General features: G+C 44.5%; 14 non-coding genes across 14 annotated transcripts; all 14 read left to right on the top strand.

Moving 5' to 3' along the window:
* Positions 1-3,247: 3,247 nt before the first annotated feature.
* On the top strand, positions 3,248-3,320 carry TRNAR-ACG (transfer RNA arginine (anticodon ACG)). Its single transcript has one exon. It is a non-coding gene; the product is annotated as a tRNA-Arg (tRNA).
* Positions 3,321-9,161: 5,841 nt separating this feature from the next.
* On the top strand, positions 9,162-9,234 carry TRNAR-ACG (transfer RNA arginine (anticodon ACG)). Its single transcript has one exon. It is a non-coding gene; the product is annotated as a tRNA-Arg (tRNA).
* Positions 9,235-11,399: 2,165 nt separating this feature from the next.
* On the top strand, positions 11,400-11,472 carry TRNAR-ACG (transfer RNA arginine (anticodon ACG)). Its single transcript has one exon. It is a non-coding gene; the product is annotated as a tRNA-Arg (tRNA).
* Positions 11,473-11,480: 8 nt separating this feature from the next.
* On the top strand, positions 11,481-11,552 carry TRNAH-GUG (transfer RNA histidin (anticodon GUG)). Its single transcript has one exon. It is a non-coding gene; the product is annotated as a tRNA-His (tRNA).
* A 2,722-nt stretch (positions 11,553-14,274) lies between these two features.
* Positions 14,275-14,347, top strand: TRNAR-ACG (transfer RNA arginine (anticodon ACG)). Its single transcript has one exon. It is a non-coding gene; the product is annotated as a tRNA-Arg (tRNA).
* Positions 14,348-16,512: 2,165 nt separating this feature from the next.
* On the top strand, positions 16,513-16,585 carry TRNAR-ACG (transfer RNA arginine (anticodon ACG)). Its single transcript has one exon. It is a non-coding gene; the product is annotated as a tRNA-Arg (tRNA).
* An 8-nt stretch (positions 16,586-16,593) lies between these two features.
* TRNAH-GUG (transfer RNA histidin (anticodon GUG)) lies at positions 16,594-16,665 on the top strand. The gene has a single exon. It is a non-coding gene; the product is annotated as a tRNA-His (tRNA).
* A 2,743-nt stretch (positions 16,666-19,408) lies between these two features.
* Positions 19,409-19,481, top strand: TRNAR-ACG (transfer RNA arginine (anticodon ACG)). Its single transcript has one exon. It is a non-coding gene; the product is annotated as a tRNA-Arg (tRNA).
* Positions 19,482-22,512: 3,031 nt separating this feature from the next.
* On the top strand, positions 22,513-22,585 carry TRNAR-ACG (transfer RNA arginine (anticodon ACG)). Its single transcript has one exon. It is a non-coding gene; the product is annotated as a tRNA-Arg (tRNA).
* A 3,766-nt stretch (positions 22,586-26,351) lies between these two features.
* On the top strand, positions 26,352-26,423 carry TRNAH-GUG (transfer RNA histidin (anticodon GUG)). Its single transcript has one exon. It is a non-coding gene; the product is annotated as a tRNA-His (tRNA).
* Positions 26,424-39,918: 13,495 nt separating this feature from the next.
* On the top strand, positions 39,919-39,991 carry TRNAH-AUG (transfer RNA histidin (anticodon AUG)). The gene has a single exon. It is a non-coding gene; the product is annotated as a tRNA-His (tRNA).
* A 1,476-nt stretch (positions 39,992-41,467) lies between these two features.
* Positions 41,468-41,540, top strand: TRNAR-ACG (transfer RNA arginine (anticodon ACG)). The gene has a single exon. It is a non-coding gene; the product is annotated as a tRNA-Arg (tRNA).
* A 3,014-nt stretch (positions 41,541-44,554) lies between these two features.
* On the top strand, positions 44,555-44,627 carry TRNAR-ACG (transfer RNA arginine (anticodon ACG)). The gene has a single exon. It is a non-coding gene; the product is annotated as a tRNA-Arg (tRNA).
* A 14,343-nt stretch (positions 44,628-58,970) lies between these two features.
* Positions 58,971-59,043, top strand: TRNAR-ACG (transfer RNA arginine (anticodon ACG)). The gene has a single exon. It is a non-coding gene; the product is annotated as a tRNA-Arg (tRNA).
* Positions 59,044-68,951: the final 9,908 nt, after the last annotated feature.

Genomic DNA, 68,951 nt, shown 5'->3' with positions numbered 1-68,951 from the left:
ACAGCATGTCACTTCTTTATGCATGATTCTGCAGCGGTTTGGCACCTGCTCCATGACAGGTGTCAAACCGCAGGGGGAGAACCACAGGCTAATCCACAGATAAACCACATGTCTGTTGACAATGTCCTCTCTCTCTCTCTCTCTCTCCCTCTCTCTCTCTCTCTCTCTCTCTCTCTCTCTCTCTCTCTCTCTCTCTCTCTCTCTCTCTCTCTCTCTCTCTCTCTCCTCTCAGTCTCTCTCTCTCTCTCTCTCTCTCTCTCTCTCTCTCTCTCTCTCTCGTCCTACTCTGGCACTCTCTCTCACCCTCTTCGAGGGTGGTGTGCAAGTCTCTACCTCTATCTCGAGGGTGGCGAACAAGCCACGCTATTACTTTCTCACCCTCTTTGCAGGTGGTGCTTAGCTCTCACACTCTCATCACCCACTCTAAACGCAATCGATCATCTCTTTTCAGCGTTCGATCATCACTAATCTACAATAAAATTCATCACCTTATATTATTTTCTTTCCTTTTGACAACTTTTGTCTGCCAAGTAGTGATTTTGCTGGTTACTCTCAAGATAGTAATATTAGGTAAAAGGAAACTTTACATATAACTTGTAAATTGTTTCTTTTGCATGATTTCTTCTTCTATCTGCCAACTAGTGAATTTGCTTTCTCGAAAACTGTGAGAAAAATTGAAACTCGCACATGAATGCAGGAAGATAGAAATTGTTCATTCTAAAACATGAATTTCAGATTGAACAAAAAATATTTTGTTTCAGATTCTGAGTGGATTGCCAAGAAAAGAAAGACTTATGTGGCGATGACAGCCTATTGCAGGTTTTACTTTGAGTTTTACATTTAACTCAATGCAAAAAAACAGTGCCCACAGTTCTTAGCATTTTCCACGCAGAATTGCTGCAGTTTTAAATACACAGCATGTCACTTCTTTGTGCAGATTCTGCAGCGGTTTGGCAACCTGCTCCATGACAGGTGTCAAACCGCAGGGGAGAACCACAGGCTAATCCACAGATAAACCACATGTCTGTTGACAATGTTGACAAGTGGATTTAGACAAATCCATGCGGAAAATTCCACAGCAGAATTGGCAACATGAGCACACACCCTAAGCGTCTTTCTCTCCCTCTCTTGCCAACAGTAATTAGCAAGTTTTGACACTTCATCATGCATTCGTGTACTCAGCAACGCTAGTTAGTCGACTGAGTAACAGGTGTCTCTCAGGCATTTTTCTCTCCCCCTCTCTCTCACCCTCTTCAAGGGTGGTGCACAAGTCTCTAACTCTATCTTTGAGGGTGGTGAACAAGTCTCACAATCTCCTTCTCACCCTCTGTGCAGGTGGTGCTCAACTCACTCTCTCTCTCTCTCTCTCTCTCTCTCTCTCTCTCTCTCTCTCTCTCTCTCTCTCTCTCTCTCTCATCTCTCTCTCTCTCTCTCTCTCTCTCTCTCTCTCTCGTCCTACTCTGGCACTCTCTCTCACCCTCTTCGAGGGTGGTGTGCAAGTCTCTACCTCTATCTTCGAGGGTGGCGAACAAGCCACGCTATTTCTTCCTCACCCTCTTTGCAGGTGGTGCTTTAGCTCTCACACTCTCATCACCCACTCTAAACGCAATCGATCATCTCTTTTCAGCGGTCGATCATCACTAATCTACAATAAAATTCATGACCTTTATTATTTTTCTTTCCTTTTGACAACTTTTGTCTGCCAAGTAGTGATTTTGGCTGGTTACTCTCAAGATAGTAATATTAGGTAAAAGGAAACTTTACCATATAACTTGTAAATTGTTTCTTTTGCATGATTTCTTCTTCTATCTGCCAACTAGTGAATTTGCTTTCTCGAAAACTGTGAGAAAAATTGAAACATCGCACATGAATGCAGGAAGATAGAAATTGTTCATTCTAAAACATGAATTTCAGATTGAACAAAAATATTTTGTTTCAGATCTGAGTGGATTGCCAAGAAAAGAAAGACTTATGTGGCGATGACAGCCTATTGCAGGTTTTACTTTGAGTTTTACATTTAACTCAATGCAAAAAACAGTGCCCACAGTTCTGCATTTTCCACGCAGATTTGCTGCAGTTTTAAATACACAGCATGTCACTTCTTTGTGCAGATCTGCAGCGGTTTGGCACCTGCTCCATGACAGGTGTCAAACCGCAGGGGAGAACCACAGGCTAATCCACAGATAAACCACATGTCTGTTGACAATGTTGACAAGTGGATTTAGACAAATCCATGCGGAAAAATTCCACAGCAGAATTGGCAAACATGAGCACACACCCCTAAGCGTCTTTCTCTCCCTCTCTTGCCAACAGTAATTAGCAAGTTTGACACTTCATCATGCATTCGTGTACTCAGCAACGCTAGTTAGTCGACTGAGTAACAGGTGTCTCTCAGGCATTTTTCTCTCCCCTCTCTCTCACCCTCTTCAAGGGTGGTGCACAAGTCTCTAACTCTATCTTTGAGGGTGGTGAACAAGTCTCACAATCTCCTTCTCACCCTCTGTGCAGGTGAGTGCTCAACTCCTCTCTCTCTCTCTCTCTCTCTCTCTCTCTCTCTCTCTCTCTCTCTCTCTCTCTCTCTCTCTCTCTCTCTCATCTCTCTCTCTTCTCTCTCTCTCTCTCTCTCTCTCTCTCTCTCTCTCTCTCTCTCTCTCTTCCTACTCTGGCACTCTCTCTCACCTCCTTCGAGGGTGGTGTGCAAGTCTCTACCTCTATCTTCGAGGGTGGCGAACAAGCCACGCTATTTCTTCCTCACCCTCTTTGCAGGTGGTGCTTAGCTCTCACACTCTCATCACCCACTCTAAACGCAATCGATCATCTCTTTCAGCGGTCGATCATCACTAATCTACAATAAAATTCATGACCTTATTATTTTTCTTTCCTTTTGACAACTTTTGTCTGCCAAGTAGTGATTTTGCTGGTTACTCTCAAGATAGTAATATTAGGTAAAAGGAAACTTTACATATAACTTGTAAATTGTTTTCTTTTGCATGATTCTTCTTCTATCTGCCAACTAGTGAATTTGCTTTCTCGAAAAATGTGAGAAAAATTGAAACATCGCACATGAATGCAGGAAGATAGAAATTGTTCATTCTAAAACATGAATTTTAGATTGAACAAAAATATTTTGTTTCAGATTCTGAGTGGATTGGCAAGAAAAGAAAGACTTATGTGGCGATGACAGCCTATTGCAGGTTTTACTTTGCTTTACCATGATGGTGCATGAAAAAGAAAGCATCAACGTAAGGGGCCAGTGGTGCAATGGATAACGCGTCTGACTACGGATCAGAAGATTGTAGGTTCGACTCCTACCTGGCTCGAGAATGTTGCCGTGATCGTATAGTGGTTAGTACTCTGCGTTGTGGCCGCAGCAACCCTGGTTCGAATCTGGGTCACGGCATCTTATAGATTCTGCACAAAGCTTTAAATAAGCTGATTTTGAAATTTTGCAATCAGTAAATAGGCAGCAAACTTCATCTTCTTCATCAATTCTTCTCTATGCATGCGATGGTTAATATTCAGTGATTCTACCCTCCTCACAAAACTTAAGACAAACAGGAACTTCACAAATGACCATAACATTTATACAGAAATGTTTAGCCTCTCTTACAAGATATTCTTTTAAAGCAAAAACAATAGTAATTAGCAAGTGTGGCACTTCATCATCAAGTGTCATTTAACTCAATGCAAAAAACAGTGCCCACAGTTCTGTATTTTCCTCCACGCAGATTTGCTGCAGTTTTAATACACAGCATGTCACTTCTTTGTGCAGATTCTGCAGCGGTTTGGCACCTGCTCCATGACAGGTGTCAAACCGCAGGGGAGAACCACAGGCTAATCCACAGATAAACCACATGTCTGTTGACAATGTTGACAAGTGGATTTAGACAAATCCAATGCGGAAAAATTCCACAGCAGAATTGGCAACATGAGCACCACACCCTAAAGCGTCTTTCTCTCCCTCTCTTGCCAACAGTAATTAGCAAGTTTGACACTTCATCATGCATTCGTGTACTCAGCAATGCTAGTTAGTCGACTGAGTAAACAGGTGTCTCTCAGGCATCTTTCTTTTCTCTCCCCCCGCTCTCTCACCCCTCTTCAAGGGTGGTGCACAAGTCTCTAACTCTATCTTTGAGGGTGGTGAACAAGTCTCACAATTTCCTTCTCACCCTCTGTGCAAGGTGGTGCTCAACTCTCTCCTCTCTCTCTCTCTCTTCATCGTCTTACTCTGGCACTCTCTCTCACCCTCTTCGAGGGTGGTGTGCAAGTCTCTACCTCTATCTTCGAGGGTGGCGAACAAGCCTCGCTATTTCTTTCTCACCCTCTTTGCAGGTGGTGCTTAGCTCTCACACTCTCATCACCCACTCTAAGCGCAATCGATCAACTCTTTTCAGCGGTCGATCATCACTAATCTACAATAAAATTCATTACCTTTATTATTTTTCTTTCCTTTTGACAACTTTTGTCTGCCAAGTAGTGATTTTTGCTGGTTACTCTCAAGATAGTAATATTAGGTAAAAGGAAACTTTACATATAACTTGTAAATTGTTTCTTTTGCATGATTTCTTCTTCTATCTGCCAACTAGTGAATTTGCTTTCTCGAAAAATGTGAAGAAAAATTGAAACATCGCACATGAATGCAGGAAGATAGAAATTGTTCATTCTAAAACATGAATTTCAGATTGAACAAAAATATTTTGTTTCAGATTCTGAGTGGATTGCCAAGAAAAGAAAGACTTATGTGGCGATGACAGCCTATTGCAGGTTTTACTTTGAGTTTTACATTTAACTCAATGCAAAAAACAGTGCCCACAGTTTCTGCATATTCCACGCAGATTTGCTGCAGTTTTAAATACACAGCATGTCCACTTCTTTGTGCAGATTCTGCAGCGGTTTGGCACCTGCTCCATGGCAGGTGTCAAACCGCAGGGGAGAACTACAGGCTAATCCACAGATAAACCACATGTCTGTTGACAATGTTGACAAGTGGATTTAGACAAATCCATGCGGAAAATTCCACAGCAGAATTGGCAACATGAGCACACACCCTAAGCGTCTTTCTCTCCCTCTCTTGCCAACAGTAATTAGCAAGTTTGACACTTCATCATGCATTTCGTGTACTCAGCAACGCTAGTTAGTCGACTGAGTAACAGGTGTCTCTCAGGCATTTTTCTCTCCCCCTCTCTCTCACCCTCTTCAAGGGTGGTGCACAAGTCTCTAACTCTATCTTTGAGGGTGGTGAACAAGTCTCACAATTTCCTTCTCACCCTCTGTCTGCAGGTGGTGCTCAACTCTCTCTCTCTCTCTCTCTCTCTCTCTCTCTCTCTCTCTCTCTCTCCTCTCTCTCTCTCTCTCTCTCTCTCTCTCTCTCTCTCTCTCTCTCTCTCTCTCTCTCTCTCTCTCTCTCTCTCGTCCTACTCTGGCACTCTCTCTCACCCTCTTCAAGGGTGGTGCACAAGTCTCTAACTCTATCTTTGAGGGTGGTGAACAAGTCTCACAATTTCCTTCTCACCCTCTGTGCAGGTGGTGCTCAACACTCTCTCTCTCTCATCTCTCTCTCTCTCTCTCTCTTCATCGTCTTTCTCTGGCACTCTCTCTCACCCTCTTCGAGGGTGGTGTGCAAGTCTCTACCTCTATCTTCGAGGGTGGCAAACAAGCCTCGCTATTTCTTTCTCACCCTCTTTGCAGGTGGTGCTTAGCTCTCACACTCTCATCACCCACTCTAAGCGCAATCGATCAACTCTTTTCAGCGGTCGATCATCACTAATCTACAATAAAATTCATCACCTTTATTATTTTTCTTTCCTTTTGACAACTTTTGTCTGCCAAGTAGTGATTTTGCTGGTTACTCTCAAGATAGTAATATTAGGTAAAAGGAAACTTTACATATAACTTGTAAATTGTTTCTTTTGCATGATTTCTTTTTCTATCTGCCAACTAGTGAATTTGCATTCTCGAAAAATGTGAGAAAAATTGAAACATCGCACATGAATGCAGGAAGATAGAAATTGTTCATTCTAAAACATGAATTTCAGATTGAACAAAAATATTTTGTTTCAGATTCTGAGTGGATTGGCAAGAAAAGAAAGACTTATGTGGCGATGACAGCCTATTGCAGGTTTTACTTTGCTTTAGCATGATGGTGCATGAAAAAGAAAACATCAACGTAAGGGCTAGTGGCGCAATGGATAAAGCGTCTGACTACGGATCAGAAGATTGTAGGTTCGACTCCTACCTGGCTCGAGAATGTTTCTGTGATCGTATAGTGGTTAGTACTCTGCGTATGTGGCAGCAGCAACCCCGGTTCAAATCTGGGTCACGGCATCTTATAGATTCTGCACAAAGCTTTAAATAAGTTGATTTTTGAAATTTTGCAATCAGTAAATAGGCAGCAAACTTCATCTTCTTCATCAATTCTTCTCTATGCATGCGATGGTTAATATTCAGTGATTCTACCTCCTCACAAAACTTAAGACAAACAGGAACTTCACAAATGACCATAACATTTATACAGAAATTTTTAGCCTCTCTTACAAGATATTCTTTTAAAGCAAAAACAATAGTAATTAGCAAGTGTGGCACTTCATCATCAAGTGTCATTTAACTCAATGCAAAAAACAGTGCCCACAGTTCTGCATTTTCCACGCAGATTTGCTGCAGTTTTAAATACACAGCATGTCACTTCTTTATGCAGATTCTGCAGCGGTTTGGCACCTGCTCCATGACAGGTGTCAAACCGCAGGGGAGAACCACAGGCTAATACCACAGATAAACCACATGTCTGTTGACAATGTTGACAAGTGGATTTAGACAAATCCATGCGGAAAATTCCACAGCAGAATTGGCAACATGAGCACACACCCTAAGCGTCTTTCTCTCCCTCTCTTGCCAACAGTAATTAGCAAGTTTGACACTTCATCATGCATTCGTGTACTCAGCAACGCTAGTTAGTCGACTGAGTAACAGGTGTCTCTCAGGCATTTTTCTCTCCCCCTCTCTCTCACCCTCTTCAAGGGTGGTGCACAAGTCTCTAACTCTATCTTTGAGGGTGGTGAACAAGTCTCACAATTTCCTTATCACCCTCTGTGCAGGTGGTGCTCAACTCTCTCTCTCTCTCTCTCTCTCTCTCTCTCTCTCTCTCTCTCTCTCTCTCTCTCTCTCTCTCTCTCTCTCTCTCTCTCTCTCTCTCTCTCTCTCTCTCTCTCTCTCTCTCTCTCTCTCTCGTCCTACTCTGGCACTCTCTCTCACCCTCTTCGAGGGTGGTGTGCAAGTCTCTACCTCTATCTTCGAGGGTGGCGAACAAGCCACGCTATTACTTTCTCACCCTCTTTGCAGGTGGTGCTTAGCTCTCACACTCTCATCACCCACTCTAAACGCAATCGATCATCTCTTTTCAGCGGTCGATCATCACTAATCTACAATAAAATTCATCACCTTTATTATTTTTCTTTCCTTTTGACAACTTTTGTCTGCCAAGTAGTGATTTTGCTGGTTACTCTCAAGATAGTAATATTAGGTAAAAGGAAACTTTACATATAACTTGTAAATTGTTTCTTTTGCATGATTTCTTCTTCTATCTGCCAACTAGTGAATTTGCTTTCTCGAAAACTGTGAGAAAAATTGAAACATCGCACATGAATGCAGGAAGATAGAAATTGTTCATTCTAAAACATGAATTTCAGATTGAACAAAAATATTTTGTTTCAGATTCTGAGTGGATTGCCAAGAAAAGAAAGACTTATGTGGCGATGACAGCCTATTGCAGGTTTTACTTTGAGTTTTACATTTAACTCAATGCAAAAAACAGTGCCCACAGTTCTGCATTTTCCACGCAGATTTGCTGCAGTTTTAAATACACAGCATGTCACTTCTTTGTGCAGATTCTGCAGCGGTTTGGCACCTGCTCCATGACAGGTGTCAAACCGCAGGGGAGAACCACAGGCTAATCCACAGATAAACCACATGTCTGTTGACAATGTTGACAAGTGGATTTAGACAAATCCATGCGGAAAATTCCACAGCAGAATTGGCAACATGAGCACACACCCTAAGCGTCTTTCTCTCCCTCTCTTGCCAACAGTAATTAGCAAGTTTGACACTTCATCATGCATTCGTGTACTCAGCAACGCTAGTTAGTCGACTGAGTAACAGGTGTCTCTCAGGCATTTTTCTCTCCCCCTCTCTCTCACCCTCTTCAAGGGTGGTGCACAAGTCTCTAACTCTATCTTTGAGGGTGGTGAACAAGTCTCACAATCTCCTTCTCACCCTCTGTGCAGGTGGTGCTCAACTCTCTCTCTCTCTCTCTCTCTCTCTCTCTCTCTCTCTCTCTCTCTCTCTCTCTCTCTCTCTCTCTCTCTCTCTCTCTCTCTCTCTCTCTCTCTCTCTCTCTCTCTCTCTCTCTCTCTCTCTCCTACTCTGGCACTCTCTCTCACCCTCTTCAAGGGTGGTGCACAAGTCTCTAACTCTATCTTTGAGGGTGGTGAACAAGTCTCACAATTTCCTTCTCACCCTCTGTGCAGGTGGTGCTCAACTCTCTCTCTCTCTCTCTCTCTCTCTCTCTCTTCATCGTCTTACTCTGGCACTCTCTCTCACCCTCTTCGAGGGTGGTGTGCAAGTCTCTACCTCTATCTTCGAGGGTGGCGAACAAGCCTCGCTATTTCTTTCTCACCCTCTTTGCAGGTGGTGCTTAGCTCTCACACTCTCATCACCCACTCTAAGCGCAATCGATCAACTCTTTTCAGCGGTCGATCATCACTAATCTACAATAAAATTCATCACCTTTATTATTTTTCTTTCCTTTTGACAACTTTTGTCTGCCAAGTAGTGATTTTGCTGGTTACTCTCAAGATAGTAATATTAGGTAAAAGGAAACTTTACATATAACTTGTAAATTGTTTCTTTTGCATGATTTCTTTTTCTATCTGCCAACTAGTGAATTTGCTTTCTCGAAAAATGTGAGAAAAATTGAAACATCGCACATGAATGCAGGAAGATAGAAATTGTTCATTCTAAAACATGAATTTCAGATTGAACAAAAATATTTTGTTTCAGATTCTGAGTGGATTGGCAAGAAAAGAAAGACTTATGTGGCGATGACAGCCTATTGCAGGTTTTACTTTGCTTTAGCATGATGGTGCATGAAAAAGAAAACATCAACGTAAGGGCCAGTGGCGCAATGGATAACGCGTCTGACTACGGATCAGAAGATTGTAGGTTCGACTCCTACCTGGCTCGAGAATGTTGCCGTGATCGTATAGTGGTTAGTACTCTGCGTTGTGGCCGCAGCAACCCCGGTTTGAATCTGGGTCACGGCATCTTATAGATTCTGCACAAAGCATTAAATAAGCTGATTTTGGAAATTTTGCAATCAGTAAATAGGCAGCAAACTTCATCTTCTTCATCAATTCTTCTCTATGCATGCGATGGTTAATATTCAGTGATTCTACCTCCTCACAAAACTTAAGACAAACAGGAAATGACCATAACATTTATACAGAAATGTTTAGCCTCTCTTACAAGATATTCTTTTAAAGCAAAAACAATAGTAATTAGCAAGTGTGGCACTTCATCATCAAGTGTCATTTAACTCAATGCAAAAAACAGTGCCCACAGTTCTGTATTTTCCACGCAGATTTGCTGCAGTTTTAAATACACAGCATGTCACTTCTTTGTGCAGATTCTGCAGCGGTTTGGCACCTGCTCCATGACAGGTGTCAAACCGCAGAGGAGAACCACAGGCTAATCCACAGATAAACCACATGTCTGTTGACAATGTTGACAAGTGGATTTAGACAAATCCATGCGGAAAATTCCACAGCAGAATTGGCAACATGAGCACACACCCTAAGCGTCTTTCTCTCCCTCTCTAGCCAACAGTAATTAGCAAGTTTGACACTTCATCATGCATTCGTGTACTCAGCAATGCTAGTTAGTCGACTGAGTAACAGGTGTCTCTTAGGCATCTTTCTCTCCCCCTCTCTCTCACCCTCTTCAAGGGTGGAGCACAAGTCTCTAACTCTATCTTTGAGGGTGGTCAACAAGTCTCACAATTTCCTTCTCACCCTCTGTGCAGGTGTTGCTCAACTCTCTCTCTCTCTCTCTTTCTCTCTCAACAGGTGGTGCTTCATCGTCTTACTCTGGCACAAAACTTAAGACAAACAGGAAATGACCATAACATTCATACAGAAATGTTTAGCCTCTCTTACAAGATATTCTTTTAAAGCAAAAACAATAGTAATTAGCAAGTGTGGCACTTCATCATCAAGTGTCATTTAACTCAATGCAAAAAACAGTGCCCACAGTTCTGTATTTTCCACGCAGATTTGCTGCAGTTTTAAATACACAGCATGTCACTTCTTTGTGCAGATTCTGCAGCGGTTTGGCACCTGCTCCATGACAGGTGTCAAACCGCAGGGGAGAACCACAGGCTAATCCACAGATAAACCACATGTCTGTTGACAATGTTGACAAGTGGATTTAGACAAATCCATGCGGAAAATTCCACAGCAGAATTGGCAACATGAGCACACACCCAAAGCGTCTTTCTCTCCCTCTCTTGCCAACAGTAATTAGCAAGTTTGACACTTCATCATGCATTCGTGTACTCAGCAATGCTAGTTAGTCGACTGAGTAACAGGTGTCTCTCAGGCATCTTTCTCTCCCCCTCTCTCTCACCCTCTTCAAGGGTGGTGCACAAGTCTCTAACTCTATCTTTGAGGGTGGTGAACAAGTCTCACAATTTCCTTCTCACCCTCTGTGCAGGTGGTGCTCAACTCTCTCTCTCTCTCTCTCTCTCTCGCTTCATCGTCTTTCTCTGGCACTCTCTCTCACCCTCTTCGAGGGTGGTGTGCAAGTCTCTACCTCTATCTTCGAGGGTGGCAAACAAGCCTCGCTATTTCTTTCTCACCCTCTTTGCAGGTGGTGCTTAGCTCTCACACTCTCATCACCCACTCTAAGCGCAATCGATCAACTCTTTTCAGCGGTCGATCATCACTAATCTACAATAAAATTCATCACCTTTATTATTTTTCTTTCCTTTTGACAACTTTTGTCTGCCAAGTAGTGATTTTGCTGGTTACTCTCAAGATAGTAATATTAGGTAAAAGGAAACTTTACATATAACTTGTAAATTGTTTCTTTTGCATGATTTCTTTTTCTATCTGCCAACTAGTGAATTTGCTTTCTCCAAAAATGTGAGAAAAATTGAAACATCGCACATGAATGCAGGAAGATAGAAATTGTTCATTCTAAAACATGAATTTCAGATTGAACAAAAATATTTTGTTTCAGATTCTGAGTGGATTGGCAAGAAAAGAAAGACTTATGTGGTGATGACAGCCTATTGCAGGTTTTACTTTGCTTTAGCATGATGGTGCATGAAAAAGAAAACATCAACGTAAGGGCCAGTGGCGCAATGGATATCGCGTCTGACTACGGATCAGAAGATTGTAGGTTCGACTCCTACCTGGCTCGAGAATGTTGCCGTGATCGTATAGTGGTTAGTACTCTGCGTTGTGGCCGCAGCAACCCCGGTTCGAATCCGGGTCACGGCATCTTATAGATTCTGCACAAAGCTTTAAATAAGCTGATTTTTGAAATTTTGCAATCAGTAAATTGCAGCAAACTTCATCTTCTTCATCAATTCTTCTCTATGCATGCGATGGTTAATATTCAGTGATTCTACCTCCTCACAAAACTTAAGACAAACAGGAAATGACCATAACATTTATACAGAAATGTTTAGCCTCTCTTACAAGATATTCTTTTAAAGCAAAAACAATAGTAATTAGCAAGTGTGGCACTTCATCATCAAGTGTCATTTAACTCAATGCAAAAAACAGTGCCCACAGTTCTGTATTTTCCACGCAGATTTGCTGCAGTTTTAAATACACAGCATGTCACTTCTTTGTGCAGATTCTGCAGCGGTTTGGCACCTGCTCCATGACAGGTGTCAAACCGCAGGGGAGAACCAGAGGCTAATCCACAGATAAACCACATGTCTGTTGACAATGTTGACAAGTGGATTTAGACAAATCCATGCGGAAAATTTCACAGCAGAATTGGCAACATGAGCACACACCCTAAGCGTCTTTCTCTCCCTCTCTAGCCAACAGTAATTAGCAAGTTTGACACTTCATCATGCATTCGTGTACTCAGCAATGCTAGTTAGTCGACTGAGTAACAGGTGTCTCTCAGGCATCTTTCTCTCCCCCTCTCTCTCACCCTCTTCAAGGGTGGTGCACAAGTCTCTAACTCTATCTTTGAGGGTGGTGAACAAGTCTCACAATTTCCTTCTCACCCTCTGTGCAGGTGGTGCTCAACTCTCTCTCTCTCTCTCTCTCTCTCTCTCTCTCTCTCTTCATCGTCTTTCTCTGGCACTCTCTCTCACCCTCTTCGAGGGTGGTGTGCAAGTCTCTACCTCTATCTTCGAGGGTGGCAAACAAGCCTCGCTATTTCTTTCTCACCCTCTTTGCAGGTGGTGCTTAGCTCTCACACTCTCATCACCCACTCTAAGCGCAATCGATCAACTCTTTTCATAGGTCGATCATCACTAATCTACAATAAAATTCATCACCTTTATTATTTTTCTTTCCTTTTGACAACTTTTGTCTGCCAAGTAGTGATTTTGCTGGTTACTCTCAAGATAGTAATATTAGGTAAAAGGAAACTTTACATATAACTTGTAAATTGTTTCTTTTGCATGATTTCTTTTTCTATCTGCCAACTAGTGAATTTGCTTTCTCCAAAAATGTGAGAAAAATTGAAACATCGCACATGAATGCAGGAAGATAGAAATTGTTCATTCTAAAACATGAATTTCAGATTGAACAAAAATATTTTGTTTCAGATTCTGAGTGGATTGGCAAGAAAAGAATCTTATAGATTCTGCACAAACCTTTAAATAAACTGATTTTTGAAATTTTGCAATCAGTAAATAGGCAGCAAACTTCATCTTCTTCATCAATTCTTCTCTATGCATGCGATGGTTAATATTCAGTGATTCTACCTCCTCACAAAACTTAAGACAAACAGGAAATGACCATAACATTTATACAGAAATGTTTAGCCTCTCTTACAAGATATTCTTTTAAAGCAAAAACAATAGTAATTAGCAAGTGTGGCACTTCATCATCAAGTGTCATTTAACTCAATGCAAAAAACAGTGCCCACAGTTCTGTATTTTCCACGCAGATTTGCTGCAGTTTTAAATACACAGCATGTCACTTCTTTGTGCAGATTCTGCAGCGGTTTGGCACCTGCTCCATGACAGGTGTCAAACCGCAGGGGAGAACCACAGGCTAATCCACAGATAAACCACATGTCTGTTGACAATGTTGACAAGTGGATTTAGACAAATCCATGCGCAAAATTCCACAGCAGAATTGGCAACATGAGCACACACCCAAAGCGTCTTTCTCTCCCTCTCTTGCCAACAGTAATTAGCAAGTTTGACACTTCATCATGCATTCGTGTACTCAGCAATGCTAGTTAGTCGACTGAGTAACAGGTGTCTCTCAGGCATCTTTCTCTCCCCCTCTCTCTCACCCTCTTCAAGGGTGGTGCACAAGTCTCTAACTCTATCTTTGAGGGTGGTGAACAAGTCTCACAATTTCCTTCTCACCCTCTGTGCAGGTGGTGCTCAACACTCTCTCTCTCTCTCTCTCTCTCTCTCTCTTCATCGTCTTTCTCTGGCACTCTCTCTCACCCTCTTCGAGGGTGGTGTGCAAGTCTCTACCTCTATCTTCGAGGGTGGCAAACAAGCCTCGCTATTTCTTTCTCACCCTCTTTGCAGGTGGTGCTTAGCTCTCACACTCTCATCACCCACTCTAAGCGCAATCGATCAACTCTTTTCAGCGGTCGATCATCACTAATCTACAATAAAATTCATCACCTTTATTATTTTTCTTTCCTTTTGACAACTTTTGTCTGCCAAGTAGTGATTTTGCTGGTTACTCTCAAGATAGTAATATTAGGTAAAAGGAAACTTTACATATAACTTGTAAATTGTTTCTTTTGCATGATTTCTTTTTCTATCTGCCAACTAGTGAATTTGCTTTCTCGAAAAATGTGAGAAAAATTGAAACATCGCACATGAATGCAGGAAGATAGAAATTGTTCATTCTAAAACATGAATTTCAGATTGAACAAAAATATTTTGTTTCAGATTCTGAGTGGATTGGCAAGAAAAGAAAGACTTATGTGGCGATGACAGCCTATTGCAGGTTTTACTTTGCTTTAGCATGATGGTGCATGAAAAAGAAAACATCAACGTAAGGGCCAGTGGCGCAATGGATAACGCGTCTGACTACGGATCAGAAGATTGTAGGTTCGACTCCTACCTGGCTCGAGAATGTTGCCGTGATCGTATAGTGGTTAGTACTCTGCGTTGTGGCCGCAGTAACCCCGGTTTGAATCTGGGTCACGGCATCTTATAGATTCTGCACAAAGCATTAAATAAGCTGATTTTGGAAATTTTGCAATCAGTAAATAGGCAGCAAACTTCATCTTCTTCATCAATTCTTCTCTATGCATGCGATGGTTAATATTCAGTGATTCTACCTCCTCACAAAACTTAAGACAAACAGGAAATGACCATAACATTTATACAGAAATGTTTAGCCTCTCTTACAAGATATTCTTTTAAAGCAAAAACAATAGTAATTAGCAAGTGTGGCACTTCATCATCAAGTGTCATTTAACTCAATGCAAAAAACAGTGCCCACAGTTCTGTATTTTCCACGCAGATTTGCTGCAGTTTTAAATACACAGCATGTCACTTCTTTGTGCAGATTCTGCAGCGGTTTGGCACCTGCTCCATGACAGGTGTCAAACCGCAGAGGAGAACCACAGGCTAATCCACAGATAAACCACATGTCTGTTGACAATGTTGACAAGTGGATTTAGACAAATCCATGCGGAAAATTCCACAGCAGAATTGGCAACATGAGCACACACCCTAAGCGTCTTTCTCTCCCTCTCTAGCCAACAGTAATTAGCAAGTTTGACACTTCATCATGCATTCGTGTACTCAGCAATGCTAGTTAGTCGACTGAGTAACAGGTGTCTCTTAGGCATCTTTCTCTCCCCCTCTCTCTCACCCTCTTCAAGGGTGGAGCACAAGTCTCTAACTCTATCTTTGAGGGTGGTCAACAAGTCTCACAATTTCCTTCTCACCCTCTGTGCAGGTGTTGCTCAACTCTCTCTCTCTCTCTCTTTCTCTCTCAACAGGTGGTGCTTCATCGTCTTACTCTGGCACAAAACTTAAGACAAACAGGAAATGACCATAACATTCATACAGAAATGTTTAGCCTCTCTTACAAGATATTCTTTTAAAGCAAAAACAATAGTAATTAGCAAGTGTGGCACTTCATCATCAAGTGTCATTTAACTCAATGCAAAAAACAGTGCCCACAGTTCTGTATTTTCCACGCAGATTTGCTGCAGTTTTAAATACACAGCATGTCACTTCTTTGTGCAGATTCTGCAGCGGTTTGGCACCTGCTCCATGACAGGTGTCAAACCGCAGGGGAGAACCACAGGCTAATCCACAGATAAACCACATGTCTGTTGACAATGTTGACAAGTGGATTTAGACAAATCCATGCGGAAAATTCCACAGCAGAATTGGCAACATGAGCACACACCCAAAGCGTCTTTCTCTCCCTCTCTTGCCAACAGTAATTAGCAAGTTTGACACTTCATCATGCATTCGTGTACTCAGCAATGCTAGTTAGTCGACTGAGTAACAGGTGTCTCTCAGGCATCTTTCTCTCCCCCTCTCTCTCACCCTCTTCAAGGGTGGTGCACAAGTCTCTAACTCTATCTTTGAGGGTGGTGAACAAGTCTCACAATTTCCTTCTCACCCTCTGTGCAGGTGGTGCTCAACTCTCTCTCTCTCTCTCTCTCTCTCGCTTCATCGTCTTTCTCTGGCACTCTCTCTCACCCTCTTCGAGGGTGGTGTGCAAGTCTCTACCTCTATCTTCGAGGGTGGCAAACAAGCCTCGCTATTTCTTTCTCACCCTCTTTGCAGGTGGTGCTTAGCTCTCACACTCTCATCACCCACTCTAAGCGCAATCGATCAACTCTTTTCAGCGGTCGATCATCACTAATCTACAATAAAATTCATCACCTTTATTATTTTTCTTTCCTTTTGACAACTTTTGTCTGCCAAGTAGTGATTTTGCTGGTTACTCTCAAGATAGTAATATTAGGTAAAAGGAAACTTTACATATAACTTGTAAATTGTTTCTTTTGCATGATTTCTTTTTCTATCTGCCAACTAGTGAATTTGCTTTCTCCAAAAATGTGAGAAAAATTGAAACATCGCACATGAATGCAGGAAGATAGAAATTGTTCATTCTAAAACATGAATTTCAGATTGAACAAAAATATTTTGTTTCAGATTCTGAGTGGATTGGCAAGAAAAGAAAGACTTATGTGGTGATGACAGCCTATTGCAGGTTTTACTTTGCTTTAGCATGATGGTGCATGAAAAAGAAAACAACAACGTAAGGGCCAGTGGCGCAATGGATATCGCGTCTGACTACGGATCAGAAGATTGTAGGTTCGACTCCTACCTGGCTCGAGAATGTTGCCGTGATCGTATAGTGGTTAGTACTCTGCGTTGTGGCCGCAGCAACCCCGGTTCGAATCCGGGTCACGGCATCTTATAGATTCTGCACAAAGCTTTAAATAAGCTGATTTTTGAAATTTTGCAATCAGTAAATAGGCAGCAAACTTCATCTTCTTCATCAATTCTTCTCTATGCATGCGATGGTTAATATTCAGTGATTCTACCTCCTCACAAAACTTAAGACAAACAGGAAATGACCATAACATTTATACAGAAATGTTTAGCCTCTCTTACAAGATATTCTTTTAAAGCAAAAACAATAGTAATTAGCAAGTGTGGCACTTCATCATCAAGTGTCATTTAACTCAATGCAAAAAACAGTGCCCACAGTTGTGTATTTTCCACGCAGATTTGCTGCAGTTTTAAATACACAGCATGTCACTTCTTTGTGCAGATTCTGCAGCGGTTTGGCACCTGCTCCATGACAGGTGTCAAACCGCAGGGGAGAACCACAGGCTAATCCACAGATAAACCACATGTCTGTTGACAATGTTGACAAGTGGATTTAGACAAATCCATGCGGAAAATTCCACAGCAGAATTGGCAACATGAGCACACACCCTAAGCGTCTTTCTCTCCCTCTCTAGCCAACAGTAATTAGCAAGTTTGACACTTCATCATGCATTCGTGTACTCAGCAATGCTAGTTAGCCGACTGAGTAACAGGTGTCTCTCAGGCATCTTTCTCTCCCCCTCTCTCTCACCCTCTTCAAGGGTGGTGCACAAGTCTCTAACTCTATCTTTGAGGGTGGTGAACAAGTCTCACAATTTCCTTCTCACCCTCTGTGCAGGTGGTGCTCAACTCTCTCTCTCTCTCTCTCTCTCTCTCTCTCTCTCTCTCTTCATCGTCTTTCTCTGGCACTCTCTCTCACCCTCTTCGAGGGTGGTGTGCAAGTCTCTACCTCTATCTTCGAGGGTGGCAAACAAGCCTCGCTATTTCTTTCTCACCCTCTTTGCAGGTGGTGCTTAGCTCTCACACTCTCATCACCCACTCTAAGCGCAATCGATCAACTCTTTTCAGAGGTCGATCATCACTAATCTACAATAAAATTCATCACCTTTATTATTTTTCTTTCCTTTTGACAACTTTTGTCTGCCAAGTAGTGATTTTGCTGGTTACTCTCAAGATAGTAATATTAGGTAAAAGGAAACTTTACATATAGCTTGTAAATTGTTTCTTTTGCATGATTTCTTTTTCTATCTGCCAACTAGTGAATTTGCTTTCTCCAAAAATGTGAGAAAAATTGAAACATCGCACATGAATGCAGGAAGATAGAAATTGTTCATTCTAAAACATGAATTTCAGATTGAACAAAAATATTTTGTTTCAGATTCTGAGTGGATTGGCAAGAAAAGAATCTTATAGATTCTGCACAAACCTTTAAATAAACTGATTTTTGAAATTTTGCAATCAGTAAATAGGCAGCAAACTTCATCTTCTTCATCAATTCTTCTCTATGCATGCGATGGTTAATATTCAGTGATTCTACCTCCTCACAAAACTTAAGACAAACAGGAAATGACCATAACATTTATACAGAAATGTTTAGCCTCTCTTACAAGATATTCTTTTAAAGCAAAAACAATAGTAATTAGCAAGTGTGGCACTTCATCATCAAGTGTCATTTAACTCAATGCAAAAAACAGTGCCCACAGTTCTGTATTTTCCACGCAGATTTGCTGCAGTTTTAAATACACAGCATGTCACTTCTTTGTGCAGATTCTGCAGCGGTTTGGCACCTGCTCCATGACAGGTGTCAAACCGCAGGGGAGAACCACAGGCTAATCCACAGATAAACCACATGTCTGTTGACAATGTTGACAAGTGGATTTAGACAAATCCATGCGCAAAATTCCACAGCAGAATTGGCAACATGAGCACACACCCAAAGCGTCTTTCTCTCCCTCTCTTGCCAACAGTAATTAGCAAGTTTGACACTTCATCATGCATTCGTGTACTCAGCAATGCTAGTTAGTCGACTGAGTAACAGGTGTCTCTCAGGCATCTTTCTCTCCCCCTCTCTCTCACCCTCTTCAAGGGTGGTGCACAAGTCTCTAACTCTATCTTTGAGGGTGGTGAACAAGTCTCACAATTTCCTTCTCACCCTCTGTGCAGGTGGTGCTCAACACTCTCTCTCTCTCTCTCTCTCTCTCTCTCTCTCTCTCTCTCTCTCTCTTCATCGTCTTTCTCTGGCACTCTCTCTCACCCTCTTCGAGGGTGGTGTGCAAGTCTCTACCTCTATCTTCGAGGGTGGCAAACAAGCCTCGCTATTTCTTTCTCACCCTCTTTGCAGGTGGTGCTTAGCTCTCACACTCTCATCACCCACTCTAAGCGCAATCGATCAACTCTTTTCAGCGGTCGATCATCACTAATCTACAATAAAATTCATCACCTTTATTATTTTTCTTTCCTTTTGACAACTTTTGTCTGCCAAGTAGTGATTTTGCTGGTTACTCTCAAGATAGTAATATTAGGTAAAAGGAAACTTTACATATAACTTGTAAATTGTTTCTTTTGCATGATTTCTTTTTCTATCTGCCAACTAGTGAATTTGCTTTCTCCAAAAATGTGAGAAAAATTGAAACATCGCACATGAATGCAGGAAGATAGAAATTGTTCATTCTAAAACATGAATTTCAGATTGAACAAAAATATTTTGTTTCAGATTCTGAGTGGATTGGCAAGAAAAGAAAGACTTATGTGGCGATGACAGCCTATTGCAGGTTTTACTTTGCTTTAGCATGATGGTGCATGAAAAAGAAAACATCAACGTAAGGGCCTGTGGTGCAATGGATAACGCGTCTGACTACGGATCAGAAGATTGTAGGTTCGACTCCTACCTGGCTCGAGAATGTTTCCGTGATCGTATAGTGGTTATTACTCTGCGTTGTGGCCGCAGCAACCCCGGTTCGAATCTGGGTCACGGCATTTTATAGATTCTGCACAAAGCTTTAAATAAGCTGGTTTTTGAAATTTTGCAATCAGTAAATAGGCAGCAAACTTCATCTTCTTCATCAATTCTTCTCTATGCATGCGATGGTTAATATTCAGTGATTCTACCTCCTCACAAGACTTAAGACAAACAGGAAATGACCATAACATTTATACAGAAATGTTTAGCCTCTCTTACAAGATATTCTTTTAAAGCAAAAACAATAGTAATTAGCAAGTGTGGCACTTCATCATCAAGTGTCATTTAACTCAATGCAAAAAACAGTGCCCACAGTTCTGTATTTTCCACACAGATTTGCTGCAGTTTTAAATACACAGCATGTCACTTCTTTGTGCAGATTCTGCAGCGGTGTGGCACCTGCTCCATGACAGGTGTCAAACCGCAGGGGAGAACCACAGGCTAATCCACAGATAAACCACATGTCTGTTGACAATGTTGACAAGTGGATTTAGACAAATCCATGCGGAAAATTCCACAGCAGAATTGGCAACATGAGCACACACCCAAAGCGTCTTTTTCTCCCTCTCTTGCCAACAGTAATTAGCAAGTTTGACACTTCATCATGCATTCGTGTACTCAGCAATGCTAGTTAGTCGACTGAGTAACAGGTGTCTCTCAGGCATCTTTCTCTCCCCCTCTCTCTCACCCTCTTCAAGGGTGGTGCACAAGTCTCTAACTCTATCTTTGAGGGTGGTGAACAAGTCTCACAATTTCCTTCTCACCCTCTGTGCAGGTGGTGCTCAACTCTCTCTCTCTCTCTCTCTCTCTCTCGCTTCATCGTCTTTCTCTGGCACTCTCTCTCACCCTCTTCGAGGGTGGTATGCAAGTCTCTACCTCTATCTTCGAGGGTGGCAAACAAGCCTCGCTATTTCTTTCTCACCCTCTTTGCAGGTGGTGCTTAGCTCTCACACTCTCATCACCCACTCTAAGCGCAATCGATCAACTCTTTTCAGCGGTCGATCATCACTAATCTACAATAAAATTCATCACCTTTATTATTTTTCTTTCCTTTTGACAACTTTTGTCTGCCAAGTAGTGATTTTGCTGGTTACTCTCAAGATAGTAATATTAGGTAAAAGGAAACTTTACATATAACTTGTAAATTGTTTCTTTTGCATGATTTCTTTTTCTATCTGCCAACTAGTGAATTTGCTTTCTCCAAAAATGTGAGAAAAATTGAAACATCGCACATGAATGCAGGAAGATAGAAATTGTTCATTCTAAAACATGAATTTCAGATTGAACAAAAATATTTTGTTTCAGATTCTGAGTGGATTGGCAAGAAAAGAAAGACTTATGTGGCGATGACAGCCTATTGCAGGTTTTACTTTGCTTTAGCATGATGGTGCATGAAAAAGAAAACATCAACGTAAGGGCCAGTGGTGCAATGGATAACGCGTCTGACTACGGATCGGAAGATTGTAGGTTCGACTCCTTCCTGGCTCGAGAATGCTGCCGTGATCGTATAGTGGTTAGTACTCTGCGTTGTGGCCGCAGCAACCCCGGTTCGAATCTGGGTCACGGCATCTTATAGATTCTGCACAAAGCTTTAAATAAGCTGATTTTGGAAATTTTGCAATCAGTAAATAGGCAGCAAACTTCATCTTCTTCATCAATTCTTCTCTATGCATGCGATGGTTAATATTCAGTGATTCTACCTCCTCACAAAACTTAAGACAAACAGGAAATGACCATAACATTTATACAGAAATGTTTAGCCTCTCTTACAAGATAATCTTTTAAAGCAAAAACAATAGTAATTAGCAAGTGTGGCACTCCATCATCAAGTGTCATTTAACTCAATGCAAAAAACAGTGCCCACAGTTCTGTATTTTCCACGCAGATTTGCTGCAGTTTTAAATACACAGCATGTCACTTCTTTGTGCAGATTCTGCAGCGGTTTGGCACCTGCTCCATGACAGGTGTCAAACCGCAGGGGAGAACCACAGGCTAATCCACAGATAAACCACATGTCTGTTGACAATGTTGACAAGTGGATTTAGACAAATCCATGCGGAAAATTCCACAGCAGAATTGGCAACATGAGCACACACCCAAAGCGTCTTTCTCTCCCTCTCTTGCCAACAGTAATTAGCAAGTTTGACACTTCATCATGCATTCGTGTACTCAGCAATGCTAGTTAGTCGACTGAGTAACAGGTGTTTCTCAGGCATCTTTCTCTCCCCCTCTCTCTCACCCTCTTCAAGGGTGGTGCACAAGTCTCTAACTCTATCTTTGAGGGTGGTGAACAAGTCTCACAATTTCCTTCTCACCCTCTGTGCAGGTGGTGCTCAACTCTCTCTCTCTCTCTCTCTCTCTCTCTCGCTTCATCGTCTTTCTCTGGCACTCTCTCTCACCCTCTTCGAGGGTGGTGTGCAAGTCTCTACCTCTATCTTCGAGGGTGGCAAACAAGCCTCGCTATTTCTTTCTCACCCTCTTTGCAGGTGGTGCTTAGCTCTCACACTCTCATCACCCACTCTAAGCGCAATCGATCAACTCTTTTCAGCGGTCGATCATCACTAATCTACAATAAAATTCATCACCTTTATTATTTTTCTTTCCTTTTGACAACTTTTGTCTGCCAAGTAGTGATTTTGCTGGTTACTCTCAAGATAGTAATATTAGGTAAAAGGAAACTTTACATATAACTTGTAAATTGTTTCTTTTGCATGATTTCTTTTTCTATCTGCCAACTAGTGAATTTGCTTTCTCCAAAAATGTGAGAAAAATTGAAACATCGCACATGAATGCAGGAAGATAGAAATTGTTCATTCTAAAACATGAATTTCAGATTGAACAAAAATATTTTGTTTCAGATTCTGAGTGGATTGGCAAGAAAAGAAAGACTTATGTGGCGATGACAGCCTATTGCAGGTTTTACTTTGCTTTAGCATGATGGTGCATGAAAAAGAAAACATCAACGTAAGGGCCTGTGGTGCAATGGATAACGCGTCTGACTACGGATCAGAAGATTGTAGGTTCGACTCCTACCTGGCTCGAGAATGTTGCCGTGATCGTATAGTGGTTAGTACTCTGTGTTGTGGCCGCAGCAAAACCGGTTTGAATCCGGGTCACGGCATCTTATAGATTCTGCACAAAGCTTTAAATAAGCTGATTTTGGAAATTTTGCAATCAGTAAATAGGCAGCAAACTTCATCTTCTTCATCAATTCTTCTCTATGCATGCGATGGTTAATATTCAGTGATTCTACCTCCTCACAAAACTTAAGACAAACAGGAACTTCACAAATGACCATAACATTTATACAGAAATGTTTAGCCTCTCTTACAAGATATTCTTTTAAAGCAAAAACAATAGTAATTAGCAAGTGTGGCACTTCATCATCAAGTGTCATTTAACTCAATGCAAAAAGCAGTGGCCACAGTTCTGTATTTTCCACGCAGATTTGCTGCAGTTTTAAATACACAGCATGTCACTTCTTTGTGCAGATTCTGCAGCGGTTTGGCACCTGCTCCATGACAGGTGTCAAACCGCATTGGAGAACCACAGGCTAATCCACAGATAAACCACATGTCTGTTGACAAGTGGATTTAGACAAATCCATGCGGAAAATTCCACAGCAGAATTGGCAACATGAGCACCCACCCTAAGCGTCTTTCTCTCCCTCTCTTGCCAACAGTAATTAGCAAGTTTGGCACTTCATCATGCATTCGTGTACTCAGCAATGCTAGTTAGTCGACTGAGTAACAGGTGTCTTTCAGGCATCTTTCTCTCCCCCTCTCTCTCACCCTCTTCAAGGGTGGTGCACAAGTCTCTAACTCAATCTTTGAGGGTGGTGAACAAGTCTCACAATTTCTTTCTCACCCTCTGTGCAGGTGGTGCTCAACTCTCTCTCTTTCTCTCTCTCGTAACAGGTGGTGCTTCATCGTCTTACTCTGGCACTCTCTCTCACCCTCTTCGAGGGTGGTGTGCAAGTCTCTACCTCTATCTTCGAGGGTGGCGAACAAGCCACGCTATTTCTTTCTCACCCTCTTTGCAGGTGGTGCTTAGCTCTCACACTCTCATCACCCACTCTAAGCGCAATCGATCATCTCTTTTCTGCGAAAATGTATAGCCTCTCTTAGCCTCTCTTACAATATATTCTTTTAAAGCAAAAACAATAGTAATTAGCAAGTGTGGCACTTCATCATCAAGTGTCATTTAACTCAATGCAAAAAACAGTGCCCACAATTCTGTATTTTCCACGCAGATTTGCTGCAGTTTTAAATACACAGCATGTCACTTCTTTGTGCAGATTCTGCAGCGGTTTGGCACCTGCTCCATGACAGGTGTCAAACCGCAGGGGAGAACCACAGGCTAATCCACAGATAAACCACATGTCTGTTGACAATGTTGACAAGTGGATTTAGACAAATCCATGCGGAAAATTCCACAGCAGAATTGGCAACATGAGCACACACCCTAAGCGTCTTTCTCTCCCTCTCTTGCCAACAGTAATTAGCAAGTTTGACACTTCATCATGCATTCGTGTACTCAGCAATGCTAGTTAGTCGACTGAGTAACAGGTGTCTCTCAGGCATCTTTCTCTCCCCCTCTCTCTCACCCTCTTCAAGGGTGGTGCACAAGTCTCTAAATCTATCTTTGAGGGTGGCGAACAAGCCTCGCTATTTCTTTCTCACCCTCTTTGCAGGTGGTGCTTAGCTCTCACACTCTCATCACCCACTCTAAGCGCAATCGATCAACTCTTTTCAGCGGTCGATCATCACTAATCTACAATAAAATTCATCACCTTTATTATTTTTCTTTCCTTTTGACAACTTTTGTCTGCCAAGTAGTGATTTTGCTGGTTACTCTCAAGATAGTAATATTAGGTAAAAGGAAACTTTACATATAACTTGTAAATTGTTTCTTTTGCATGATTTCTTTTTCTATCTGCCAACTAGTGAATTTGCTTTCTCCAAAAATGTGAGAAAAATTGAAACATCGCACATGAATGCAGGAAGATAGAAATTGTTCATTCTAAAACATGAATTTCAGATTGAACAAAAATATTTTGTTTCAGATTCTGAGTGGATTGGCAAGAAAAGAAAGACTTATGTGGCGATGACAGCCTATTGCAGGTTTTACTTTGCTTTAGCATGATGGTGCATGAAAAAGAAAACATCAACGTAAGGGCCAGTGGCGCAATGGATAACGTGTCTGACTACGGATCAGAAGATTGTAGTTTCGACTCCTACCTGGTTCGAGAATGTTTCCTTGATCGTATAGTGGTTAGTACTCTGTGTTGTGGCCGCAGCAACCCCGGTTCAAATCCGGGTCACGGCATCTTATAGATTCTGCACAAAGCTTTAAATAAGCTGATTTTTGAAATTTTGCAATCAGTAAATAGGCAGCAAACTTCATCTTCTTCATCAATTCTTCTCTATGCATGCGATGGTTAATATTCAGTAATTCTACCTCCTCACAAAACTTAAGACAAACAGGAAATGACCATAACATTTATACAGAAATGTTTAGCCTCTCTTACAAGATATTCTTTTAAAGCAAAAACAATAGTAATTAGCAAGTGTGGCACTTCATCATCAAGTGTCATTTAACTCAATGCAAAAAACAGTGCCCACAGTTCTGTATTTTCCACGCAGATTTGCTGCAGTTTTAAATACACAGCATGTCACTTCTTTGTGCAGATTCTGCAGCGGTTTGGCACCTGCTCCATGACAGGTGTCAAACCGCAGGGGAGAACCACAGGCTAATCCACAGATAAACCACATGTCTGTTGACAATGTTGACAAGTGGATTTAGACAAATCCATGCGCAAAATTCCACAGCAGAATTGGCAACATGAGCACACACCCTAAGCGTCTTTCTCTCCCTCTCTTGCCAACAGTAATTAGCAAGTTTGACACTTCATCATGCATTCGTGTACTCAGCAATGCTAGTTAGTCGACTGAGTAACAGGTGTCTCTCAGGCATCTTTCTCTCCCCCTCTCTCTCACCCTCTTCAAGGGTGGTGCACAAGTCTCTAACTCTATCTTTGAGGGTGGTGAACAAGTCTCACAATTTCTTTCTCACCCTCTGTGCAGGTGGTGCTCAACTCTCTCTCTCTCTCGAAACAGGTGGTGCTTCATCGTCTTTCTCTGGCACTCTCTCTCACCCTCTTCGAGGGTGGTGTGCAAGTCTCTACCTCTATCTTCGAGGGTGGCAAACAAGCCTCGCTATTTCTTTCTCACCCTCTTTGCAGGTGGTGCTTAGCTCTCACACTCTCATCACCCACTCTAAGTGCAATCGATCATTTCTTTTCAGCGGTCGATCATCACTAATCTACAATAAAATTCATCACCTTTATTATTTTTCTTTCCTTTTGACAACTTTTGTCTGCCAAGTAGTGATTTTGCTGGTTACTCTCAAGATAGTAATATTAGGTAAAAGGAAACTTTACATATAACTTGTAAATTGTTTCTTTTGCATGATTTCTTCTTCTATCTGCCAACTAGTGAATTTGCTTTCTCGAAAAATGTGAGAAAAATTGAAACATCGCACATGAATGCAGGAAGATAGAAATTGTTCATTCTAAAACATGAATTTCAGATTGAACAAAAATATTTTGTTTCAGATTCTGAGTGGATTGGCAAGAAAAGAAAGACTTATGTGACGATGACAGCCTATTGCAGGTTTTACCTTGCTTTAGCATGATGGTGCATGAAAAAGAAAGCATCAATGTAAGGGCCAATGGCGCAATGGATAACGCGTCTGACTACGCGTCAGAAGATTGTATGGTCGACTCCTACCTGGCTCGAGAATGTTGCCGTGATCGTATAGTGGTTAGTACTCTGCGTTGTGGCCGCAGCAATCCCGGTTCGAATCCGGGTCACGGCATCTTATAGATTCTGCACAAAGCTTTAAATAAGCTGATTTTGGAAATTTTGCAATCAGTAAATAGGCAGCAAACTTCATCTTCTTCATCAATTCTTCTCTATGCATGCGATGGTTAATATTCAGTGATTCTACCTCCTCACAAAACTTAAGACAAACAGGAACTTCACAAATGACCATAACATTTTTACAGAAATGTTTAGCCTCTCTTACAAGATATTCTTTTAAAGCAAAAACAATAGTAATTAGCAAGTGTGGCACTTCATCATCAAGTGTCATTTAACTCAATGCAAAAAGCAGTGGCCACAGTTCTGTATTTTCCACACAGATTTGCTGCAGTTTTAAATACACAGCTAGAGTTGAGCGATACCAGCCGATACTTGAAAATATCAGATCGGAATGGTTCGGCCGATCTTAAAAAAAAGTATCGGTATCGCCGATTCCGATACCGGCAACCAATGCAAGTCAATGGGGCCAAAATATCGGAATTAAAAAAAACCCTTTCTTTCCTTGTAGGTTAATTCTACATGAAGAAAAACAACTAAGAATAATGTAGAATGTATTGTGGGAGGTGGAGGAGACATTAAAGCCATAGAGGTTTAGCCCAATCAAATGGAATAGCAGGAATTAAACTTTTTTTTTAAAGATGTTAGGAGTTACAAAGATATTGACTATGTTAGCCTCATTTATATTTTGCCAGACATGTATGTCTTCTTCTTCTTTCTTCTTTCTTCTTCTTTCTTATTCTTCTTCCTTTTTTTACCTTCTTCTTCTTCTTCTTATTCCTTTTTTTACATTCTTCTTCTTCTTCTTCCTTTTTTACATTCTTCTACTTCCTTTTTTTACATTCTTCTTCTTCTTCCTTTTTTTACATTCTTCTTCTTATTCCTTTTTTTACATTCTTCTTCTTCTTCCTTTTTTAAATTCTTCTACTTCCTTTTTTTACATTCTTCTTCTTCTTCATCCTTTTCTTACATTCTTCATAATCTTCTTATTCAACAATTATTATTCTACATATTCAACTTCTTCTTCTTCTTCCTATTCTTCTTCATCATATTCTTGTTTGTGTCAGGCATTCCTGTAGTTGTTATCTAGAAAAGTTAGAAGTTTAAACCTTCCGTTCTGCCTGTCACAAAAGATTTACAACAGGATTTGTCCGCGTTCAGTTTGGCCTGCAGCAGCAGGCCTTTTCCAGGGGCACCACGAGGAGGAACGGACTCACCCCCATACACTGCTTAGTCTTCTTCTGCTTATAAATAAGATAATATCATTTGCTCAGAGAATTAGTCTTATGCTTAATGTTCTTCTGCTTTGTTTTTTTTATGCTTCTTTGTCTTCTCTCTCTTGTTGTTCTGCATCTTGGTGGTTGTCTTCCTGTTCTTTGTCCTCTTGAACCAGCTGACGGTACTGGCACCCGGAGGGGCAGCAGAAGGAACAAGAGCCAATGGCACTACCGAGGACCAGCTGACGGTGCTGGAACCCGGTTACTAAGCAGGAGGTACCTGTGCTACAAAGCACTACCAAGGACCAGCAGACGTTGCCGGAACTCGGATACCGAGATGAAGGCACCTAGGCCAAAGGCTCTGACGAGAACCAGCTGACGGTGCTGGAACCCGGAGGGGTATCAGAAGTTACCCCTGAAAAGCAAAGTTGGCATGCCGCAAGCTGGCCGCAGTTACCGAATCACACAGTCCTACAGGGGGTGCTTGTCCTACTGGCACTATGGAACAAGTCTTTCTTACCAGAACCCGCAGTCCACATAGGAAGCACCTAAACTGCTGGCACCCTAGCCTCGGCTAACCCAACCGCAACACGACATGGCAACTTGGGGTGGCAAACTGACATTGACACTTCCCGGAAACAGCAGGCAGGGCTGGAACCAAGCTGGGCAGGAGGGAGTACCCATGCCAAAGTCAGTTATGAGCAGCAACTGGCGATGTTGGAGCCCAGGACAAGCACTTAGCAGGCTGAGGCCTGATGTGCTGTCAATTGGGAGGCAGCAGGACAGATTGCCATCAAAACAGCAGGGGAACAGCTGACGTTACTGAACCCCACAAACACAGGAGCTAGTGTTTTACTCTGTGAAGACGGCACTTCCGAGCAACAACTGGCTGTGTTGAAGCCCAGGGACAAGCACGGAGCAGGCTGAGGCTGCATTGAAGAAATTTTAAGATCGGTTGTAGACTACTAATTTGAACCAAGCTCCACTTAGGCCTGTGGCTTCACTGATTTTCGTATTTCCCCTGTCCTCCAACCCCGCCAGTTACAGCTCCGAAGTGGCGTCTGCACAATCCACACTTGTTCCTGTGTTACAGGTGTTCAGTCCGGTCAGTTAATCCCCTGATGTGTGTCCGGCAATGTCGCCTGCTCTGTCCACATTCCCATAATGGGAATGTGGACAGAGCAGGCGACATTGCCGGACACACATCAGGGGATTAACTGACCGGACTGAACACCTGTAACACAGGAACAAGTGTGGATTGTGCAGACGCCACTTCGGAGCTGTAACTGGCAGGGTTGGAGGACAGGGGAAATACGAGAGACAGTGGAGCCACAGGCCTAATTGGAGCACGGTTAAAAATCAGTAGTGGTACGACTGTGTAGGCAACAGGAGACTTTGCCATCTACACAGCAGGGGATCAGCTGACGTTACTGAACCCCACTGAGACACGGGAGCAAGTATCTCTTTCCGTGTGGACGGCACTTCCGAACTACAACTGGCTGTGTTGAAGCCCAGGAAATAGGAGGGTGTAGGCAGAGGCCTACTGTATTTTGAATGAGGTTACAGCAGGAGAGACTGCCATCCACACAGCAGGGGATCAGCTGACGTTACTGAACCCCACTGAGACACGGGAGCAAGTATCTCTTTCCGTGTGGACGGCACTTCCGAACTACAACTGGCTGTGTTGAAGCCCAGGAAATAGGAGGGTGTAGGCAGAGGCCTACTGTATTTTGAATGAGGTGACAGCAGGAGAGACTGCCATCCACACAGCAGGGGATCAGCTGACATTACTGAACCCCACTGAGACACGGGAGCAAGTATCTCTTTCCGTGTGGACGGCACTTCCGAACTACAACTGGCTGTGTTGAAGCCCAGGAAATAGGAGGGTGTAGGCAGAGGCCTACTGTATTTTGAATTAGGTTACAGCAGGAGAGACTGCCATCCACACAGCAGGGGATCAGCTGACGTTACTGAACCCCACTGAGACACGGGAGCAAGTATCTCTTTCCGTGTGGACGGCACTTCCGAACTACAACTGGCTGTGTTGAAGCCCAGGAAATAGGAGGGTGTAGGCAGAGGCCTACTGTATTTTGAATGAGGTGACAGCAGGAGAGACTGCCATCCACACAGCAGGGGATCAGCTGACATTACTGAACCCCACTGAGACACGGGAGCAAGTATCTCTTTCCGTGTGGACGGCACTTCCGAACTACAACTGGCTGTGTTGAAGCCCAGGAAATAGGAGGGTGTTGGCAGAGGCCTACTGTATTTTGAATGAGGTTACAGCAGGAGAGACTGCCATCCACACAGCAGGGGATCAGCTGACGTTACTGAACCCCACTGAGACACGGGAGCAAGTATCTCTTTCCGTGTGGACGGCACTTCCGAACTACAACTGGCTGTGTTGAAGCCCAGGAAATAGGAGGGTGTAGGCAGAGGCCCACTGTATTTTGAATGAGGTGACAGCAGGAGAGACTGCCATCCACACAGCAGGGGATCAGCTGACATTACTGAACCCCACTGAGACACGGGAGCAAGTATCTCTTTCCGTGTGGACGGCACTTCCGAACTACAACTGGCTGTGTTGAAGCCCAGGAAATAGGAGGGTGTAGGCAGAGGCCTACTGTATTTTGAATGAGGTTACAGCAGGAGAGACTGCCATCCACACAGCAGGGGATCAGCTGACGTTACTGAACCCCACAGAGACACGGGAGCAAGTATCTCTTTCCGTGTGGACGGCACTTCCGAACTACAACTGGCTGTGTTGAAGCCCAGGAAATAGGAGGGTGTAGGCAGAGGCCTACTGTATTTTGAATGAGGTGACAGCAGGAGAGACTGCCATCCACACAGCAGGGGATCAGCTGACATTACTGAACCCCACTGAGACACGGGAGCAAGTATCTCTTTCCGTGTGGACGGCACTTCCGAACTACAACTGGCTGTGTTGAAGCCCAGGAAATAGGAGGGTGTAGGCAGAGGCCTACTGTATTTTGAATGAGGTGACAGCAGGAGAGACTTCCATCCACACAGCAGGGGATCAGCTGACATTACTGAACCCCACTGAGACACGGGAGCAAGTATCTCTTTCCGTGTGGACGGCACTTCCGAACTACAACTGGCTGTGTTGAAGCCCAGGAAATAGGAGGGTGTAGGCAGAGGCCTATTGTATTTTGAATGAGGTGACAGCAGGAGAGACTGCCATCCACACAGCAGGGGATCAGCTGACGTTACTGAACCCCACTGAGACACGGGAGCAAGTATCTCTTTCCGTGTGGACGGCACTTCCGAACTACAACTGGCTGTGTTGAAGCCCAGGAAATAGGAGGGTGTAGGCAGAGGCCTACTGTATTTTGAATGAGGTGACAGCAGAAGAGACTGCCATCCACACAGCAGGGGATCAGCTGACGTTACTGAACCCCACTGAGACACGGAAGCAAGTATCTCTTTCCGTGTGGACGGCACTTCCGAACTACAACTGGCTGTGTTGAAGCCCAGGAAATAGGAGGGTGTAGGCAGAGGCCTACTGTATTTTGAATGAGGTGACAGCAGGAGAGACTGCCATCCACACAGCAGGGGATCAGCTGACGTTACTGAACCCCACTGAGACACGGGAGCAAGTATCTCTTTCCGTGTGGATGGCACTTCCAAGCTACAACTGGCTGAGTTGAAGCCCAGGAAATAGGAGGGTGTAGGCAGAGGCCTACTGTCTTTGGAATGCGGAGACAGCAGGAGAGACTGCCATCTCCACAGCAGGGGATCAGCTGGCAATGATGAACCCCACTAACACTTGAACGAATGTGTTTGGCTCTGTGGAGACGACACTTCTGAACACCAACTGACGCTGTTGGAGCCCAGGATTAGGCGAGGAGCAGGCTGGGGCCTACTGGATTTTGGCAGGTGAAGGCAGCAGGAGACTTGCCATCTCCACAGCAGGGGAACAGCTGGCAGTGCTGAACCCCACTAACACTCTAACGAATGTGTTTGGCTCTGTGGAGACAACACTTCTGAACACCAACTGACGCTGTTGGAGCCCAGGATTTGGCGAGGAGCAGGCTGGGGCCTACTGGATTTTGGCAGGTGAAGGCAGCAGGAGACTTGCCATCTCCACAGCAGGGGAACAGCTGGCAGTGCTGAACCCCACTAACACTCTAACGAATGTGTTTGGCTCTGTGGAGACGACACTTCTGAACACCAACTGACGCTGTTGGAGCCCAGGATTTGGCGAGGAGCAGGCTGGGGCCTACTGGATTTTGGCAGGTGAAGGCAGCAGGAGACTTGCCATCTCCACAGCAGGGGAACAGCTGGCAGTGCTGAACCCCACTAACACTCTAACGAATGTGTTTGGCTCTGTGGAGACGACACTTCTGAACACCAACTGACGCTGTTGGAGCCCAGGATTTGGCGAGGAGCAGGCTGGGGCCTACTGGATTTTGGCAGGTGAAGGCAGCAGGAGACTTGCCATCTCCACAGCAGGGGAACAGCTGGCAGTGCTGAACCCCACTAACACTCTAACGAATGTGTTTGGCTCTGTGGAGACGACACTTCTGAACACCAACTGACGCTGTTGGAGCCCAGGATTAGGCGAGGAGCAGGCTGGGGCCTACTGGATTTTGGCAGGTGAAGACAGCAGGAGACTTGCCATCTCCACAGCAGGGGAACAGCTGGCAGTGCTGAACCCCACTAACACTCTAACGAATGTGTTTGGCTCTGTGGAGACAACACTTCTGAACACCAACTGACGCTGTTGGAGCCCAGGATTTGGCGAGGAGCAGGCTGGGGCCTACTGGATTTTGGCAGGTGAAGGCAGCAGGAGACTTGCCATCTCCACAGCAGGGGAACAGCTGGCAGTGCTGAACCCCACTAACATTCTAACGAATGTGTTTGGCTCTGTGGAGACGACACTTCTGAACACCAACTGACGCTGTTGGAGCCCAGGATTAGGCGAGGAGCAGGCTGGGGCCTACTGGATTTTGGCAGGTGAAGGCAGCAGGAGACTTGCCATCTCCACAGCAGGGGAACAGCTGGCAGTGCTGAACCCCACTAACACTCTAACGAATGTGTTTGGCTCTGTGGAGACGACACTTCTGAACACCAACTGACGCTGTTGGAGCCAAGGATTTGGCGAGGAGCAGGCTGGGGCCTACTGGATTTTGGCAGGTGAAGGCAGCAGGAGACTTGCCATCTCCACAGCAGGGGAACAGCTGGCAGTGCTGAACCCCACTAACACTCTAACGAATGTGTTTGGCTCTGTGGAGACGACACTTCTGAACACCAACTGACGCTGTTGGAGCCCAGGATTAGGCGAGGAGCAGGCTGGGGCCTACTGGATTTTGGCAGGTGAAGGCAGCAGGAGACTTGCCATCTCCACAGCAGGGGAACAGCAGGCAGTGCTGAACCCCACTAACACTCTAACGAATGTGTTTGGCTCTGTGGAGACGACACTTCTGAACACCAACTGACGCTGTTGGAACCCAGGATTAGGCGAGGAGCAGGCTGGGGCCTACTGGATTTTGGCAGGTGAAGGCAGCAGGAGACTTGCCATCTCCACAGCAGGGGAACAGCTGGCAGTGCTGAACCCCACTAACACTCTAACGAATGTGTTTGGCTCTGTGGAGACGACACTTCTGAACACCAACTGACGCTGTTGGAGCCCAGGATTACGCATGCCGCATGCAGAGGCCAATGGGCAGCGGTTTTTATGGAGGTTGTGGACTACTACTGATTCTAACCATGCTCCACTTAGGCCTCTGGCTCCACTGTCTCTACTATTTACCCTGGCCTCCAACCCCGCCAGCTACATCTCTGAAGTGGCGTCAGCACAATCTACACTTGTTCCTGTGTTACTGGTGCTCAGTCCCGTCAGTTGATCCCCTGATGTTTGTCCGGCAAGTTCGCCAGCTCTGTCCTCATTCCCACTACTGGTTATGGGAATGTGGACAGAGCAGGAGACCTTGCCGGACACACATCAGGGGATAAACTGATGGGACTGAGCCACAGGAACACAGGAACAAGTGTAGATTGTGCTGACGCCACTTCAGAGATGTAGATGGCGGGGTTGGAGGTCAGGGGAAATAGTAGAGACAGTGGAACCAGAGACCTAAGTTGGGCACGGTTAAAAATCAGTAGTGGTTTGAATGTTGATGGAGCTGGTGACTTTGCCGTCCACACAGCAGGGGATCAGCTGGCATTACTGAACCCCACTAACACAGGAGCTAGTGTGTTTCTCTGTGCAGACGACACATCTGAGCGACAACTGGCTGTGTTGAAGCAAAGGGATTATAGTTCAGGTGGTAGAAAAATGAACACACCAGCAGACCTGGATACAGTTGCCAACCACTAATTTAGTCTGTAAGAGGAATGGCAAAGTCTTTGGAGATCCAGGCCTTGTTCATTTTCAGAAAAGTCAGCCGGTCAACATTATCGGAAGATAGTCGCGTGCGACGGTCTGTTAGTACACCACCTGCGGCACTAAAGACACGTTCCGATAATACACTGGCAGCAGGGCAAGCCAGCACCTCCAATGCATACTGGCTAAGCTCTGGCCATGTATCCAGCTTAGAGACCCAAAACTTGAAGGGGGAAGAGCCATCTGGGAGTACAGCGACAGGGCAAGACATGTAGTCTGACACCATCTGACGGAAGCGTTGCCTCCTGCTGACTCGAGGCGTCGCTGATGGTGTAGACAATTGTGGTGGACACACAAAACTTTGCCACATTTGGGCCATAGTGGTCTTGCCTTGTGCTGCGGCGCTGCCTCTGCTCCCTCTTTGTGCAGAGTTTCCTCCACTGCCTCGACGCACAGAGCTGCTTTGTAAAGCACTAGCAACAATGCTGTCGGGTGGAATGGAAAACATTATGGACTGCACCAGTGACTCTTCGTACTCCCGCATTTTACGCTCCCGGTTCAACGTTGGTATGAGCCTTTGTACGCTGTCCCGGTAGCGAGGATCTAGGAGGGTGTACACCCAATAATCAGCCGAGACGAGAATGTGGGCGATGCGGCAGTCGTTTCTCAGGCACTGCAGCATGAAATCAACCATGTGCTGCAGACTCCCAACTGCCAAAGAACCGCTGTCCCCTGTTTGAGGCGTGACCTCGGCCTGCTCTGCATCACCCCACCCTCGCTGTACATACTGAGTAGAGGTTTGTGTACCTCCCTCCTCTGGAGAGATGTCTTCCTCCTCCATCGACTCCTCCTCATCCTCCTCACAAAGTGTCCCCTGCCTAGGCCTTTGTGAGGAAACACATAGCGCAGACTGTCCAGAAGCAGATGGCATTTGGGACTCCTCATCCTCCACCTCTTCTGAAACCTCATCCCTTAGTGCTTGCAGTGTTTGTTGAAGCAGGCAGATAAGGGGGACAGTCATGCTGACTAGTGCATCATCTGCACTCGCCATCCGCGTGGATTCATCGAAGGCACGCAAAACGAGGCAGATGTCCTTCATAGAGGCCCACTCAATGGTGCTGAAGTGTGAACGGCGCACAGTGCGACTTGTTTGCGCCTGATGCAGCTGGTACTCCATGACTGCTGCCTGCTGCTCACACAACCGCTCCAACATATGTAACGTTGAATTCCACCGGGTGGGTAGGTCACATATGATGCGATGTTCCGGAAGGCCAAATCGTCGCTGCAGAGCAGCGAGGCGCGATCTTGCCGTGCTGGAACGTCGCAAGTGAGCGCACTCTATGCGGACCTTGTGCAACAGTGCAGCAAGATCCGGATAGTCCCTCAGAAAGCTCTGCACGACCAAGTTAAGAACATGTGCCAGACATGGGATGTGTGTGAGGTTGCCTAGGCCAAGAGCTGCCACCAGATTTTGGCCATTGTCACACACTACCAAGCCCGGCTGGAGATTCGCTGGCCCAAACCACACACCGCTCTCCAGCTTTATAGCATTCCAGAGCTCCTGCGCTGTGTGGCTTCGATTCCCCAAAGAAATTAATTTGAGTACAGCCTGTTGACGTTTGGCCACGGCTGTGCTCATATCGGTCGTAACAGGCTCCTGCTCTGCTGTTTCTGAGGAACTTGAGTAGGAGGAGGAGTCTATGTGTACAGACTGGAGTCCTGCAATCCGTGGCGTTGGAAGAACACGTACAGCGCCACTCTCCAGATCCGTACCCGGCTCCACAACATTGACCCAGTGGGCAGTGAGGGAAAGGTATCGTCCCTGTCCATGGTTACTGGTCCACGCATCGGTGGTCAGGTGGACCTTGCTACTAACAGCGTTTAGTAGTGCATGTTTTATTTTGCCCTCAACATGTTTCTGCAGGGCAGGGACGGCTCGCCTGCTGAAATAAAAGCAGCTGGGCACGTTGTATTGGGGGACTGCCAATGCCATTAAGTCCCGGAAGGTGTCAGTGTCCACCAGCCTGAATGACAGCATTTCAACTGCCAGAAGTTTGGCAATGCCAGCATTCAGAGACTGTGCTCGGGGATGGTTTGCCGAGTAAGGGCGCCTTTTATCCCATGCCTGTGCTACCGATGGCTGTGATGGATGGGAACGTGCTGCTATGGGTGCAATCTGACAGGGTCTCCGGACAACAGTGGCAGAGGTTCTTCCTTGGCGATCCTGTGAGGAAGCCGAACCAGCAGTGTGTGAGCTGGATGAAGAGGACCCAACACGAACTGAAGAGGTGGTAGGTGGTGCTGTACGTTGGCCTACGTCTTCAGGGTGTCTCTGCAACTCCAACTCGTGCTTGGTGCGCACATGTTTCCACATATTTGTGGTATTGAGGTTGCTGACATTTCTCCCTCTTTTGACTCTCTGATGACACAGCTTGCATTTGACAAAGCAAATGTCATCTGCAACTGTGTCAAAAAAGGACCACGCACTGCAACTCTTGTGAGCGCCTGGTTTGCCTTTGGAAGGAGGAATGCTCCTAACGGGTGCCGAAGTGGAGGGTACAGGCAACCAAGTCTTCCCCCTCCCTCTGCCTCCTGTTTTGGCCGGTAGGGGAATCTCTTCCTCCGAGCTGCTCCCACCACCTTCCTGTTGCTCACGCCATGATGGGTCAAGGACCTCATCATCTTCCCTCCCCTCTTCAAACAGCTGCTTCTCCGGGGTTGTCTCGCCAGCACCGTACGCACCAGAAAGTGGCAACTGAGTCTCGTCATCATCTGATGCGTACTGAGGTGTGCTGACCATAGGCACTGGCCCACTCGCCTCTTCAGATTCAGAGGGACAAAGAAGTTGCGCATCACTGCATACTCCCTCTTCTTCACATTCAGGAATGCTGCTTGGCTGGCCCCCTCTTTCCAAGCCAACAGATTCCGAGAACAGAAGTAGAGACTGTGATGGCTCCTGTCCATGTCTCTCTGACTGCCTGGGCACTTTGGCAGGTGGTGAAGAGACAGATGGTTGCTCTTCGGTGCTCTGACTCTGAGAGGATGTGGAAGTAATTGAAGTCGATGCGTTAGCTGCCATCCATCCGACAACGGCTTCAATTTGTTCCTCCCGCAGCAGTGGGGTACGTTGAGGTCCTACAAAGCTGCGCATAAAGGACTGTTGCCTGCTAAAACTGGGGGATGCTGATCCACTGGTGCCCGCAGCAGGCCCAGAATCCCCACGTCCTCTACCTATAGAATCCCCACGTCCTCTCCCTGCAGAATCCCCACGTCCTCTCCCTGCTGAAACTCCACGCCCACGCCCACGCCCACGCGCCTTACTCCCTGCCTTCTTCATCTTGCAAGACTGCTTAAGATAGGCAAAAAAGTACAAAGGGGGCCTTAGTGTGCTTATTCCTGAACAGCTGGTTACAGGTACAAGAAACACTAATTTTATGAAGTGTGTGTGTGTGGACTAGACTTTAATAGGAGCTGATGTGGCCTACACAAGTTCCAAATGTAGTGTTTGGTGAACTTTTTTTGTGGTTTCTTTGTTGGAAACAAACTCAAAGTATGTGAACAAAGAATTGAAACTGATAGTATCACCAACTTTTTGGAGCTATTACAATGCAGGCAGGTAACCTACAATGCAAAAGATGAGGCTCCAAAAAAATTGGGTAATACTAATCTGGCTGCGCCGGCAGGGCACAAGCCAGAAAAAAAGGCTCCTCTATCTACTCCTATATAGTGTTTGCAACCAACCAATGTTGATGGATACGGATGGATGCACACTAATAGGAGAAGAAAAAATGAGCTGCACTCAAAGACAAATATGTGTGAGGCAGTGACGCACGTTGAGCGTCCTACAACCAGACGTAGCTGCAGGACACTCTACTCAGCGTGAGCTGCACTCACACACAGTCAGAGGCCTCTCAGACAGCCGTCAACAGTGCAGCTAAGTGGGCACTGGCACTGACAGGCTGCAGAAAGGCTCCGCTGTGTACTCCTATATAGTGTTTGCAACCACCGTAGATGGAGACGGATGGATGCACACTAATAGAAGAAAAAATGAGCTGCACTCAAATAAAAATATGTGTGAGGCACTGACGCACGCTGAGCGTCCTACAGCCAGACGTAGCTGCAGGACACACTACTCAGCGTGAGCTGCACTCACACACAGTCAGAGACCTCTCAGACAGCCGTGAACAGTGCAGCAAAGTGGACACTAGCACTGAAAGGCTGCAGAAAGGCTCCGCTGTCTACTACTAGTGTTTGCAACCAACGTATATGGATACGGATGGAAGCACACTAGATTGAAATTATGTAAAAAATGCAGCTCAAAAAATAAAAGATGTATGAGGCAGCAGTGATCACACTGGGTGGCCTACAGCCTGACGTGGCTGCAGGACCCACTCCACAGCGTGAGCTGCACTCACACAGCCCTTGCAGACAGCTGTGAACACTGCTGCTAGGGCAAAGAAGGCTACAGTGGTGGTTTATGTAGCCTGGGTAAAGCACTAGATGTTTGGTGGAATCGCTATTTCTAACTGTCCCACACAGTCTTCTACAGCAGCCTGTCCCTAATTGAATTCACAGCAGAGTGACCAGAAATGGCGGCTGCGGTGGCTTTTATAGTGCATCATGACATCATTTCGGCAGCCAATCACAGCCATGCCAATAGTTAACATGCCTACATGCCTAACAGGATGTGCCGACACTTCGGAGGATTCCCATTGGCTTAATCAAAGCAAGCAGGCTCATAGCATGATGGGAACTTCCGATTCCGATTCCGATTACGGAATCCGATATGACAAAAGTATCGGAACTAAGTATCGGAATTCCGATACCGCTAATATTGGCCGATAACCGATACTTGCGGTATCGGAATGCTCAACACTATACACAGCATGTCACTTCTTTGTGCAGATTCTGCAGCGGTTTGGCACCTGCTCCATGACAGGTGTCAAACCGCAGGGGAGAACCACAGGCTAATCCACAGATAAACCACATGTCTGTTGACAAGTGGATTTAGACAAATTCATGCGGAAAATTCCACAGCAGAATTGGCAACATGAGCACACACCCTAAGCGTCTTTCTCTCCCTCTCTTACCAACAGTAATTAGCAAGTTTGGCACTTCATCATGCATTCGTGTACTCAGTAATGCTAGTTAGTCGACTAAGTAACAGGTGTTTCTCAGGCATCTTTCTCTCCCCCTCTCTCTCACCCTCTTCAAGGGTGGTGCACAAGTCTCTAACTCTATCTTTGAGGGTGGTGAACAAGTCACACAATTTCTTTCTCACCCTCTGTGCAGGTGGTGCTCAACTCTCTCTCTCTCGTAACAGGTGGTGCTTCAACATCTTACTCTGGCACTCTCTCTCACCCTCTTCGAGGGTGGTGTGCAAGTCTCTACCTCTATCTTCGAGGGTGGCGAACAAGCCTCGCTATTTCTTTCTCACCCTCTTTGCAGGTGGTGCTTAGCTCTCACACTCTCATCACCCACTCTAAGCGCAATCGATCATCTCTTTTCAGCGGTCGATCATCACTAATCTACAATAAAATTCATCACCTTTATTATTTTTCTTTCCTTTTGACAACTTTTGTCTGCCAAGTAGTGATTTTGCTGGTTACTCTCAAGATAGTAATATTAGGTAAAAGGAAACTTTACATATAACTTGTAAATTGTTTCTTTTGCATGATTTCTTCTTCTATCTGCCAACTAGTAAATTTGCTTTCTCGAAAAATGTGAGAAAAATTGAAACATCGCACATGAATGCAGGAAGATAGAAATTGTTCATTCTAAAACATGAATTTCAGATTGAACAAAAATATTTTGTTTCAGATTCTGAGTGGATTGGCAAGAAAAGAAAGACTTATGTGGCGATGACAGCCTATTGCAGGTTTTACTTTGCTTTAGCATGATGGTGCATGAAAAAGAAAGCATCAACGTAAGGGCCAGTGGCGCAATGGATAACGCGTCTGACTATGGATCAGAAGATTGTAGGTTCGACTCCTACCTGGCTCGAGAATGTTTCCGTGATCGTATAGTGGTTAGTACTCTGCGTTGTGGCCGCAGCAATCCTGGTTCGAATCCGGGCACGGCATCTTATAGATTCTGCACGAAGCTTTAAATAAGCTGATTTTGGAAATTTTGCAATCAGTAAATAGGCAGCAAACTTCATCTTCTTCATCAATTCTTCTCTATGCATGCGATGGTTAATATTCAGTGATTCTACCTCCTCACAAAACTTAAGACAAACAGGAACTTCACAAATGACCACAACATTTATACAGAAATGTTTAGACTCTCTTACAAGATATTCTTTTAAAGCAAAAACAATAGTAATGAGCAAGTGTGGCACTTCATCATCAAGTGTCATTTAACTCAATGCAAAAAGCAGTGGCCACAGTTCTGTATTTTCCACGCAGATTTGCTGCAGTTTCAAATACACAGCATGTCACTTCTTTGTGCAGATTCTGCAGCGGTTTGGCACCTGCTCCATGACAGGTGTCAAACCGCAGGGGAGAACCACAGGCTAATCCACAGATAAACCACATGTCTGTTGACAATGTTGACAAGTGGATTTAGACAAATCCATGCAGAAAATTCCACAGCAGAATTGGCAACATGAGCACACACCCTAAGCGTCTTTCTCTCCCTCTCTTGCCAACAGTAATTAGCAAGTTTGACACTTCATCATTCATTCGTGTACTCAGCAATGCTAGTTAGTCGACTGAGTAACAGGTGTCTCTCAGGCATCTTTCTCTCCCCCTCTCTCTCACCCTCTTCAAGGGTGGTGCACAAGTCTCTAACTCTATCTTTGAGGGTGGTGAACAAGTCTCACAATTTCCTTCTCACCCTCTGTGCAGGTGGTGCTCAACTCTCTCTCTCTTTCTCTCGCTTCATCGTCTCACTCTGGCACTCTCTCTCACCCTCTTCGAGGGTGCTGTGAAAGTCTCTACCTCTATCTTTGAGGGTGGCGAACAAGCCTCGCTATTTCTTTCTCACCCTCTTTGCAGGTGGTGCTTAGCTCTCACACTCTCATCACCCACTCTAAGCGCAATCGATCATCTCTTTTCAGCGGTCGATCATCACTAATCTACAATAAAATTCATCACCTTTATTATTTTTCTTTCCTTTTGACAACTTTTGTCTGCCAAGTAGTGATTTTGCTGGTTACTCTCAAGATAGTAATATTAGGTAAAAGGAAACTTTACATATAACTTGTAAATTGTTTCTTTTGCATGATTTCTTCTTCTATCTGCCAACTAGTGAATTTGCTTTCTCGAAAAATGTGAGAAAAATTGAAACATCGCACATGAATGCAGGAAGATAGAAATTGTTCATTCTAAAACATGAATTTCAGATTGAACAAAAATATTTTGTTTCAGATTCTGAGTGGATTGGCAAGAAAAGAAAGACTTATGTGGTGATGACAGCCTATTGCAGGTTTTCTTTGCTTTAGCATGATGGTGCATGAAAAAGAAAGCATCAACGTAAGGGCCAGTGGCGCAATGGATAACGCGTCTGACTACGGATCAGAAGATTGTAGGTTCGACTCCTACCTGGCTTGAGAATGTTACCGTGATCGTATAGTGGTTAGTACTCTGCGTTGTGGCCGCAGCAACCCCGGTTCGAATTTGGGTCACGGCATCTTATAGATTCTGCACAAAGCTTTAAATAAGCTGATTTTGGAAACTTTGCAATCAGTAAATAGGCAGCAAACTTCATCTTCTTCATCAATTCTTCTCTATGCATGCGATGGTTAATATTCAGTGATTCTACCTCCTCACAAAACTTAAGACAAACAGGAACTTCACAAATGACCACAACATTTATACAGAAATGTTTAGACTCTCTTACAAGATATTCTTTTAAAGCAAAAACAATAGTAATTAGCAAGTGTGGCACTTCATCATCAAGTGTCATTTAACTCAATGCAAAAAGCAGTGGCCACAGTTCTGTATTTTCCACGCAGATTTGCTGCAGTTTCAAATACACAGCATGTCACTTCTTTGTGCAGATTCTGCAGCGGTTTGGCACCTGCTCCATGACAGGTGTCAAACCACAGGGGAGAACCACAGGCTAATCCACAGATAAACCACATGTCTGTTGACAATGTTGACAAGTGGATTTAGACAAATCCATGCAGAAAATTCCACAGCAGAATTGGCAACATGAGCACACACCCTAAGCGTCTTTCTCTCCCTCTCTTGCCAACAGTAATTAGCAAGTTTGACACTTCATCATGCATTCATGTACTCAGCAATGCTAGTTAGTCGACTGAGTAACAGGTGTCTCTCAGGCATCTTTCTCTCCCCCTCTCTCTCACCCTCTTCAAGGGTGGTGCACAAGTCTCTAACTCTATCTTTGAGGGTGGTGAACAAGTCTCACAATTTCCTTCTCACCCTCTGTGCAGGTGGTGCTCAACTCTCTCTCTCTTTCTCTCGCTTCATCGTCTTACTCTGGCACTCTCTCTCACCCTCTTCAAGGGTGGTGTGCAAGTCTCTACCTCTATCTTTGAGGGTGGCGAACAAGCCTCGCTATTTCTTTCTCACCCTCTTTGCAGGTGGTGCTTAGCTCTCACACTCTCATCACCCACTCTAAGCGCAATTGATCATCTCTTTTCAGCGGTCGATCATCACTAATCTACAATAAAATTCATCACCTTTATTATTTTTCTTTCCTTTTGACAACTTTTGTCTGCCAAGTAGTGATTTTGCTGGTTACTCTCAAGATAGTAATATTAGGTAAAAGGAAACTTTACATATAACTTGTAAATTGTTTCTTTTGCATGATTTCTTCTTCTATCTGCCAACTAGTGAATTTGCTTTCTCGAAAAATGTGAGAAAAATTGAAACATCGCACATGAATGCAGGAAGATAGAAATTGTTCATTCTAAAACATGAATTTCAGATTGAACAAAAATATTTTGTTTCAGATTCTGAGTGGATTGGCAAGAAAAGAAAGACTTATGTGGTGATGACAGCCTATTGCAGGTTTTCTTTGCTTTAGCATGATGGTGCATGAAAAAGAAAGCATCAACGTAAGGGCCAGTGGCGCAATGAATAACGCGTCTGACTACGGATCAGAAGATTGTAGGTTTGACTCCTACCTGGCTCGAGAATGTTACCGTGATCGTATAGTGGTTAGTACTCTGCGTTGTGGCCGCAGCAACTCCGGGTCACGGCATTTTATAGATTCTGCACAAAGCTTTAAATAAGCTGATTTTGGAAATTTTGCAATCAGTAAATAGGCAGCAAACTTCATCTTCTTCATCAATTCTTCTCTATGCATGCGATGGTTAATATTCAGTGATTCTACCTCCTCACAAAACTTAAGACAAACAGGAACTTCACAAATGACCACAACATTTATACAGAAATGTTTAGACTCTCTTACAAGATATTCTTTTAAAGCAAAAACAATAGTAATTAGCAAGTGTGGCACTTCATCATCAAGTGTCATTTAACTCAATGCAAAAAGCAGTGGCCACAGTTCTGTATTTTCCACGCAGATTTGCTGCAGTTTTAAATACACAGCATGTCACTTCTTTGTGCAGATTCTGCAGCGGTTTGGCACCTGCTCCATGACAGGTGTCAAACCGCAGGGGAGAACCACAGGCTAATCCACAGATAAACCACATGTCTGTTGACAAGTGGATTTAGACAAATCCATGCGGAAAATTCCACAGCAGAATTGGCAACATGAGCACACACCCTAAGCGTCTTTCTCTCCCTCTCTTACCAACAGTAATTAGCAAGTTTAGCACTTCATCATGCATTCGTGTACTCAGCAATGCTAGTTAGTCGACTGAGTAACAGGTGTCTCTCAGGCATCTTTCTCTCCCCCTCTCTCTCACCCTCTTCAAGGGTGGTGCACAAGTCTCTAACTCTATCTTTGAGGGTGGTGAACAAGTCTCACAATTTCTTTCTCACCCTCTGTGCAGGTGGTGCTCAACTCTCTCTCTCTCGTAACAGGTGGTGCTTCATCGTCTTACTCTGGCACTCTCTCTCACCCTCTTCGAGGGTGGTGTGCAAGTCTCTACCTCTATCTTCGAGGGTGGCGAACAAGCCTTGCTATTTCTTTCTCACCCTCTTTGCACGTGGTGCTTATCTCTCACACTCTCATCACCCACTCTAAGCGCAATCGATCATCTCTTTTCTGCGGTCGATCATCACTAATCTACAATACAATTCATCACCTTTATTATTTTTCTTTCCTTTTGACAACTTTTGTCTGCCAAGTAGTGATTTTGCTGGTTACTCTCAAGATAGTAATATTAGGTAAAAGGAAACTTTACATATAACTTGTAAATTGTTTCTTTTGCATGATTTCTTCTTCTATCTGCCAACTAGTGAATTTGCTTTCTCGAAAAATGTGAGAAAAATTGAAACATCGCACATGAATGCAGGAAGATAGAAATTGTTCATTCTAAAACATGAATTTCAGATTGAACAAAAATATTTTGTTTCAGATTCTGAGTGGATTGTCAAGAAAAGAAAGACTTATGTGGCGATGACAGCCTATTGCAGGTTTTACTTTGCTTTAGCATGATGGTGCATGAAAACGAAAGCATCAACATAAGGGCCAGTGGCGCAATGGATAACGCGTCTGACTACGGATCAGAAGATTGTAGGTTCGACTCCTACCTGGCTTGAGAATGTTGCCGTGATCGTATAGTGGTTAGTACTCTGCGTTGTGGCCGCAGCAACCCCGGTTCGAATTTGGGTCACGGCATCTTATAGATTCTGCACAAAGCTTTAAATAAGCTGATTTTGGAAACTTTGCAATCAGTAAATAGGCAGCAAACTTCATCTTCTTCATCAATTCTTCTCTATGCATGCGATGGTTAATATTCACTGATTCTACCTCCTCACAAAACTTAAGACAAACAGGAACTTCACAAATGACCATAACATTTATACAGAAATGTTTAGCCTCTCTTACAAGATATTCTTTTAAAGCAAAAACAATAGTAATTAGCAAGTGTGGCACTTCATCATCAAGTGTCATTTAACTCAATGCAAAAAGCAGTGGCCACAGTTCTGTATTTTCCACACAGATTTGCTGCAGTTTTAAATACACAGCATGTCACTTCTTTGTGCAGATTCTACAGCGGTTTGGCACCTGCTCCATGACAGGTGTCAAACCGCAGGGGAGAACCACAGGCTAATCCACAGATAAACCACATGTCTGTTGACAAGTGGATTTAGACAAATCCATGCGGAAAATTCCACAGCAGAATTGGCAACATGAGCACACACCCTAAGCGTCTTTCTCTCCCTCTCTTACCAACAGTAATTAGCAAGTTTGGCACTTCATCATGCATTCGTGTACTCAGCAATGCTAGTTAGTCGACTGAGTAACAGGTGTCTCTCAGGCATCTTTCTCTCCCCCTCTCTCTCACCCTCTTCAAGGGTGGTGCACAAGTCTCTAACTCTATCTTTGAGGGTGGTGAACAAGTCTCACAATTTCTTCTCACCCTCTGTGCAGGTGGTGCTCAACTCTCTCTCTCTCTCTCTCTCTCGTAACAGGTGGTGCTTCATCGTCTTACTCTGGCACTCTCTCTCACCCTCTTCAAGGGTGGTGTGCAAGTCTCTACCTCTATCTTCGAGGGTGGAGAACAAGCCATGCTATTTCTTTCTCACCCTCTCTGCAGGTGGTGCTTAGCTCTCACACTCTCATCACCCACTCTAAGCGCAATCGATCATCTCTTTTCAGCGGTCGATCATCACTAATCTACAATAAAATTCATCACCTTTATTATTTTTCTTTCCTTTTGACAACTTTTGTCTGCCAAGTAGTGATTTTGCTGGTTACTCTCAAGATAGTAATATTAGGTAAAAGGAAACTTTACATATAACTTGTAAATTGTTTCTTTTGCATGATTTCTTCTTCTATCTGCCAACTAGTGAATTTGCTTTCTCGAAAAATGTGAGAAAAATTGAAACATCGCACATGAATGCAGGAAGATAGAAATTGTTCATTCTAAAACATGAATTTCAGATTGAACAAAAATATTTTGTTTCAGATTCTGAGTGGATTGGCAAGAAAAGAAAGACTTATGTGGCAATGACAGCCTATTGCAGGTTTTCTTTGCTTTAGCATGATGGTGCATGAAAAAGAAAGCATCAACGTAAGGGCCAGTGGTGCAATGGATAATGCGTCTGACTACGGATCAGAAGATTGTAGGTTCAACTCCTACCTGGCTCGAGAATGTTTCCGTGATCGTATAGTGGTTAGTACTCTGCGTTGTGGCTGCAGCAACCCCGGTTCGAATCCGGGTCACGGCATCTTATAGATTCTGCACAAAGCTTTAAATAAGCTGATTTTGGAAATTTTGCAATCAGTAAATAGGCAGCAAACTTTATCTTCTTCATCAATTCTTCTCTATGCATGCGATGGTTAATATTCAGTGATTCTTCCTCCTCACAAAACTTAAGACAAACAGGAAATGACCTTAACATTTATACAGAAATGTATTGCCTCTCTTACAAGATATTCTTTTAAAGCAAAAACAATAGTAATTAGCAAGTGTGGCACTTCATCATCAAGTGTCATTTAACTCAATGCAAAAAACAGTGCCCATAGTTCTGTATTTTCCACACAGATTTGCTGCAGTTTTAAATACACAACATGTCACTTCTTTGTGCAGATTCTGCAGCGGTTTGGCACCTGCTCCATGACAGGTGTCAAACCGCAGGGGAGAACCACAGGCTAATCCACAGATAAACCACATGTCTGTTGACAATGTTGACAAGTGGATTTAGACAAATCCATGCGGAAAATTCCACAGCAGAATTGGCAACATGAGCACACACCCTAAGCGTCTTTCTCTCCCTCTCTTGCCAACAGTAATTAGCAAGTTTGACACTTCATCATGCATTCGTGTACTCAGCAATGCTAGTTTGCCAACTGAGTAACAGGTGTCTCTCAGGCATCTTTCTCTCCCCCTCTCTCTCACCCTCTTCAAGGGTGGTGCACAAGTCTCTAACTCTATCTTTGAGGGTGGTGAACAAGTCTCACAATTTCCTTCTCACCCTCTCTGCAGGTGGTGCTCAACTCTCTCTCTCTCTCTCTCTCTCTCTCTCTCTCTCTCTCGAACCACAGGCTAATGCACAGATAAACCACATGTCTGTTGACAAGTGGATTTAGACAAATCCATGCGGAAAATTCAACAGCAGAATTGGCAACATGAGCACACACCCTAAGCGTCTTTCTCTCCCTCTCTTACCAACAGTAATTAGCAAGTTTGGCACTTCATCATGCATTCGTGTACTCAGCAATGCTAGTTAGTCGACTGAGTAACAGGTGTCTCTCAGGCATCTTTCTCTCCCCCTCTCTCTCACCCTCTTCAAGGGTGGTGCACAAGTCTCTAACTCTATCTTTGAGGGTGGTGAACAAGTCTCATAATTTCTTTCTCACCCTCTGTGCAGGTGGTGCTCAACTCTCTCTCTCTCTCGTAACAGGTGGTGCTTCATCATCTTACTCTGGCACTCTCTCTCACCCTCTTCGAGTGTGGTGTGCAAGTCTTTACCTCTATCTTCGAGGGTGGCGAACAAGCCTCGCTATTTCTTTCTCACCCTCTTTGCAGGTGGTGCTTAGCTCTCACACTCTCATCACCCACTCTAAACGCAATCGATCATCTCTTTTCAGCGGTCGATCATCACTAATCTACAATAAAATTCATCACCTTTATTATTTTTCTTTCCTTTTGACAACTTTTGTCTGCCAAGTAGTGATTTTGCTGGTTACTCTCAAGATAGTAATATTAGGTAAAAGGAAACTTTAAATATAACTTGTAAATTGTTTCTTTTGCATGATTTCTTCTTCTATCTGCCAACTAGTGAATTTGCTTTCTCGAAAAATGTGAGAAAAATTGAAACATCGCACATGAATGCAGGAAGATAGAAATTGTTCATTCTAAAACATGAATTTCAGATTGAACAAAAATATTTTGTTTCAGATTCTGAGTGGATTGGCAAGAAAAGAAAGACTTATGTGGCGATGACAGCCTATTGCAGGTTTTACTTTGCTTTAGCATGATGGTGCATGAAAAAGAAAGCATCAACGTAAGGGCCAGTGGCACAATGGATAACGCGTCTGACTACGTTTTAGAAGATTGTAGGTTCGACTCCTACCTGGCTCGAGAATGTTTCCGTGATCGTATAGTGGTTAGTACTCTGCGTTGTGGCCGCAGCAACCCCGGTTCGAATCTGGGCCCCAGCATCTTATAGTTTCTGCACAAAGCTTTAAAAAAGCTCATTTTGGAAGTTTTGCAATCAGTAAATAGGCAGCAAACTTCATCTTCTTCATCAATTCTTCTCTATGCATGCGATGGTTAATATTCAGTGATTCTACCTCCTCACAAAATTTAAGACAAACAGGAACTTCACAAATGACCATAACATTTATACAGAAATGTTTACCCTCTCTTACAAGATATTCTTTTAAAGCAAAAACAATAGTAATTAGCAAGTGTGGCACTTCATCATCAAGTGTCATTTAACTCAATGCAAAAAGCAGTGCCCACAGTTCTGTATTTTCCACACAGATTTGCTGCAGTTTTAAATACACAACATGTCACTTCTTTGTGCAGATTCTGCAGCGGTTTGGCACCTGCTCCATGACAGGTGTCAAACCGCAGGGGAGAACCACAGGCTAATGCACAGATAAACCACATGTCTGTTGACAAGAGGATTTAGACAAATCCATGCGGAAAATTCCACAGCAGAATTGGCAACATGAGCACACACCCTAAGCGTCTTTCTCTCCCTCTCTTACCAACAGTAATTAGCAAGTTTGGCACTTCATCATGCATTCGTGTACTCAGCAATGCTAGTTAGTCGACTGAGTAACAGGTGTCTCTCAGGCATTTTTCTCTCCCCCTCTCTCTCACCCTCTTCAAGGGTGGTGCACAAGTCTCTAACTCTATCTTTGAGGGTGGTGAACAAGTCTCACAATTTCTTTCTCACCCTCTTTGCAGGTGGTGCTCAACTCTCTCTCTCTCTCGTAACAGGTGGTGCTTCATCGTCTTACTCTGGCACTCTCTCTCACCCTCTTCGAGTGTGGTGTGCAAGTCTTTACCTCTATCTTCGAGGGTGGCGAACAAGCCTCGCTATTTCTTTCTCACCCTCTTTGCAGGTGGTGCTTAGCTCTCACACTCTCATCACCCACTCAAAACGCAATTGATCATCTCTTTTCAGCGGTCGATCATCACTAATCTACAATAAAATTCATCACCTTTATTATTTTTCTTTCCTTTTGACAACTTTTGTCTGCCAAGTAGTGATTTTGCTGGTTACTCTCAAGATAGTAATATTAGGTAAAAGGAAACTTTACATATAACTTGTAAATTGTTTCTTTTGCATGATTTCTTCTTCTATCTGCCAACTAGTGAATTTGCTTTCTCGAAAAATGTGAGGAAAAATTGAAACATCGCACATGAATGCAGGAAGATAGAAATTGTTCATTCTAAAACATGAATTTCAGATTGAACAAAAATATTTTGTTTCAGATTCTGAGTGGATTGGCAAGAAAAGAAAGACTTATGTGGCGATGACAGCCTATTGCAGGTTTTACTTTGCTTTAGCATGATGGTGCATGAAAAAAAAAGCATCAACGTAAGGGCCAGTGGCGCAATGGATAACTCGTCTGACTACGGATCAGAAGATTGTAGGTTCGACTCCTACCAGGCTCGAGAATGTTTCCATGATCGTATAGTGGTTAGTACTCTGCGTTGTGGCCGCAGCAACCCCGGTTCGAATCCGGGTCACGGCATCTTATAGATTCTGCACAAAGCTTTAAATAAGCTGATTTTGGAAATTTTGCAATCAGTAAATAGGCAGCAAACTTCATCTTCTTCATCAATTCTTCTCTATGCATGCGATGGTTAATATTCAGTGATTCTACCTCCTCACAAAACTTAAGACAAACAGGAACTTCACAAATGACCATAACATTTATACAGAAATGTTTAGCCTCTCTTACAAGATATTCTTTTAAAGCAAAAACAATAGTAATTAGCAAGTGTGGCACTTCATCATCAAGTGTCATTTAACTCAATGCAAAAAGCAGTGCCCACAGTTCTTTATTTTCCACGCAGATTTGCTGCAGTTTTAAATACACAGCATGTCACTTCTTTGTGCAGATTCTGCAGCGGTTTGGCACCTGCTCCATGACAGGTGTCAAACCGCAGGGGAGAACCACAGGCTAATCCACAGATAAACCACATGTCTGTTGACAAGTGGATTTTGACAAATCCATGCGGAAAATTCCACAGCAGAATTGGCAACATGAGCACACACCCTTAGGCTGGAGTCACACTAACCTGCGCAAAATACGGTCAGTATTTTACATGCGTAATACGGATCAATGACCACTAAATAGTGGTCCGTATGTCATCCGTAAGCAAGGTGAGGTCGCGTATTTTGCGCATGTGTGTCTCCGTATGTAATCCGTATGCAATCCGTATGGCGAGATTTTCTCGCAGCCTTGCAAAATGGACATTTAACGGTTTTGAGGCCTGCAAACAATTTAAATCATTAGCCTGCACCCTATTTACACACTCAGAAACAGGTGGCTGCCTACATTCTGTACATTTCTCACCTTGCTTTCACGAGGTGTGTTGGTGTTCTTTGTGCAGCATGGCAGAGGGTCTGACATTCAATACAACCGAGCAGGTTCTCTTTACCTGGCTTTTGCCACTGCGCTTTGGCCAACCATATCCTGTGATAGTGGATCCGCGGAGGAGGAGACGCATGTGGGTACATCCACTTTTGAGGCAACGACTCACAAGAGGGCATTTTCACCGCCTCTATTCGTCTCTGCGGGAGCATCCGGACAAATTTTACCAGTACTGTTGAATGAGCATTTCCACATTTCATCGCCTCTTGGAGACAGTGCGCCCTGGGATCACCTTTCAGGACACTAGGATGCGCAAAGCCATATCTGCAGAGGAGCGACTTCTACTCACAATACGGTATGTACTCCACAACCACATTCTCTATGTTCATAATGTGTGTGTTAATTTATGTTTTTTAGCCTTCTTGGACAATGTTGAATACCCTCATCTTACTCAAAATATGTTTCACCTGACACAGCAGTATGTTACATCTAATATGTCCTGCATATCACTTAGTCATTGTGCCACCACATATGTGTGTGTTGTTATCTCTCATTTCCTACCAAAGTTTGGTCGGCATGTAACTGATTTTTTTTTACTTTAGCCATTCTAACCTGTACTATTTCTGTTGTTCTACAGCTTCCTGTCCACTGGCCTGTCTTATGCCGCCCTCCACCATGAGTTTCTCATTGGAAAGTCCACCATTTCAGGCATAGTGTGGTCTACATGTGCAGAAATCTGGACAAGACTCCATCAGGTGGTCCTACCCGAGCCCAGGATGGAAGACTGGTTAAGGATTTCAAGGGACTTTGAGGAGGACTGCCAGTTTCCAAATTGTATTGGGGCCCTGGATGGCAAACATATCAGGGTGCGTAAGCCGCCGAACTCAGGGTCCCAATTCTTCAATTATAAGCAATACTTTTCTGTTGTATTGTTGGCTCTGGTAGACCCTCAATACAAGTTTATAATTGTTGACATTGGGGCCTATGGAAGGACGGGAGACTCTAGAGTCTTCAATACTTCCATAATGGGTCGGCGGCTACGCACCAACCAGTTGGATATCCCACCACCACGTCAGCTACCAGGCTCCCCTGAACAATCAGTCCCTTATGTCCTTGTGGCAGATGAGGCCTTTCAGTTATCACGTAATGTCATGAGGCCATATCCCCGGCGCAACCTTGACCACAGGCGCAGAATTTTTAACTTGCGCCTATCACGTGCTAGGCGACTGGCGGAGTGTTCCTTTGGGATTCTTTGTGCCAAATGGCGGGTACTCCAGTCTGCCATTCAGTTGAGTGAGCAAAATGTGAATGAAGTTGTCAAAGCCTGTGTTGTTCTGCATAACTTCACCAGGATCCATGATTGTTCCTCCTCTGATGGTGTTGTGCGTAGGCCGGACAATGTGCGCAGGGTGAGACCACCTATCATCCCTCAACATAGACCGCTCTCTGGCCTCAAAGTACGTGATATATTCACGAATTACTTTATCTCACCTGAGGGGGCAACGTCTTGGCAAGAGAATGCTGTGTCTATGTTATAATTTCTTTTTTTCAAAGTGTGTCTAAATATATATTACTCAAGCCTTTTTATGATTCTATGAGTGTTTCTTTGCATTGGTTGGTGTCTGTAAGTATGTTGTGATGGATAGTGAGAAATCACACAGAGACGTTAAGTAGAGTAGACAAATTTTTAGTTTTGCCTTTTTTTTTGTTTGTTTTGCTTAAAGGCAAACATAATTTTGCCAGAACACAAATTTGGCAATGGCCAAAAAGACCTTTTGGGCCTTCTTTAACTTGGTGTAACATTAACATTACGGAAAAAAAATGCACCAAACATTATGCAATTACAACATTGCTGCATGCCTACATTAACCTTGATTAGGCAACAAAGCGTGAGCTCCATCACCAAAATAAAGTGAATAAGATAACACTCACATTTCCTCATAATGTTTTCCAATCATAGAAAGATTCCACCATGACAGGCAAGGCTACCTCACATCTTTCACACAGATATTACCTGTCTGTAGAACAGACAATATTTAAGCATGCTATACTGGAAAGGATGAAAATACAAAAATCACTTGTTAAGACATTGAGAGAGCGTGATATTGTGAATGCTGGTTGCCTCAAATTGGTTTACTAGAGAATGCTAATAACAAAGTTGACTACTTAACTAAAGGCAAGCACGCCTTTCCTATGCATTAGCAAGTGATTAGTGTATTTTCATCTTTTCAGGTAAAACAGCATAGCGCATTTAAATATTCTCTTTTATACACACATGTAATATCTGTGCGAAAGGCGTGAGGTAGCGTTGCCTGTTATGATGGATTGTTTCATATGTTTGGAAAACATTGTTTAAAAATGTGAGTGTTAAATTATGTTCTAAATGTTGGTGAAGGAGAACACCTGTTTTTTTGTCTAGATTAGAAGCACCAGTTACATGTCACTGGACATCTCCAAATTTTTCATTCATAAATCCTCATATGTAGGGGAAGGGGAACGGGGAGGAACAGCCTGTGGGTGCTGCTGGACATTGTGGCCAACATCGCCCTGTGTGGGGCCATACTGTTGCCCATGATGCTGTTGTTGTCCAGCCTCCTGGGCCTGTTGGTGATACTGCCCAGAGTAATAATGATGATGGTGAGGGGCTTCTTGTTGGCTCTGGTAGGCCCATGGCTCATACCCACCAAGATAGCCAGATCGTCCCCAACCAGGTTGGGACCAGCCTCCAACACTGGGTGGGTACAAGTGGCCATATTGGTGGGGTTGGCTTGATGAAGACATTTGGGGCTGCGAAATAGAAGGATGGGTAGGGGGAGGAAGGGGTTGAGGTGTTGGCCCACGTATTAGGGGCTGTTCAGACCCTGCTTGAGCAAGCATCTGTGTGGATGGTCTCATGCGCATTAAATTTCTTGGTGAGAGCTGCCACCTCTCCAGAAATTCAAACACCTCATATGGGGTATTGGGGGGGTGCTTGCATCAAGCAGGATCTGAATACACCCCCTAATACGGAGCCTGACCTCACGGGTAAGGGCACGGAGATAAAGGGTGAGGCTACATGCATAGGCCTCCTCACCATCATCTGTAGTGACTCTGGACAAGTAATTCAGCACCCCAGTGTCCACATGGGTCCGGCTCTCTTGAATGGCGACCTGGCGCCTTCTTCTTATTCGCCGAGATGCAAGAGCAGCCTGTGGGGAGGGCCTGATCTGGGCAGTTGGGCTGCTGCTCAAGTTGCCCATCTCTTCCAGGATGGGTGAGGTTGCAGCTGCAGACCGTCCTGGTGGTGTGTTGTGTCGGGCACCCATTGGGTGGTCTTGTGATGCCTCCTCTTCAGACATCCTTCTTGTAGGGGGAGAAGATGGGCCAGCCACCTCATCCCCTACAGGATCAATAATGGGCTCTGCCTCTGAGGCCGTTCCTCGATCCGTAAGGTTGGATTGAGTTCTGTTATGAAATAGAACAGAGGCAAAAATACATCAATATTTTTGTCCCTGTAAAGTATTTGTGTAATGTTTTTGTGTCATGTGGTGTGAGGTATGTACTTACGGTCTCAGAGCCAGAATTGGGGCTAGGAAGTTCAGCCGGTCATAATATATATATTTCCGCTTGACATGGCCAGCATCCCCACTCCTGGACCGCTGCTGGCGTTCCCGGCGGTACTGGTCCCGGATGCTTCTCCACTGTTTCATCACATCTTCCACTGCAATGTGACAGGAAAGATTGTCAAAATCACATATTTGAGAGGTCACATTTTCAAACAGTAGTCTAGGCATGGGGCCTTATGGGGTGTGCGTTCTACCCATGGTGGCATATGTATTTGGGCCGATACCCAGGGTCTCATTAGCTCCCCTGAAACTAATTTTAGTGGCTAGGAGGATGAGGAGCTTGTGGCCTAACCCCTAATTATGGCTGTGTGAAGCCACGTGTCACATCCTAATGTAACGGCCTCATGAGGCTAAAATTACATGCCCAGGAAGGGGGGGGGCTGATTGTAGAGTCATTTTATAGCGCGCGCTAACGTTAATTATATTTTTATGGTTGTACTTACGAATTTTCTGCTGCTCATCACGTGGTCTGTCACCGAAGTCATGGTACATCTGGCGACAGATGCGCCTCCATGACGCCTCCTTTCTTGTGCGGTTCGCATAGTTTGCATCGCGTGGGTCCCATATTTCTGAACGCTCCTGCACCAGCACAATTAGCTTCTCCACATTTATGTAAGGGGACGCCATGCTGCTGCTGTACTCCGTGGAGGCGTACTTCCTGGATGTCTGGAGTGCTTTTTGAGCTCATTTGCATGTCTACGCTTCCTGATGATGGATTGGCCCATTTCCTGTTCACCAGCCAAAAGACCTGCGTATTGCTCGCAGGTCACACGTGTGTTCAGTGTGTAATCCGTATTTTTTGCACACCCATAGACTTGCATTGGCATGCTACGGGCGTAGTATGCTGACAATTGCAGCATGCTGCGAGTGGCACGGAGCGGAGGATACAGAGGAGAAATATACGCCTGGTGCGAGTGACCCCATAGAGAATCATTGGTCCTTGACTAATGCGTGCTTTTTGCGCCTCTCACGCACCCGTATTCCTCGCCAGTGTGACTCCGGCCTAAGCGTCTTTCTCTCCCTCTCTTGCCAACAGTAATTAGCAAGTTTGGCACTTCATCATGCATTCGTGTACTCAGCAATGCTAGTTAGTCGACTGAGTAACAGGTGTCTCTCAGGCATCTTTCTCTCCCCCTCTCTCACCCTCTTCAAGGGTGGTGCACAAGTCTCTAACTCTATCTTTGAGGGTGGTGAACAAGTCTCACAATTTCTTTCTCACCCTCTGTGCAGGTGGTGCTCAACTCTCTCTCTCTCATAACAGGTGGTGCTTAATCGTCTTACTCTGGCACTCTCTCTCACCCTCTTCGAGGGTGGTGTGCAAGTCTCTACCTCTATCTTCGAGGGTGGCGAACAAGCCTCGCTATTTCTTTCTCACCCTCTTTGCAGGTGGTGCTTAGCTCTCACACTCTCATCACCCACTCTAAGCGCAATCGATCATCTCTTTTCAGCGGTCGATCATCACTAATCTACAATAAAATTCATCACCTTTATTATTTTTCTTTCCTTTTGACAACTTTTGTCTGCCAAGTAGTGATTTTGCTGGTTACTCTCAAGATAGTAATATTAGGTAAAAGGAAACTTTACATATAACTTGTAAATTGTTTCTTTTGCATGATTTCTTCTTCTATCTGCCAACTAGTGAATTTGCTTTCTCGAAAAATGTGAGAAAAATTGAAACATCGCACATGAATGCAGGAAGATAGAAATTGTTCATTCTAAAACTTGAATTTCAGATTGAGCAAAATTTTTTTGTTTCTGATTCTGAGTGGATTGGCAAGAAAAGAAAGACTTATGTGGCGATGACAGCCTATTGCAGGTTTTACTTTGCTTTAGCATGATGGTGCATGAAAAAGAAAGCATCAATGTAAGGGCCAGTGGCGCAATGGATAACGCGTCTGACTACGGATCAGAAGATTGTAGGTTCGACTCCTACCTGCTCGAGAATGTTGCCATGATCGTATAGTGGTTAGTACTCTGCGTTGTGGCTGGAGCAACCCCGGTTCGAATCCGGGTCACGGCATATTATAGATTCTGCACAAAGCTTTAAATAAGCTGATTTTGGAAATTTTGCAATCAGTAAATAGGCAGCAAACTTCATCTTCTTCATCAATTCTTCTCTATGCATGCAATGGTTAATATTCAGTGATTCTACCTCCTCACAAAACTTAAGACAAACAGGAACTTCACAAATGACCATAACATTTACACAGAATTGTTTAGCCTCTCTTACAAGATATTCTTTTAAAGCAAAAACAATAGTGATTAGCAAGTGTGGCACTTCATCATCAAGTGTCATTTAACTCAATGCAAAAAGCAAAAAACCACAGTTCTGTATGTTCCACGCAGATTTGCTGCAGTTTTAAATACACAGCATGTCACTTCTTTGTGCAGATTCTGCAGCGGTTTGGCACCTGCTCCATGACAGGTGTCAAACCGCAGGGGAGAACCACAGGCTAATCCACAGATAAACCACATGTCTGTTGACATGTGGATTTAGACAAATCCATGCGGAAAATTCCACAGCAGAATTGGCAACATGAGCACACACCCTAAGCGTCTTTCTCTCCCTCTCTTGCCAACAGTAATTAGCAAGTTTGGCATTTCATCATGCATTCGTGTACTCAGCAATGCTAGTTAGTCGACTGAGTAACAGGCAGCTCTCAGGCATCTTTCTCTCCCTCTCCCTCTCTCTCTCACCCTCTTCAAGGGTGGTGCACAAGTCTCTAACCCTATCTTTGAGGGTGGTGATTAAGTCTCACAATTTCTTTCTCATCCTCTGTGCAGGTGGTGCTCAACTCTCTCTCTCTCTCACGGCATCTTATAGATTCTGCACAAAGCTTTAAATAAGCTGATTTTGGAAATTTTGCAATCAGTAAATAGGCAGCAAACTTCATCTTCTTCATCAATTCTTCTCTATGCATGCGATGGTTAACCCTCCGTCAGGAACAATGGATCTGACAGGCGCAGCTCTTCTGCTTTCATTTCTTCTTTCTCACCAGATTTTCAGGAAACCCCCTCCCTCTAGATAGTCTCCTGGCTCTAGCTACTGTGTGAAACCTGATACCACAGTTGGTCTGCAGAGCTTCAGGAAGGAAGATATAGCTGTGCTGGATTCTCAGGCTCATTGGTCCTGAACACATCACACTTTATAAGGTTGGTATGTAATGTTTTTAGTCATTACTATTTAATTATTTAGCTTGTTTTATGAATGGATAGAGAAAGGTTTGTGGATATTTCATATAAATAAGGCAGATTTTCTTACAAATGAAAGTGTACTTCTCAGGAGTTTTGAAATTTGTGTATATCAAAGTTATTACTTTTATGTTGAGTAAATGGGTTTGTTTTGCACCTGATAATGTGTAGTCTCTTTTATTACATCCCTATGAAGGTCTCTGATCACTTTTAGATCACTGAAATTGAAAAAATTAGATATTCTAGGCATTTTTCTAGCCTGCGCTTGACAGGCACATTGTTCCATTACGAGTTAATGCGAATATTGTTCCTGACGGATGGTTAATATTCAGTTATTCTACCTCCTCACAAAACTTAAGACAAACAGGAACTTCACAAATGACCATAACATTTATACAGAAATGTTTAGCCTCTCTTACAAGATATTCTTTTAAAGCAAAAACAATAGTAATTAGCAAGTGTGGCACTTCATCATCAAGTGTCATTTAACTCAATGCAAAAAGCAGTGCCCACGGTGCTGTATTTTCCACGCAGATTTGCTGCAGTTTTAAATACACAGCATATCACTTCTTTGTGCAGATTCTGCAGCGGTTTGGCACCTGCTCCATGACAGGTGTCAAACCGCAGGGGAGAACCACAGGCTAATCCACAGATAAACCACATGTCTGTTGACATGTGGATTTAGACAAATCCATGCGGAAAATTCCACAGCAGAATTCGCAACATGAGCACACACCCTAAGCGTCTTTCTCTCCCTCTCTTGCCAACAGTAATTAGCAAGTTTGGCATTTCATCATGCATTCGTGTACTCAGCAATGCTATTTAGTCGACGGAGTAACAGGTGGCTCTCAGGCGTCTTTCTCTCCCTCTCTCTTTCACCCTCTTCAAGGGTGGTGCACAAGTCTCTAACCCTATCTTTGAGGGTGGTGAACAAGTCTCACAATTTCTTTCTCACCCTCTGTGCAGGTGGTGCTCAACTCTCTCTCTCTCGATTGAGTAACAGGTGGTGCTTAATCATCTTACTCTGGCTCTCTCTCTCTCACCCTCTTCGAGGATGGCGAGCAAGCCTCACTATTTCTTTCTCACCCTCTTTGCAGGTGGTGCTTAGCTCTCACACTCTCATCACCCACTCTAAGCGCAATCGATCATCTCTTTTCAGCGGTCGATCATCGCTAATCTACAATAAAATTCATCACCTTTATTATTTTTCTTTCCTTTTGTCAACTTTTGTCTGCCAAGTAGTGATTTGCTGGTTACTCTCAAGATAGTAATATTATATGTAAAGTTTCCTTTTACCTAAGTTGTAAATTGTTTCTTTTGCATGAGTTCTTCTTCTATCTGCCAACTAGTGAATGTGCTTTCTCGAAAAATGTGAGAAAAATTTTAACATCACACATGAATGCAGGAAGATAGAAATTGTTCATTCTAAAACATGAATTTCAGATTGAACAAAAATATTTTGTTTCTGATTCTGAGTGGATTGGCAAGAAAAGAAAGACTTATGTGGCGATGACAGCCTATTGCAGGTTTTACTTTGCTTTAGCATGATGGTGCATGAAAAAAATGCATCAACATAAGGGCCAGTGGCGCAATGGATAACGCGTCTGACTACGGATCAGAAGATTGCAGGTTCGACTCCTACCTGGCTCGAGAATGTTGCCATGATCCTATAGTGGTTAGTACTCTGTGTTGTGGCCGCAGCAACCCCGGTTTGAATCTGGGTCACGGCCTCTTATAGATTCTGCGCAAAGCTTTAAATTAGCTGATTTTGGTAATTTTGTAATCAGTAAATAGGCAGCAAACTTCATCTTCTTCCTCAATTCTTCTCTATGCATGCGATGGTAAATATTCAGTGATTCTACCTCCTCACAAAACTTAAGACAAACAGGAACTTCACAAATGACCATAACATTTATACAGAAATGTTTAGCCTCTCTTACAAGATATTCTTTTAAAGCAGCAACCCCGGTTTGAATCAGGGGAATGGCATCTTATAGATTCTGCACAAAACTTTAACAGTTTTTGGAAATTTTGCCAACAGTAAATAGGCAGCAAACTTCATCTTTTCATGCACCATAATGCTAAAGCAAAGTAAAACCTGCAATAGGCTGTCATCGCCTCATAAGTCTTTCTTTTCTTGCCAATCCACTCAGAATCAGAAACAAAATATTTTTGTTCATTCTGAAATTCATGTTTTAGAATTAACAATTTCCATCTTCCTGCATTCATGTGTGATGTTTCAATTTTTCTCACATTTTTCGAGAAAGCAAATTCACTAGTTGGCAGATAGAAGAAATCATGCAAAAGAATCAATTTACAAGTTATATGTAAAGTTTACTTTTACCTAATATCTTGAGAGTAACCAGCAAAATCACGACTTGGCAGTAGAGATGAGCGACTTTGCCTTTTTTCTGGTCGAGTCGGGTTTCATGAAACCCGACTTTTGCAAAAGTCGGGTCGAACGAAATCGGCCGATTATCGTGAAAAGTCGAAGGCCGACTGAAACACGAAACCCAATGCAAGTCAATGGGGAAGCAAAGTCGGCAGGGAGTGGAGGACAGGAAACATACCTACAGTGCCCTTTTGAATGCCAAAAACATCAATTCTGATTACTGAAGCTTTTCAACCTTAATTTACTTCATAATGTTAGTTACGCACTGAAAAATGGGGGTTATTTGGCTAAATTTGTAGGGGGGTAGGGCTGGCTCCAGGTTTTCATGTGCCCTGGGCCAAAGAGCGCCCCTTTAACACATACCACAACTCATGATGCTCCAATACCGCATAGAAATAGCAGCATAGTACAATGAAAAATACTTCACTTTTTACATCTCATGACTGATATCCATTTTTAATAGCTCCAAAAACAGACAGTATTTTACTCCATACAGTATTATGGCCACCGCATAGTGCGCTATACAGAGTAATGAGGCCCATATATTTCTCCATACAGAATCATTGGTCCAATATAATGTTTCAAACAGTATATGATGAGCTCCACATAATGCTACTGTCATGGTCACGTGTGTCTGGATGCAGCAAGTACCGCAAGGCGAACTCATATGACACACGTGACCCTGGATACACCGACTCCAGTTGCTGTCCCAACATTGAAAACAATTAAATTAGTCTCCTCGCTATGGAATCCCTGTACTAGTCTGGACTCCTCATCGTCCCCATCGTCCATCTCTCTGCACTTGGCTGTTTAGGCAGAGGGCGTACATATGTGATGTCATTGCGCTCTCTGATCAGACTATCACAGTCAGGAAACGCGGAAGACGTCATGGCTGTGGAGCAGGGAGAGGTAAGCATTTCAACTTTGCAAGTGCTGTGATCCTGAGCAAGCAGGGGGGCACACTCATTGACGACGGCAGTGGCACAGGGCCCCTCTAATAGTACGGCGGTGTGTGGTGGTGTGTCTGACGGCGGGTGGTCCCTCCCGGTGCACCCTCCTACTGGCAGAGACACTTTTGTGTACTATGAGGGGCCATGTGCCAGTGCCATTGCCCATGAGTATGCCCCCCACCAGCTCAAGGAACCTGCACTTTTATCTGCACCTTCCTCTTTGTCACCGTGTAAGGTGGTATAGTATGCGGGAAGGGGAACCTGAGTTTCCTCTGGGTCAGATTCTGGCTGTGTAGAGTGTGAGGGGAATGTAGTGGTCTGGGACAATGAACCAGCAGAATAATCTAGCAGTGGCTGGGCATCAGTGCACTTGTGGCGTCCCCATGAGTACGGTCACCACAGTGGCATTACCTTCCTCCTAGGGAGTGTGATGTCATGCTTGGGAGAAACGAAGGATCTCTCTAGCAGTTAAACCAATGCACAACACATTTTCCACTCCATACCAGCAGGGAGATCTCTGAACATGACTGCTGAGGAGCTGCTCTCTGTGGTCGGGAGGAGGTAAGTTAGGCCATTCTGTGCAGGGAAGGGGAAGTGTGTGGACGTGAGAAGGGGAGCAGGAGGATGAGCAGAGTTAAGGCTCACTCCTAGCTGGAGCGCATTGTCCGGATTCCGGTCTCCGAGTTTGTAGGGACACTGACATTCCTGCAGCAGAATCCAGAGGAAGAAGCAGCTGTAAATGCTCTGTACCCAACTGAGGCTAGGAGGCCCCAGCATCGACGTGTGTGAGCCTGAAGGAAAAGGCTACGGCTGCCAGCCATACGAGAAAGTTCCAAAAGAGAGTCAACAGGGGGAACTTCATTTAACTCAGCACTGCTAGTACCTCAGATAAGCGCTAGAATGGAGGCCACAATACCTATGTGCAGAGAAATCAAAATTGGCTTCCAGGCTGACCAACTCCTTCTCCATCTGTACTCTGGGTCCTGGACAGCACCTACCAAGTACAGGTAAAAGAAATGCACGACTGTGTCTGTCATCTTTCTCCTGCGCCTAGCGCATGGCTCAGCTACATCATGCACTGCACACCATCTCCCAACTCTTTCATCTGCCCTGCGACTACAGCCCTACCTGTGCAGGTCTTCTACATCTTAGCTGCACCACAACATCTGTCACACAGAAGCGACACTGCAGCGCTGGTCAATCTAATCAGAAACCAGAGGTGGCATCACGTATCATTCACCTATAAACGTAATTCACCCCTTTGCATGGACGCCCAGGGCCATGGAACGGGTCACCACCACCGTGACACATCCCTGTGAGACACCGACCCAGTACCTATTAACCCCACTGCCCTGGCTGTCCACCCACACTCCATGTCAGATTCATCTTGGACTGGTGAATTCACGATTTGACTTGATACCATGCCTGGGTTATGATAGAAAGAGCTACATGGACTAATGAGAAGTGTGGCCTGCTGCCTCATTCAGTTTGGATGGGGGTGCAGGACACAAGGAAAGGGGTTCTTCCTGACCAGGAGCCAGCACTTGACCACTCAGTGCTTGCATTTTTTGAAACTTCAGAAGAGGCGGGCATATTTGATGGAGTCTGTTTCGGCAATGTAAGCCAAAACCAGTTCCTCATGCTCCGCCTTTAAAGGCGGTTAACCTACTCCCAGAAAAGGTATCAATCCAGGCGTTCCGGAGCCAGACCATGATGCAGGCTCATCACCTCCTGCCTTAGCTGCTATTGTGCTTTTGCCACTACCAGCAGATGCACCACCACCATCATCACCAGCTGGCCCCCCAGCGCCCACGTCCGCGTCCTCTTCCACCAAACTTCCAAATTTTGCACAAAATAGACACAAAATAACATCAGATATATGGCACTGTATCAGAAATGTACAGCTCTATTCAGTCAAAGGATAATTGTCAATCTCCATATATATTCCATCAGTCACACAGAGACGCTCACAGGCCCAGTATGGATTAGACAAGAATATAAAAAGTAGACAAAGTGTACAGTATCATCAGATAGCAGGTATATATAGCATAGTTTAAACATTAACAATGTATGTCTATATATCAGTAGTGTTGAGCCACCACGCTAGTGTTTTGGTTCGTCACACAGGAGGCAAGTTCGTCGAATGTTCGTCGAACCCCATTTAAAACAATGGCAGGCAAACACAAACACATACAAACACATGGAAAACAATTACAAAACACCTTAAAAGGTGTCCCAAAGCAGAGAAAATGCTCAGAAGACAAAAATTACATATGGAAAAGGGCAACTACATTTAGAAAAGAGGTGGAGGAGTAAAAGAAGAAGGTGGAGGAGACACAGATATAGGCTTGTCATTACCTTATGAAGTCAAGAAAGGCTGGAATAAAAATGTAAAATACCAACCAAAAAAAAAAATTCTCAAATCGAACACGATCATATACCGTTGGACTTCCCACCAATAAATTATGCCAACTGACGATCGGGCGGCGTTATTCCCACGAACCCCCAAACAGCGTCCATGAAGGCAAAGTGTTTGCAAAGCTGAACCTTAAAGGAATGTCCAAAAGGGCACCATCAGGAGTGGAGCCTGTGGCTTAATTGGACTCCACCCGGGAAGCCACAACTATGCCACCTCAAGAAAAGATGCACATATTGAAAGCTTTGTCGATTGTGTGTGTGGTGTGGTATGTCCATTTGTAGTTGTGCTAGCAATTTGCCAGCTTTATGCCGTTAACAAACGCTACTCCGGCATGCCCCCGCGGTACGCGTCAAGCTTGCTAGAGGGATACACGAGGCTCTGGCACTATCATGGTCTATCATGGCGTTACATTCCAGGACTGCATGCACGCTACACTGAAAAGGACCAGTTTTTGTCGCTTACAGGTGCAGATAACCAGCAAAACACCGTTAGTGATGGGGATCTGTGATTCCAATTATTCCCTGCAAACGATGATTTCCCAGTAAGTGCAGGTCAACCGTAATTCCTGAATTAGGCCTAACCGGCATTCCTGAAAATATGCAAAAAATTACGCGTCCAAACCACAGTTGCTGTAGCTTGCTTAACAGCTCGGCAGCCGTTCTCAGGCCCAGTATGGATTTGACAAGATTCTAGAAAGTTGATAAAGGGTACAGTTTCACCGGGTAACACATATATATGTAGCATAGTTTACACATTAAAAACCTATGTCTATATATCAGGAGGCAGGCTCAGATGGTCTCAGGCCCAGTACGGATTAAACGTGATTGGACAAAGGTGAGAACGGGTACCTTATCACTGGATAACAGGTATGTATAGCATAGTTTACACTAGAGTTGAGCGATACCAGCCGATACTTGAAAATATCGGATCGGAATGGATCGGCCGATCTTAAAAAAAAGTATCGGTATCGCCGATTCCGATACCGGGAACCAATGCAAGTCAATGGGGCCAAAATATCGGAATTAAAAAAAACCCTTTCTTTCCTTGTAGGTTAATTCTACATGAAGAAAAACAACTAAGAATAATGTAGAATGTATTGTGGGAGGTGGAGGAGACATTAAAGCCATAGAGGTTTAGCCCAATCAAATGGAATAGCAGGAATTAAACTTTTTTTTTAAAAGACGTTAGGAGTTTCAAAGATATTGACTATGTTAGCCTCATTTATATTTTGCCAGACATGTATGTCTTCTTCTTCTTTCTTCTTTCTTATTCTTCTTCCTTTTTTTACCTTCTTCTTCTTCTTCTTATTCCTTTTTTTACATTCTTCTTCTTCTTCTTCCTTTTTTTACATTCTTCTACTTCCTTTTTTTACATTCTTCTTATTCCTTTTTTTACATTCTTCTTCTTCTTCCTTTTTTTAAATTCTTCTACTTCCTTTTTTTACATTCTTCTTCTTCTTCCTTTTCTTACATTCTTCATATTCTTCTTATTCAACAATTATTATTCTACATATTCAACTTCTTCATCTTCTTCCTATTCTTCTTCATCATATTCTTATTTGTGTCAGGCATTCCTGTAGTTGTTATCTAGAAGAGTTGGAAGTTTACACCTTCCGTTCTGCCTGTCACAAAAGATTTACAACAGGATTTGTCCGCGTTCAGTTTGGCCTGCAGCAGCAGGCCTTTTCCAGGGGCACCACGAGGAGGAACGGACTCACCCCCATACACTGCTTAGTCTTCTTCTGCTTATAAATAAGATAATATCATTTGCTCAGAGTATTAGTCTTATGCTTAATGTTCTTCTGCTTTGTTTTTTTATGCTTCTTTGTCTTCTCTCTCTTGTTGTTCTTCATCTTGGTGGTTGTCTTCCTGTTCTTTGTCCTCTTGAACCAGCTGACGGTACTGGCACCCGGAGGGGCAGCAGAAGGAACAAGAGCCAATGGCACTACCGAGGACCAGCTGACGGTGCTGGAACCCGGTTACTAAGCAGGAGGTACCTGTGCTACAAAGCACTACCAAGGACCAGCAGACGTTGCCGGAACTCGGATACCGAGATGGAGGCACCTAGGCCAAAGGCTTTGCCGAGAACCAGCTGACGGTGCTGGAACCCGGATGGGTAGCATAAGCTGCAAGAGCAAATGGAAATAGCGAGGACCAGCTGACAGTGCTGGCACCCGGAGGGGCAGCAGAAGGAATAAGAGCCAATGGCACAACCGAGGACCAGCTGACGGTGCTGGAACCCGGTTACTAAGCAGGAGGTACCTGTGCTACAAAGCACTACCAAGGACCAGCAGACGTTGCCGGAACTCGGATACAGAGATGGAGGCACCTAGGCCAAAGGCTCTGCCGAGAACCAGCTGACGGTGCTGGAACCCGGATGGGTAGCATAAGCTGCAAGAGCAAATGGAAATAGCGAGGACCAGCTGACAGTGCTGGCACCCGGAGGGGCAGCAGAAGGAATAAGAGCCAATGGCACAACCGAGGACCAGCTGACGGTGCTGGAACCCGGTTACTAAGCAGGAGGTACCTGTGCTACAAAGCACTACCAAGGACCAGCAGACGTTGCCGGAACTCGGATACCGAGATGGAGGCACCTAGGCCAAAGGCTCTGCCGAGAACCAGCTGACGGTGCTGGAACCCGGAGGGGCAGCTGAAGTTACCCCTGAAAATCAAAGTTGGCATGCCGCAAGCTGGCCGCAGTTACCGAATCACACAGTCCTACAGGGGGTGCTTGTCCTACTGGCACTACGGAACAAGCCTTTCTTACCAGAACCCGCAGTCCACATAGGAAGCACCTAAACTGCTGGCACCCTAGCCTCGGCTAACCCAACCGCAACACGACATGGCAACTTGGGGTGGCAAACTGACATTGACACTTCCCGGAAACAGCAGGCAGGGCTGGAACCAAGCTGGGCAGGAGGGAGTGCCCATGCCAAAGTCAGTTATGAGCAGCAACTGGCGATGTTGGAGCCCAGGGACAAGCACTTAGCAGGCTGAGGCCTGATGTGCTGTCAATTGGGAGGCAGCAGGACAGATTGCCATCAAAACAGCAGGGGAACAGCTGATGTTACTGAACCCCAAAAACACAGGAGCTAGTGTTTTACTCTGTGAAGACGGCACTTCCGAGCAACAACTGGCTGTGTTGAAGCCCAGGGACAAGCACGGAGCAGGCTGAGGCTGCATTGAAGAAATTTTAAGATCGTTGTAGACTTCTACTAATTTTAACCAAGCTCCACTTAGGCCTATGGCTTCACTGATTTTCGTATTTCCCCTGTCCTCCAACCCTGCCAGATACAGCTCCGAAGTGGCGTCTGCACAATCCACACTTGTTCCTGTGTTACAGGTGTTCAGTCCGGTCAGTTAATCACCTGAGGTGTGTCCGGCAATGTCGCCTGCTCTGTCCACATTCCCATAACTAGTTATGGGAATGTGGACAGAGCAGGCGACATTGCCGGACACACATCAGGGGATTAACTGACCGGACTGAACACCTGTAACACAGGAACAAGTGTGGATTGTGCAGACGCCACTTCGGAGCTGTAACTGGCAGGGTTGGAGGACAGGGGAAAAACAAGAGACAGTGGAGCCACAGGCCTAATTGGAGCACGGTTAAAAATCAGTAGTAGTAGGACTTTGTAGGCAGCAGGAGACTTTGCCATCCACACAGCAGGGGATCAGCTAGCGTTACTGAACCCCACTGAGACACGGGAGCAAGTGTCTCTTTCCGTGTGGACGGCACTTCCGAGCTGCAACTGGCTGTGTTGAAGCCCAGGAAATAGGAGGGTGTAGGCAGAGGCCTACTGTCTTTGGAATGCAGAGACAGCAGGAGAGACTGCCATCCACACAGCAGGGGATCAGCTAGCGTTACTGAACCCCACTGAGACACGGGAGCAAGTGTCTCTTTCCGTGTGGACGGCACTTCCGAGCTACAACTGGCTGTGTTGAAGCCCAGGAAATAGGAGGGTGTAGGCAGAGGCCTACTGTCTTTGGAATGCGGAGACAGCAGGAGAGACTGCCATCCACACAGCAGGGGATCAGCTAGCGTTACTGAACCCCACTGAGACACGGGAGCAAGTGTCTCTTTCCGTGTGGACGGCACTTCCGAGCTACAACTGGCTGTGTTGAAGCCCAGGGACAAGCACGGAGCAGGCTGAGGCTGCATTGAAGAAATTTTAAGATCGGTTGTAGACTTCTACTAATATTAACCGTGCTCCACTTAGGCCTGTGGCTTCACTGATTTTCGTATTTCCCCTGTCCTCCAACCCCGCCAGTTACAGCTCCGAAGTGGCGTCTGCACAATCCACACTTATTCCTGTGTTCCAGGTGTTCAGTCCGGTCAGTTAATCCCCTGATGTGTGTCCGGCAATGTCGCCTGCTCTGTCCACATTCCCATAACTAGTTATGGGAATGTGGACAGAGCAGGCGACATTGCCGGACACACATCAGGGGATAAACTGACCGGACTGAACACCTGGAACACAGGAACAAGTGTGGCTTGTGCAGACGCCACTTCGGAGCTGTAACTGGCGGGGTTGGAGGACAGGGGAAATACGAAAATCAGTGAAGCCACAGGCCTAAGTGGAGCACGGTTAAAAATCAGTAGTAGTAGGACTGTGTAGGCAGCAGGAGACTTTGCCATCTCCACAGCAGGGGAACAGCTGGCAGTGCTGAAACCCACTAACACTTGAACAAATGTGTTTGGCTCTGTGGAGACGACACTTCTGAACACCAACTGACGCTGTTGGAGCCCAGGATTAGGCGAGGAGCAGGCTGAGGCCTACTGGATTTTGGCAGGTGTAGGCAGCAAGAGACTTGCCATCTCCACAGCAGGGGAACAGCTGGCAGTGCTGAAACCCACTAACACTTGAACAAATGTGTTTGGCTCTGTGGAGACGACACTTCTGAACACCAACTGACGCTGTTGGAGCCCAGGATTAGGCGAGGAGCAGGCTGGGGCCTACTGGATTTTGGCAGGTGTAGGCAGCAGGAGACTTGCCATCTCCACAGCAGGGGAACAGCTGGCAGTGCTGAAACCCACTAACACTTGAACAAATGTGTTTGGCTCTTTGGAGACGACACTTCTGAACACCAACTGACCCTGTTGGAGCCCAGGATTAGGCGAGGAGCAGGCTGGGGCCTACTGGATTTTGGCAGGTGTAGGCAGCAGGAGACTTGCCATCTCCACAGCAGGGGAACAGCTGGCAGTGTTGAAACCCACTAACACTTGAACAAATGTGTTTGGCTCTGTGGAGACGACACTTCTGAACACCAACTGACACTGTTGGAGCCCAGGATTAGGCGAGGAGCAGGCTGGGGCCTGTTGCTTTTGGCAGGTGAAGGCAGCAGGAGACTTGCCATCTCCACAGCAGGGGAACAGCTGGCAGTGCTGAAACCCACTAACACTTGAACAAATGTGTTTGGCTCTGTGGAGACGACACTTCTGAACACCAACTGACGCTGTTGGAGCCCAGGATTAGGCGAGGAGCAGGCTGGGGCCTACTGGATTTTGGCAGGTGTAGGCAGCAGGAGACTTGCCATCTCCACAGCAGGGGAACAGCTGGCAGTGCTGAAACCCACTAACACTTGAACAAATGTGTTTGGCTCTGTGGAGACAACACTTCTGAACACCAACTGACGCTGTTGGAGCCCAGGATTAGGCGAGGAGCAGGCTGGGGCCTACTGGATTTTGGCAGGTGTAGGCAGCAGGAGACTTGCCATCTCCACAGCAGGGGAACAGCTGGCAGTGCTGAAACCCACTAACACTTGAACAAATGTGTTTGGCTCTTTGGAGACGACAC

This window comes from Dendrobates tinctorius, unplaced genomic scaffold, assembly GCF_039654945.1.
Source record: "Dendrobates tinctorius isolate UK_male_01 unplaced genomic scaffold, ASM3965494v1 ptg000245l, whole genome shotgun sequence".
Lineage (NCBI taxonomy): Eukaryota > Metazoa > Chordata > Amphibia > Anura > Dendrobatidae > Dendrobates > Dendrobates tinctorius.
The sequence above is the reverse complement of the archived record's forward strand: the minus strand, read 5'-3'. Positions and strand labels throughout refer to the sequence as shown.